At 45.3% G+C, this 72,089-nt stretch overlaps 1 long non-coding RNA gene across 1 annotated transcript; it reads right to left on the bottom strand.

The window, feature by feature from the left end:
• Positions 1 to 41,012: 41,012 nt before the first annotated feature.
• On the bottom strand, positions 41,013 to 61,187 carry LOC135181462 (uncharacterized). Its single transcript, XR_010304886.1, has 2 exons — positions 60,818 to 61,187; positions 41,013 to 41,806 (listed from the first exon to the last, which is right to left on the bottom strand). It is a non-coding gene; the product is annotated as an uncharacterized LOC135181462 (long non-coding RNA).
• Positions 61,188 to 72,089: the final 10,902 nt, after the last annotated feature.

The following is a 72,089-nucleotide window of genomic DNA, read 5'->3' as shown; positions in this document are numbered from 1 at the left end:
TTCTGCACCTTGAAATGAAACAGCAATCTCTGAACGAGTCTTTCCTCAGAACAAATCCTTCTTTCCTTTGCCTTAAACACAGGTTAGATGCAATTCATCTTGAAAAAGAAGAGGAGAAGCATGGTAAGAAACAGTTACATACTTGAATCAGTTTGTGTAATCTGTATTTGTGGCTTCTATTTTTCTGGGAAGGAGGTCTCAAATGGTGTCAGTGCATTTCTTGTATTCTCTGGTCCTAAGGGAAAGTTGACCTTATTTTCATTTTCCCACTGTCTGAACCTTTGGTTTGCTGCAGAATTCCAGGAAGAACTTCCTGCAGGAGAACAATATCTGGCACCCATTAAGCTGACTAAGTGAAGGAGCAGTATACTAAAGGCTAGGTCAGCTTCAAGTAAATAAGGTAAATCATTGTTATCCTGGCTACGAGACCTCTGAGGCCAAGCTCTAACACCTTGCAGGAAGCTAAGAGCAGCAAGCCAAAGTCTCCTGCTCTCTTACTAGCAGTAAATGGAGAGAGGGTCACTGTTATAAAGCCTTTTGCACTTTTAGAGCACATCTTTATTCTATTAAAAAGCAGGGATCAGAAAACTTTCCACTTCAGGCTTGGGAAAGTTGATTTGCTTAGTTTCTTTTTTTAAAATTATTTTTCTTTTATCCCCAAGGAGAAGTTTTCATTAATATTTTTAGTAAGTGCATGGGGCTGTTTGATGCTGTATGAAGGTGAATAAAACCATAGCATCGTTGAGTTGTTCTCTGTGGGAGACCTTTAACCTCATCAAGTCAAATCGTTAAGGGAGCACTACCAGGTCACCACTAAGCCATATCCCTCAGCATCACATCTACCTGTCCTTTAAATACCTCCAGGAATGGTGGCTCCAACACTTCCCTGAGCAGCTCCTTGCAGGGCTCAAAAACTCAAAACAGTGCAAGTGGTAAACCTGCAAGGAGCTGTTGTTACCCCCCCTCATAATGTAACTAACATAGTAGCTTTACTCTGTTCTCCCCCTTTGCTCTGCCCTCATCAGACTCCACCTGGAGTACTGTGTACAGTTCTGGAGACCCCAATACAAGAAGGACATGGAACTGTTGGAGCCAGTCCAGAGGAGGCCATCAAGACGCTCAGAGGGCTGCAGCAGCTCTACCATGAGGACAGGCTGAGAGTTGTGGCTCTGCAGCCTGGAGAAAAGGCAGCTTTGAGGAGACCTTTGAGTGGCCTTCTATTATCTGAGGGGCACCTACAGGAGGGCTGAGAAGGAGCTATTGACAGGGTCTTGTAATGACAGGATGAGGAGGAATGGGTTTAAACTGGCAGAGGGGAGATTCAAACTAGATGCTAGGGAAAAGGGTGGTGAGACACTGGCACAGGTTGCCCAGGGAGGTCGTGGCTGCTCCCTCCTTGGAAGTGTTTACGACAAGGTTGGATGAGGCCTTGGGCAGCCTGCTCTAGCAGGAGGTGCTCCTGCCTATGGCGGAAGGTTGGAACTGGATTATCCTAGAGGTCCCTTCCAACTTAAACCATTCTGTGATTCTATGATTCTTTGACAGGAAAGCAACTCTAGATCAAGGCAGCAAGTGAAAGTCTGCTTTGTCCAACACTCCAAGGGTGGGATTTGCCTCAGTTTCTCACATCAAATATTAACTTAGACAGCAATAGTATGTTTCAGCTCAGCCTGGATGAAGGCAAGTTTGTTCTGCATGAAGGTCAAATTGAAGTGGAGTTGTTTTCCTGTAGCCACCAGCATACAGGAAGCTTATTTACCTGCCCAGGTCCAGCCACTGGAGAAGTAAGTAACAGAACAAGAAATGTAGGAGCAAGTGTAAGAGGAGACCAACATCTTTCTTTAAATCTTGCCAGAGCAGTTCTGCAAACAGTAGAGCACAGTGGTGAGCACACTGCTGGGTCTGGACAGCAAACCTGAACTGACCAAGGCAGAGCCATAGAGAGCCAAGTGCCACAAACTGGGCTAATCTACAACAGCCCTCTCCATTAATGCCCTCTTTTCCAGCTCTGATCTGATTTGCTAACCTAGATTTCATGATGAAACAGATATGCCAGCATCTTTGGTCTTTCAGATGTGCATTCGCACTTCCTTGCAGTTGCAGCTTGTAAGTTTTCCAAGATGAAGAGCTTTCATAAACGTATTGAGCCACTGCTGGCACAGGACTTTGCTGAAAACAAGCTGCTACATCTGTTCATGAGGGAGCTCTCTCCCCTGGGTGCTCAGGAGAGGACAGACAACATCAACATCTTCTCCATCCAGAGTGGACATTTGTTATTCAGATTTCTGTTCCAGCATCTCAACTGTGACCACAGGCATAGGATGCATGTCAGTCTACAGTGCTGTCTGATCTTTTTATTGTCATAGGATCATTTTGATTGGAATGGACCTTTATGATCCTGCCCAACTGTTAACCCTGCACTGCCAAGTCACCACTAAACCACAGCCCTCAGCACCACACCTACACAGCTTTTAAATCCCTCTAGGGATGAGGACTCCAACACCTCATTGTGGCCTTCCAGTATCTGAAGGGTCCTGCAAAAAAGCTGGGGAGGGACTTTTTAAAGATATCAGGGACTGACAGGACTGGAGGGGAGGGAACAAAGCTGGAGGTTGTTAAGTTCAGACTGGATGTGAGGAGGAAGCTCTTCACCATGAGAGTGGTGAGAGCCTGGTCCGGGTTGCCCAGGATGGTGGTGGAAGCCCCATCCCTGGAGATGTTTAGGGCCAGGATGGATGAGGCTCTAGACAGCCTGATCTAGTGTGAGGTATCCCTGGCCATGGCAGGGGGGTTGGAACTAGGTGATCCTTGTGGTCCCTTCCAACCCTGACTGATTCTATGATACAGATATCCACTCTCTTATAAGGAAATTATTCTCCTTTGCAGCAAACAACACAGGATTGTTTCAGCTGGAAAAGACTGCTAAGATCATCAAGTCTAACCTCCAATCCAGCATTACAATGACCACTAAACCATGTCCTGAAGTGCCATGTCTACATGTTTTTCCAGAGATCACGTTTCCACCTCTTCCCTGGGCAGCCTGTCGAAATGCCCCAGCGCTCGGTCAGTAAAGAAAAGCTTCCTAAACACTTAAACAGGAGGAAATCCATCCCCTTTTTGTGTCACTTGCTTTGGAACAAGAGAAATCGGCCCCAAAGCCAAGAAACAAAAGGCTACTCAAACCTCTTGATAACCAGATGCCTTCCCTAGGAGATTCAAACTAGTCATCATGTGAATGTTATGTCAGGTATGTCAGAAAACCACCCTACTTCAGTGTCAAAGGTGAAACCCAGCAATTTGAGACTGGCACACTTCTTGTTATGTGCCAGAAAACACTGAACATTTTGCTTTCCTCTTGATACTTTGAGGCTTCAAGGAGTTCAACACTTCCATAGAATCATAGAATGTGCTGGGCTGGAAGGGACTGCCAAAAGCTATCCAGTCCAGCTCCCTCTGGAGTCAACAAGAGCATCCTCAACTTGATCAGGTTGTCCAGAGCCCTGTTGAGCTTCACCTTGAATATCTCCAGGAATGGGATCTCAGCTACCTCTCTGGGAAACCTGTTGATGCCAGCATCATACCAGGAAGCTTAATATACTTTAACTCAGGTTTTACAAATCCTTAGAAAGCCCCACCCTACACAATTGTCTTGCTACACTGGACAAGTGCTGTGGTCTAGTCGATTGGATAGGGCTGGTTGGACTGGATAAACTTGGAGGTCTCTTCCAACCTGCTTGATTCTATGACATGAGCAAATATTTACCTGAAGAGCTGTTAAGGTAGTGGAGTTCAGAGACAAATGAGAGTGCTCCTGAAGGGTGATTTCTTATCACTGTCTTTCCCCTTTCCCTTCTGGTCACTAAGTGCCTGTGCACACAAATACTCTGCATGATGGCAGTGTTAGTTCCTTGGTTTTATCTGCTGCCCTATCAACGTTTCCCTCTTCTACACACCCTCCTCCAAATGAAGAAAAAGACCACAAGTATGGTTTAAGTGCTTCATCTTCTAACAGTCTTGGTTTGCAGATGTGGTCATATAAGAGCCTGTTCTCCTCTCATATTCAGCAGAGTTTTCACAGAATCACAGAATTAACCAGGTTGGAAAAGATCTGAGATTAAGCCCAACCTATCACCAGTTTTGGATCAGACCATGTTGTACCATTCACTCGAGAAGCTGAGATGCAACTCACCACTGCAGTATTTGCCTAGCAGCTAACTGAGAGATAGGACACAGCTGATTCCATGAGAGCAGGAAAGAAAGTGAAGTCAAAGAATTACTTCCTTTCCTCAATATTACATGTAGAATTCTTTGTGATCTTTTTCCTCTCTTTCTTCTCAAGCTTTCTTTCCTGTTTGACCCATAATTTTCTTGTGAAGAAGGTTCACTTTTCCTTCTCCCTAATTATCCTTGACCTATAGCCTATGAATGGGGCTCCTGATGGTCCAGCTGATTTCAGACCTCTGTGAGCGGAGTTGTACGTCATTCCCAGCAGTTTGGAACAAACAAGGCTATTCTCTATCCCCACATGAAGTTCTGCACTTAAACCACACCATATGAAATCCATATCTCGGTGAGGTTTTTGGGCCGCAGCAGCAGCACGCAACTGCAAAATCCCATGGAGGACTTGAAGCGTCCCACAAATTGTGGCAGATTTCCCACAAATTGCAGCAAAATTCATGGGAAAAGAGACAGGAAATGATTTCTCTTGCCTGGGGAGAGATGTTGTGATCTGCAGGTTCTCACAAACGTTGGAGGAAAAAAAGAATCTCCACTTTTAACATTGCACAGTGGAATATCTCTTTTCCTCTTTCACGCTAAGGGGGAAAGCACTAAAAGTTTAGTATGTGCTATAGATGTTGCTTATATGTGATACAAATGCATAAGCAAATGCCACAGGTATGTCTAGAGGATCATAGAATTGCTTTGGTTGCAAGAGACCTTTAAGACTGAGTCTGCCTAAGGCAACCATGGCCATTAAACCACGTCCTGAAGTGCCATGTCTATGTGGGCTTTTTTTAACACCTCTAGGGGTGGTGACTCCACCACATCCCTGGGCAACCTGTTCCACTATCCTTCAGTAAAGATTTTTTTCCTTCACATCAAATCTAATCCAATCCCTTTTCACAGTTTTGGGCCATTTCCTCTTGTCCAGTCATCTGATAGAAAGGAGAAGAGACCAATTCCCATCTCACTCCAACTTCCTTTCAGAGAGTTGTACAGAACAATGAAGTCTCCTCTCAACCTCCTCCTCTCCAGACTAAATCCCAGTTCCCTCAGCCACTCCTCATAAGACTTATTCTCTAGACCCTTTGCCAGCTTTGTCCTTCTCTGGACATGTTCCAGCAACTCAAGGTCTTTTTTCTAAAGCAACCCCTAAAACTGACCCCAGTGTTCAAGCTGCAGCCTCACCAGTGTTGAGTACAGGGGCAAGATCACTTCCCCATCCTACAGGTCACATTATTCCTGCTCCAGGCCAGGATGCTGTTGGCCTTCTTGGCCACCTGAGAACACTGCTGGCTCACATTCATATGTCCATCAACCATCAACCCCAGGTCCTTTTCTGCTGGGCAGCTTTTCAGCCTCTCTGCCCCAAGCCTGTAGCGTTGCATGGGGTTGTCATGACCCAATTTCACTGCCCAGTACTTGGCCTTGTTAAATCTCATACAAGTGACCTTGGCCTTTTGATCCTGCCTGTCCAGACCTCTCTGCAGAGCTTTCCCAAACTAATACAGGCTGTTGAATATAGGTAAAATAGAAGCATACAACTTGTTGACTCCCTAAAGTGGCAGAACTTGAACCACTGCCACTTCAAATATTAGTAGAAAACCACATACTCTTTCATGCTTCAGTTATAAAGGGAAGTATATAAATTATTTAATTGGGAGAAAGTATTGCATTAATATATTTACACTTCTAATGCATTTACAGAAACATGCTCCTCCCTAGTGAGGATAATAAAACATTGGTGTAAAGCTGCACCGGAGACACGGTTGTGGGTTGCAAGGAGTTCTATGTGGAGGAGCTGCCCCTTTTCACCCTTTTGCAGAAGGTGGTTGCTGTATTTTCAGAGCTAGATACAGCTGCCTGCTGTACCCTTGCTGGAGCTCTGCCAGAGCTTCCTTTTCCCTCAAGAAACATGTGGTTGTTATACATCCGTCTACTTTGCCTCGCTGCTCCCTTCATCTCAAGGGCAACTGCTCTCTGCAGATCACTTGTACCATCCCAAACCCAGTCTGGGATAATTTCCACATGGCTGTGATGTGTCTCAATCCAATTGCCAATGTCAGCTCAAAGGAATGTTGTTTCTCTAGGAGTCTTCTCGTTCAAGTGCACCGAAGCCTTTGCACCAGTCTAGTTAAACTAACAGGCAGGCTCGTGAGCTGCTCAGGCTTCTGTTTCACAGGTACAGCTAGAATCCTGCAATATTGAAAGCCATATGCCTCTTTGCCTCCAAGAAGAGGGCCCTGGTTTTTCAGTTTAATGTAATCCTTTCTGGATTTACACTTTTTAAGGCAGTGAATTCCCAGCTGCTGTAAAAGTGCTGAAATTAGAGTCCAGATTAGCCACAGAACTCAAGAAGAGTGTCGAGGCTGAAAGCGGTTTTGAACGAGATGTGGGTGTTTATTAGGAATGCTCTGCTGCACAAAACCTGCTCCCAAGCTGGAGAGAGACTGAGTTAATGAAGGAGTGAGTTTTGTGAGGAGCAGCTCAGGGAACTGGGATTGTTCAGTTTGAAGAAAAGGAGGCTCTGGGGAGAGCATCTCTCTAATCTCTCCTCTCTCTCTACAACTACCTGAAACAAGGTTGTAGCAGAGTGGGGCTATGTCTCTTCTCCTAAGTAACAAGTCAAAAGACAAGAGGAAATGGCCTCAAGCTGTGCCAAGGGAGGTTTAGGCTCGATATTAGGAACAGTTTCTTCCCCAAAAGCCCTCTAACGATCTGCCCAGAGAAGTCATAGAATCATAGTCAGTCACCACTCTCATGCTGAAGAACTTCTTCCTAACATCCACTCTGTATCTCCCCATTTCCAGCTTTGTTCCATTCCCCCAGTCCTATCACTACCTGGCAGCCTAGAAAGTCCCTCCTCAGCTTTCTCATAGGCCTCCTTAAGATCCTGAAAGGCCACAAGAAGGTCACCTTAGAGCCTTCTCCTCTCCAGACTGGTTTTCAGGCACTGCTACCATCTGGTAAGAAAACTGTTTGAGGGAGATGTGATGAGTACTAAGCACCATAGCTGCTCACAAAGACAGTTCTAACCACTGCCAATGGACCATGCTAGAATTAAGGCACTCCTACAGATAGGTCAGGGGAGAAAAACAGCTCACAGAGCTTCATCACATTTGCTGTGGATAAATTATTCAGCTCAAATTTCTCAACACCCAAACAAGGCTGAAAACATACAAACTTCCCTGACTTTTAGCTGATGGTCACCTGGGCATTGGTGGCTCAGTCCACTTGAAGGTGGTCCTGACTGTCTCACAAGCAGCCACCCAAAGCCCACACTTCATGTGCAGTTTTGAGGCTGGGGTGGGGATATTTTGATTTTACAGCTGGGTTGGGTTTTTTTCATAGGGCTTTTACATTGCTATTTGCTCTCCCAGCTACAGCAAAAGCCACTGATCTGGTACTTAACAAGACAGGCTGTTAATAATTGATGTGCTCACGTTAGACCAGGTAAAGCCAGAAAATGGTGGGACCTGCTTCAGAGTTAATTTTTAAAGAGGCTTTCTGAACGCTGAGGGGACTGCAAGCACCTCACCAATATGTAATATTAACACATAAAAAGCTACATTTATATAACATTTATGTGACAAATCAACAAAAGCACAGAAACCCACGAGGCAAAGGCTCCATCCATTGCCTGCTGGTAGATTTTTTGCTCTGCACACGTGCACGGAGGAGCCAGACAGAGATGTGAAGCCCATGAGGCACAGCAGAACAGCACTACAGGCTCATCCTTCACTTACCCATTTGGGCCAGGCACTTGCAAACCTGCAAATTTTCCCTGTTTTGTTTTGAAGGGGGAGAAAAATATCAGAGAATGATTCATAGAACGGTTTAGGTTGAAAGGGACCTCAAAGATCATCCAGTTCCAACCCCCTGCAATAAGCAGGGACACCTCCCACTAGAACAGGTCACTCAAGGTTTCATCCAACCTGGCCTTGAACACCTCCAGGGAGGTCATGGATGACAGAATCACAGAAAGTGATCAAAGATCACATTCTGTGATTCTGTCATCCATAACCTCCCTGAGCAACCTGTGCCAGTGTCTCACCACCCTCACTGCAAAGAAATGGTTTAGGCTGGAAGGGACCTCAAGGGTCATCCAGTTCCAACCCCCCCCCCCCCCCCCTCCCCCCCACTACAGGCAGGGACACCTCCCACTAGAACAGGTGGCTCAAAGCCTCATCCAACCTGGCCTTGAACACCTCCAGGGAGCTTGTGGAGGACAGAAGCACAGAATCTTTGATCACATTCTGTGACCCACAACCTCCCTGGGCAACCTGTGCCAGTGTCTCACCACCCTCGCTGCAAAGAACTTCCTAACATCCAGTTTCAGTCTCTCTTCTGACATTTCAAACCCATTCCTCCTGATCTTGTCATGACAAGACCTTGTCAATAGTCCCTCCCCAGCCTTTCTGTAGCTCCTTTCAGACCCTGGAAGGCTACTCCAAAGTCTCCTCCAAGCCTTCTTTCCAGGCTGCAGAGCCCCAACTCTCTCAGCCTGTCCTCATAGCAGAGCTGCTGCAGCCCTCTGAGCATCTTGGTGGCCTCCTCTGGACTGGCTCCAACACTTCCATGTCCTTCTTGTGCTGGGGGCTCCAGAACTGCACACAGTAGTGCAAGTAGGGTCTGATGAGAGCAGAGCAAGTGGGAAAAGCTTAGCTCATTCATTGGGAAACTCCAAAAATGTGGGTTTTGGTATTGTGTGTGGGCAGAAGCTTCTGTCCCCAAGAAATTCCACTTCATCAATATTGCTACACAGAGTGATCGACCCATTCCTGTGCTTCGGGACCTCCAAAAGCACAACTCCACATCTTCAACAGCCCACAGATCTGCTCTGCCTAACCCAAATCATAGCACCCAATATGTAGTTAATCCAGTAGTTAGTGTTTTTTGGCTTGGATTTGTCATTCTCGGCTATATTTAGGACTTCTAAGAGGCTCCATCGTCCCTGGGCCAATATGTTCAGTTATTTAAATAAGAGAAATATCTGCTAATTTCTTCCTAAGATGCATTTGAGATTCTTTTCATGTCAGACTTGGTTAAGTAGTTTAATTTTCTGTGAATTCTGCACTTTGCTATCTCTTAAACATGGATTTAAAATGCTCTTATCCTAGGTTGTCATTTGTCCAAGCCTCTGAAAGAATCAGTTTATGGTAAAATAAGAATCAGTTTAAGGTAAGATAAAACATAAAATAAATATCATATAAGTATTAAATATAAATAGATAAAATAACAATAACAAAGTATAAAGAATAATTAAATAGGTCAGGAAGAATAAGAAATTATTTTTATAAGCTTTTCTTAGTCTGGAGGGCTCTGCAGGCACCTTTCAAAGCTCTCTAGGGTTGGGCAGGCATCTATTGAAGGTCTGGAGGGGTCTGTAGAGGTCTGTGTGCACCTTTGAGAAGTGTCTAGGGGTTTGTAGGGGTCTGTAGACAGGTTTTGAAGGTCCATAGAGCTCTGTAGGAGTCTGCAAGCATCTCTTAAAGGTCTGAAGCAGTCTGTAGGGGTCTTTAGAGATCTCCAGGGGTCTGTAGAGTTGTGGGGTGGTCTGCAGGCATCTTTTAAAGGTGTGGTGGGGTCTGTAAGTCTGACAAATGTTTCCAGGGGTGTCCAGGGGTTTATCAGGCTCTGCAGGCAACTTTTAAAGGTCATTGAGATAATAATCTCCTTTTCTCCAGGCTAAAAATTCCCAGTTTTCTCAGCCACTCCTCATGGAACTTGTGCTCTAGACCCCTCACTTGATTCATTACCCTTCTTTGGGCACATTCCAGACCCTCAATGTCCTTCTTGCAGTGAGAAACCCAAAACTGAACCCAGTATTTCAGTTGTGCCTTCACCAGTACTGAGTATAGGGGAAAATCTTTATCCTAGTCATAGAATCACAAAATATTGGCTGGAAAAGGGCTCTATCATCACCAAGTTCAACCACAGACCTACCACCACTATTGCCATTAAACCATGTCCCCAGGTGCCACATCTACACACATTTCAACACTTCCAAGGACAGTGACTCCACCACCTCCCTGGTCAACCTATTCTAATGGGCTGCCCAGGGAGGTATTGGAGTCACCATCCCTGGAGGTGTTGAAGCAAAGCCTGGATGAGGCACTTAGTGCCATGGTCTGGTTGATTGGCTAGGGCTGGGTGCTAGGTTGGACTGGATGATCTTGGAGGTCTCTTCCAACCTGGCTGATTCTATGATTCTAATGCCTGACCACTCCTTTAATAAAGAATATTTTCCTAATATCAAAGCCATCCTGGTCACTCAGATAAACGCTGTCACCCAAGGATGAGCACCACCCTGGTGCCCATTAACATTGAAACACTTCTTTTTTCCCCCTCACACATCAAGAAGCAGCACTTGGCCAAACCTCACTCAAGTAGACTTTGAAGGGACAGCTCAGCAACTCTTCTCCACACACACCATGAGCATGAAGGGTGGAGGTGCTGCATAGGAAAACACACATTGATCATGCAAAAAGAGACTGAGCCAAAATGGCTTCAGTGATTGAATGTGCTCACTCACCTCATTGCCCTCACACAAGCAAGCCAAACCACCACATGTGATTTGCAACTGAGACCAACTCCAAACTGAGCTCAACCTGGAAAACAAAACTAATTGCCACAAATCTCTGGAGTCCTCTTAATAACAACTGACAGCTTTTCCCCCACCAGAAAATGGTCATTTCCCTATAATTGTTTTTCATGTTTGAAATTCAGAAGATATGCATATTTGGAAGAAGAAAAGCTGCTTTAGGATGCCTACACCACACTACCTATGAGGCACCAGCCACTGCCACTCTAATAAAGTGTCATTCAAAGGACAGAAAATTTCCATAGTGTACTAGTGCATGATAATGCAGGGAGCATCAGTCAGCAAAAGGCTGAATGAGATGAAGTGATTTCCTTGGACTGGTACCACCTAGCTGAGAGTGTTATCACACAAATTAGGGGTCTGACCTGCTGGACAGCAGTGAAGGGGAGAAGGGCTTGGGAGCTCTGATGGATGGAAGGATGGCCATGAGCCAGAAGTGTGCTCTTGTGGCCAGGAAGGCTAATGCCACTCTGGGGTGTATTAGAAAGGCTACGGTTAGTAGGTTGAGGGATATTCACCTGCTCCTCTACTCTGCCCAGGTGAGGCCTCCTCCAGAGTATTGTGCCCAGCTCTGGGCCCCTCAGCTCAAGAGGGACATAATAGAACTGCTTGAGAGAGTCCAGTGCAGAGCCACAAAGGTGATGAAGTTGAACATCTTCCTTATGAAGAGAGCCTGAGGGAGCTGGGGCTTGAAGAGGATGAGACTAAAGGATGAGCTGACCAGTGTTTATAAATATGTGCAGGGGAAGCACCAGGAGGCTGGGTCCAGGCTCTGCTGGGTGATGCTCAGGGACAGAACAAGGGGCAGTGGGTGGAAGTTGAGGCATAGGAGGTTCCATGTGAACCTGAAGAAGAACTTTTCCGTGTGAGGGTGACAGAGCACTGGAACAGACTGCCCAGGGGCGTTGTGGAGTCTCCCTCTCTGGAGAACAGTCTGGATGCATTCCTGTGTGATCTGCTCTAGATGATCCTGCAATGGCAGGGGGGTGATGATCTTTGGAGGTCCCTTCCAGCCCCCAACATTCTGTGATTCTTTGAATGTCTCCTTTTAAACTTATTAGGATAACAAAAACAACAGTTCAGTCTGATGTGACCTGCTCCTTCTATAATATTTAGCACAGGCAAACTGAAAGTGACAATCCATTACTAATGCAAATTAAAATATGTGCTTCATATTATTTCAGGACTATCCTTTTGTTTGGGGAAAAGAAAAAGAAGAGTAGTGGCTAAGTAATGAGACCTTTCACCTGGAAAAGAGATCAAGTTCTCTGAACAAGGCAAAAAAAATGGATGCAGGAAGTCCAACTTGTTTCAACTTTAAAAAAACTCCACCTAATTAAGGATGTGTAGCATGAATATATCATTAGTTCACTTCATGCTGCAATAATTTCTCACTTTCCTTATGTTTCTGGGGAAAAAAGTCATTTCTCACACACTTTGCAAACAGAATAGGACTACAGCAGGGAGGAGTTGAGTTTTCACTACTTTCTGACAATGTCCATTGAAGATTATTTCAAGATGTTTGTTAAAACTCCTGTTCATAGGATCACAGAAACATCCAGGTTGGAGAAGACTTTCGTGATCCCCAAGCCTACCTTATCACCCTACTCTACAAGATAAACTTTTATACCCTCTTGGCATGTTCTAGTTTGAAGCACACATTACTCACAGCATGATGTGCTCGAAGAATCAACATTCTGTTTCAGGGATCATAACAGCATTAACATGGTGGGGAGAAGGGTGCTCAATCTCCCCCCACCACCACAGCAGCCCTAAGTACGCACCAATTCATTTCCAGATTAACCAAATATTCTTTGTAGCAACCTCTACAGGCCACTGTGCAGATCCAGGCACTCAGTTTGCAGTAATTGAGACTGCTTCAAACACAAATTGAGGTAGGCTGAGCCAAGCAGTACCACAACAGGTAATGTGGGACAAACCAGCGTATCATATGCAATGAGTTTAACTTGTACAAGTATCTTTGCTCTGAGCTACTACTTGCAAGAAGAGAGGCAGAGAGGGCACTATGCTCCTCTGCTGCACCATATCTGATAGGAAATCAAACCTTGGCAGTTGATGCTGTTAAAGAAGTCTCAACATTGTCTGCTAGAAAGATTTGATAATCCTATGCCAGAACCAATAACCAAAGTACAAGAGGGTGGTTAGAATAGGACTGATCAATTCTCCTGGTAGCAGTGAATATTGTAAATAACTAGTCTTGAGTCTGCTGGTTTGAAATGCTGAAGCAGTGACAGAGCATAAAGTTGGGGAGAGAGATTTTAACTAGGGCTTGTAATGATAGGATGAGGGGAGATGGCTTTAAGCTGGAAAAAGGGAGGTATAGACAGGATATTAGGAACAATTTTTTCAGTGAGTGTCATGAGATACTGGAAAAGGTTACCCAGGGAGGTTGTGGATGCCTCCTCCCTGAAGTGTTCAAGGCCAGGCTGGATGAGGCCTTGAGCAACCTGGGATAGTGGAAGATATCCCTGCCCTTGGCAGGGTGGTTGGAGCTAGATGAACTTTGAGGTCCCTTCCAACCCAACTCATTCTATGTTCTATGCTATTACACAAGTTTCTTTCAAACCATTTCCTTTACATTCTAATGCCACAACACTGCTGATGTCAAAATGTGTTTTTACCAGAAATGGTGAGTGCAGGATGCTGTAGAACAGAGCAGATGAACACACTGCATCACCACACTAGACTTCCCCTGCCCTCCTTCCTACATACACACACCACACCCACACCCACCCATCACAACTTTCTTCCCCCTTAAAGGAGGATTGAGAGGCTCTAGCAGCAGAGCAGATTGATTCTGAGCCTACACAACCAGCTTCAGCTTTCACCCCCCAAGATTAAGCAAAAACTGGAATGGAAGTACACCCCACCCAAAACTGGCTCAGCTTCAAACCCCAGAGTTAGCCAAACCCAAATCAGATGTTTTGGAAACTTCGAGCAGCCTGGACTTTTTAATGCAAAGCACTTTCCTTTTGCAGCCCATCTATGGGCTTTATGCTCCTGGCTTCACGCATCCAGCGAGAGATTTTCCAAGTACAAAGGGCAGTCAAGTGCTCAACACCATTGATCTGCAGCAGAAATAGGCCACCTAGCTAAACCTCCTGCATTTGAATATCCCTTGCCTAAACCTGGAAACGATGACTGCTGTCCCCCCCTCCTTTCTCATCCTAAGCTTCTTATCCCAAAAGAGAAACATCAAAAGAGAAAGACCTTAAAACATTAAACAAACACAAACTGTTGGACTTGCTTTCTTCATCAGAAAGAGAAAATTCAAGACAAAGCCAAACATTTCACCAAGCAAGGAAAATAGGATGGTGTTAAGCTCTAGGTCAGGATGTTAATGGTGTTAGAACAAGTCCTAGGGCTAAGGTTAATGATGGTATCTTCCATCATAATCCTAAATGTAAAATACTTGCTATTATTAGAATCTTTTATTCCTAATCCTGTTAAATTTCTACTCTTGCAGTGACTTGGAGAGTCGGAGAAGTGGAGCACAGGTCAAACGACTCTTCTCTGTTAGAAATTTCTAATTCAAATGGAAGTTGTTCTTTTCTGTAAGTTAATTTTCATTTAATCTACTTCTTTTCCTTCCCCTTTAATCAAAACTAAAATCTTTGCCGAGAGCAGAGAATCAGTGAGGCAAACACCAGGATTTTAACCCTTCAAGCACAGCCCTATATAAAAACCAGGGAGTATTTAGGTGACAGGAAAAGGAGCAGAAGGACCATTTGGTGATCCATACTGTCACAGCTCGCATTGATTGCATTAGTCCCTGGCTCAGATTCAGCACACACTAATTTCTAGAACTATCTGTTGGTCTCTCAGGGAGGTGGTGGAGTTGCTGTCCCTGGAGGCATTGAAGAAAAGCCTGCATGAGGCACTTAGTGCCATGGTCTGGTTGATTGGACAGGGCTGGGTGCTAGGTGGGACTGGATGAGCTTGGAGATCTCTTCCAACTTGCTTGATTCTACTCTATTCTAGAAGCCTTCTCTCCCTCGGACTGAACAACCCCAGCTCTCTCACCCTGTCCTCATGGCAAAGGCAATGTTCATGCTTCAACAGGTCCATCTCTCTCCTGGGCTCAGGACTCCAGAGCTGTTGACGATGCTCCAGGTTGAACACCCATCTGCACATCCCTGTTTGGACACCCATTTATTTGCACACCCCTGTGCAAATAAACAGAGGTTTCATGCAGATCTCACAGAATCATGGAACTTTAGAAGTTGGAAGGGACCTCCAGAGATTGAGTCCCACCTCCCTGCCAAGGCAGGATCCCCCAGGGTAGTTCACACAGGCATGCATCCAGGAGGGTTTTGAAAGTCTCTCTGGGCAGTCTGTTCCTGTTCATCTTAAGCACCATCCCTGGAGATGCTGAAGAGGAGGCTGGACGAGGCACTCAGTGCCATGATTTAGTTACTTAGAAGGATTAGGTGATAGGTGGAACAGGATGAACTTCGAGGTCTCTTCCAACCTGATTGATTCTATGATCCTAAAAGTCTTTTCCAGCCTGCTTAATTCTGTGATTCCAGGGCTCTGCCACCCTCATTGTAAAGAAGTTTCTCCTCATGTTGAGCTAAAACCTCCTGTGTTTCAGTCTGTAGCTGTAGCTTCGTATTTTATTGCTTCTGACCACTGAAGAGAGCTTGGCCCCAGCCACTTGACACCCACCCCTCAGTTACTTGTACACACTGATGAGATCTCTCAGCCCTCTCGTCTACAGACTAAACAGCCCCAAGTTTTGCACAGCCTTCTCAGCAGATGTGCTGGGTAGGTGAAGCCCTAAATATCAGCCTGTGAACATCTGAGTCTTTATAAAAAAAAACAGTCACAGAAGCAAATTGCAGGCAAACTGCAATGGTTTCTGCTATCATTACAGGGTGTAAAATATTCTATTAAACCCATGCCACTTGCAACATAATGCATTTTAAAATTATTAAAGATGTTTGGCTGCATGAAACTCGGTTTGGAAAAATATGAAACCGCTTCAGTGATTTTAAAAGTAATATCCTAGACATTGCTATAGTCCAGAACCAAGATCAGTTCCAAATTAAAGCACCTATAAAACATCTGTAGTGCTCTGATAATTTTAAATCACTTCACACTGCTGAAGTCCAGATTCCCTATCACTTTCAAGCTGAAACACTTATGATAAATTTGAAGAGCTCTAATAATTTTAAATCATTGTGTACTGCACATGCTCAGAACCTTGATCACTTCCAAATTCAAGGGCATATAAAAATTTGAAGAGCTTCAATTATTTTAAATCACCATGTGCAGTGTATAGAGTGATTTAAAATTGTTGTAGTGCTTCACATTTTTTTAAGCACTTCAGTTTGGAAGCGAGTCAAGAAAGCATTCCAGCCTCACAGCTCAAGACACACTGGGCTGGTTTTAAAATGTAGCACTCCTCAGAACTAGAAATTAAACAACAGCAACCAAAAAAAATCCTCCCTTCTTTTGCTTTTTACTTTCTTTTGGCCAGGGGTGTTTGCTAAAGCACAACAAGCAAAATAATTTGTGTCTTCTTTAAGCAGAATCAGGAGAAACAGCAGGATTTTGCACCAGAAAAAAAAATGCCAAGGCACTAAAAAAGAAGTACTTGAAAGACGGAGTTGTGATTTCTGTCAACTGTCAGGAGGATTGCACAGGGTTAAAGATGGAAAATTTCACTTTCTCCATCTTAAAGTCTGATCATATCATTTTAACCAATTGAGTTTTCATCCTTAGTCTGAGGTCTTCTGTCCTTGACTGTTGCTCTGTTTGAAACTTGACTGGATTTTAGCTATTCTTGCCTTGTTTTTCATGTTCACCTCCATCCAAGAATTGGCTGCTGCTGCATCATGCCCCATGTGGCCAGCAGGACTAAGCAAAGGATTGTCTCTCTGTACTTAGTGCTGGTCGTGTCACTCAATCACACAGAATTAATCAGGTCCATCAAGTCCAACCTATCACCTAACACCTTCTCATTAATTAAACCATGGCACTAACTGCCTCATCCAGCTTCCTTTTAAACACCTGCAGGGATGGTGACTCCACCACCTCCTCAGGAAGTCCATTACAATACCAATCACTCTTTCCATGGGGAATTTCTTCCTCATGTCCTGCCTAAACCTTCCCTGGCACAGTTTAAGGCTGTGTGCTCTCATTCTGTCCCTGGGTGCCTGGGAGAAGAGACCAACCTCACCTGGCTATAATCTCCCTTCAGATAGATGTAGAGAGCGATGAGGTCTGCCCTGAGCCTCCTCTTCTCCAGGCTTCACACCCCCAGCTCCCTCAGCTTCTCCTCAGAGAGCTGTGCTCCAGGCCCTTTGTGATCTTTCATCACATTCTGTGCTTCTGTCCTCTGCAACCTCCCTGGGCAACCTGCGCCAGTGTCTCACCACCCTCACTGCAAAGAGCTTCCTCCTAACATCCATTTTAAACCTTCTCTCTTCCAGTTTAAACCCATTACTTGTCTTTCTCATATGATGACTTCATGATAACTGCATCAGTGTCTTCAGCACCCAAAAACATAGTGTGAGGCATTTCTGATGCTGATAATGCTCTCAGGCAACTCTATTCAGGTACTTCCAGCCCTGCTGCTCTCAGAATAATTGTGGTTGGAAGGGACCCCTAGAGACCATCTAGACTTCACCTCTTTCCCATCTCAAGCCCCTTCCCAGGAAGTTTTAAACTGTCCCACTTCTTTCTGCAGCAGATTGGACTTCACAGGACGGAGATGAGTCGCTTGCCTTCGCGGGCATCGCTGTCGCCCGTGGGTCGGCGTGCGGAGCTGCCAGGCAGTGCCCGGGAAGCAGGGCGTTCTGCAGGACTCTGCCTCACTGAAAACATACTGTCCTGCAGCTTGCAGCAGAAAGGGAAGAGAGCCTCAAGGCACTGGAATAATTAAGCGAATGCAGTGACAGCTGTGGCAGGTCCTGGGCAGGACTGGCTCCACTGAGCTGAATTAATGGCATCAACAGCCCAGCATCTCCATTAACATTTGATCATTAATTATTACCCTCTGACAGTAAGATCTGAAACCTTTCTTATGAGTGGTCTATTATTAATCTTCCCTTACCTGCCCTGGACATTGGGCAGCTCTCCCACCTACACAGAGCAGAGCACTGCTTTGTTTTTATCTCCCTTAAAAAGAAAATAGCAATTGCTCTTGGGATTAGTTTAGCAAATAATAGCCACAGAGCTACTTCTAAATTAATTGGCCACATTCTTAAAGCATCAGCAACATTCCTGGCGTGTTCTTGTGTTGACTTAAACATAATGCTTGCCTCATATACATGTTACTGGCTGCATGTGCTGCACATCCTCCAAGGGATTGGGGGTAGGTTTGGACTAGATGATCAGGGGTGACCTCATTGCTGTCTACAGCTACCTGAAGGGAGGTTGTAGCCAGGTGGGGTTGGTCTCTTCTCCCAGGCAACCACAAAATCAATTAGGGTTAGAAAGGACCACAAGGATTATCTAGTCCCAACCCTCCGCCATGGGCAGGGATACCCTAACGTAGATCAGGCTGGCCACAGCCTCATCCAGCCTGGCCTTAAACACCTCAGGGATGGGGCCTTAGCCACCTCCCTGGGCAACCTATTCCAGACTCTCACCACTCTCATACTGAAGAACTTCCTCCTCTCATCCAATCTGAATCTACCAGTCTCCAGCTTTGCTCCATTCTCCCTAGTCCTGTCGCTACCTGGACTCCTGTTGCTACCTGAATGTCCTAGCACTACCTGAATGAGGAGACACAGTCTCAAGTTGTGCCAGAAGTCTAGGCTGGATGTTAGGAGGAAGTTGTTGGCAGAGAGAGTGATTAGCATTGGATGGGCTGCCCAGGGAGGTGATGGAGTCGCCATCCCTGGAGATGTTGAAGCAAAGCCTGTCTGAGGCACTTAGTGCCATGGTCTGGTTGATTGGCCAGGGCTGGGTGCTAGGCTGGACTGGGTGAGCTTGGAGGTCTTTTCTAAGCTGGATGATTCTATGATTTTCACTTACTTTTTTGTTTGTTTTTTTTGGTTTGTTGTTTTATTTTTCAATTCAAACCAGCATCACTGGCTAATCAGAAATACCTGCCAAGAGAAGAATTTCTAGGGAGCTGAAGTGAAACTAATTCTTTGCTTGCCCCTTGTAAATCAGCACTGAACACTTCTAAGCCAGACAAGCACCACGCTTAATGTAGCATCACATAAGGTCCATGGACCTTCCCCTCCACCAGGCCACACTCCATGCCCTCCCCGCCTCCTCTTGCTGAAGGAGCTGCGAGTACTGAATAGAAACCAAATCAGATTAGTCGCCTATTTGACCTTTACTCAAAGCAGAGGAAGATGCCAGGGCCAGGACTCTTGCAGCACAGTGGCTTTTCTGATAAGGGAACCAAATGGACATGAACAACAAGGACCTCGTGAGTTATGGGGGAGGGGGAGGAAGGGTAGAGGGATAGAAAGAGGAAGAGCATTCAGGTGGCCAGAAGCCACACAGCCTGCTGCCCTCCTGTGCCCAAGCTGCCTGGGACAGGCTAAAAGAGAAAAAGAGACCAAACTGGAGTCCAAGAAGGGATTGAGTTACCCTCTGGGCACAGCAGAACACAGCCCCACAAGGGACCTGCCACAGTCCCCTGCAAAAGAAGAGAATAAGATGCCCTGCAACAACAGCATTCTACATGACCTCTTTGGAAGCAATTCTTATTAAAGGAAGAATCAAAAGCAAGAAAAAACTCAGAATTCCAAACAAATTTCATCTCTATGCACACATACACAGAGAGATGTAGCTATATCTATCTCTATATATCAGTCCTGACATTTCTTCCCATCCCCCCAGGAAGAGGAAAAAAAAATGAAAAGAAACAAAGAGATTAAACAAACCAAAAAGTTTTCTACATATTACGATACCATCTCCTCTTCAGAGGCAGAGCTGCTCATACTGTTTCAGAGCTCACATAATAGGATATGCATTTTCAAAGGGGGCTGTGTTTCAGACCAGATGGTTTCTGTCTTCTCCTAGAGAAACAGAGACTACAGTCGCGGCAGTGTTCGGCAGGGAGGCAACGGCACCCACATTTTGGGGTCAGACAAAAGGAGGATTCGTGAGAATCTCAGTGTAACTTAGGAAGGGTTTGCTGTTTGGTGGGTAGGGTTGGCTTTTTTTGTGGGTGTGTTTCCCCCCACCCCCCCCAATCCTTTAGTGCCACAGTCTGCTGTGAAACTGGGCATCTCGTATCATCACGAGCCATCACACAAGCCTTATTCTGGTTTCACAAATACACCTATTAAAAGAGCAGCCTGATGATATGCCCAGATTAGCCAGAGAACGGGCAGCCACTCTCCCACAGCCCTCCATCTGCAGAAATTGCCAGGATTTGTGATGTTTGTCTCGGTGGGTTTTTTTTATTCCTCCTCACAATTAAGCAGCATCTTTCGATCAACTATTTCAGAGGGTTTGCAATACCCTTCCGAAAAAATGGACACAGTTGCTCCTCTTTACAGACTGGGAAACAGACACTTGGAAAACAAGAGCAGGCTTTTTCCTGACTGTAGGCATCTGACCTTAGATAGCTGCAACCTCATTTTCAAAAGTATTAACTCCTCCCTGCCTTTGACTTCTGCTGGAAACTCAACACAAAGTTTGAAGCTGGTGTGAATATGCCTCGTTCAGGTGTTCAGAGCTGTAGAAACCTTTGAAAGCAGCAAGATCACAGAATCACAGACACATGCAGCTTGGCAAAGCCTCTCAGGATCACCAAGTCCAACCTAGAACCCTACTCTACAACATTTACCTTAAAGCATATCCCAAAGCACCACATCCAAACCACTCTTAAACACATCCAGGGATGGTGACTCCACCATCTCCCTGGGCAGCTCATTCCAGTCCCTGACCACACTAGCTGTGAAAATATTTTTCCTAATGTCCAATTTAAACCTCTCCAGCCTCAGCCTGAGGCCATTCTTCCTTGTTCTGTCTCCAACTACCTGCGAGAATCATAGAATCAACTAGGTTGGCAGAGACCTCCAAGCTCAGCCAGTCCAACCTAGCACCCAGCCCTGGCCAATCAACCAGACCACGGCACTAAGTGCCTCATCCAGGCTTTTCTTGAACACCTCCAGGGATGTCACTCTCTCTGCAGCAGCCTCTCCACAATGTCCTTTCAGATTGTTGCAGACGACCTCCTCTGTTTCACACTAACCATCCCCAGCTCCCTCAGTCACTCGTAAGATTTCTTCTCCAGGCCCAGCCCCCAAAAAAAAAACCCCAAAACCACCCTGATACAACTTGCTCTGTCATACAAACATCTCTGAACACTTTCCACCTTAAGCAAGAGAGCTCAGCCACCACAGAAACCTGGGAGAGGTAAGTAGATGTGGTAGCTGAAAAGCAAGACCCAGTAACAAGGCAAAAGTCTGGGTTACGGCATGCATGAAAAGTCAATGTTTTTGCACTGACCTTTCCCTTCTAAAGGTGAGACTGCAGTGGATTTTTGTAACCCTAAAGGGAGTTTCACCACTTTTAAACCTTACAGGTATTTGGGAGGTTATTAAAGAAAACACCCACACCATAAGAGGAGAAGTTTCATGGAAAACATGGGATAATTAAAATGCCTAGCAAACTTTGCTCTCTGCATTTCTGCTTTCTGGTAATGTTGCATTTAATGAAGGGAGGATTTTTTTTTCCACTAATTAAAATTAAATAAATAGACTACATGAAGTTATTCTGCATATCTACACAGAGCTCCAAATCTTTCTGTAGTTCAGCTTCTTCATTTCAAGTTTCTTCATGTTCTCATGTACTAAAAATTGCAGATTAAGTATTTCTTAATTGGATTTGATGATCCAGTGTGGTCTTTGCCAAGTAGGTCAATTATCCACCCCTTCCAAAACTCTCTATCATCATGAGAGCATCACAGAGCATCTTAGAATGGAAGTACATAAACAAAGAGAGAGAACTACTGGATTCAGAAAGGTGCTAAAGCAGTCTGAAATGGCTTTACTAGCTGGAGATCTGGCACTTCTAGCCTACAGACATTGTGGACATCAGTTTTTGTTGTCACCTTCCAGAATAAAAGTGTATCATAGAATCAACCAGGTTGGAAGAGACCTCCAAGACCATCCAGTCCAACCTACCCTACAGTGGATAGCGCATATGAGGAAGGCAGCTGGATTAAGACACTACACATCAGACTGTGACAGACCAAACCAGCTCATCAACTCTTCCTTCATATCCTGTGGCTAAATGGAGCAAGGCAACCCTGGGGAAGAGAACTTGTGGGTGAAAATCTGGACATAAGTCAGTAGTGTGCACTCATATCCCAGACCAAACAGTGTCCTGGGCTGCATCCCTAGCAGTGTGGGTAGCAGGTGGAAGGAGAGGATTCGGTCTGTCTGTTCCACTCTGCTGGCACTCCACCTGCAAAGCTGAGTCTAACTTTGGAGTCCTCAGAACAGGAAAGAGCTGTTGAAGTTGGGCCAGGGATCCAGGCTGAGGAAGTTGGGGTCATTCAGTCTGAAGAGAATCACAGAATCCAGCAGGTTGGAAGAGATCTCCAAGATCATCCAGTCCAAACTGTGACCAAGCCCTGGTCAATGAACTAGACCATGGCACAGTCTTTGCTTGAACACCTCCAGGGACGGTGGCTCCACCACCTCCCTTGGCAGCCCATCCCATGCCCCATCCCTGGAACCGTTCCATGTCTGGTTGACCAGGGCTCTGAGCAACCTGATCTACTTGATGTCCCTGATCACAGCAGGTGAGAGACTTGGACTAAATAACCTTTAAATACCCCTTCTGACACAAACCATTCTGTGATTCTATTAAATGAAACGGAAACAAGCCCCATGCCAGGTAGGATTTTGGCAACAAGACAAAGGACATCACCAATGATCAGGCCAACTCTATGAAGAATTCCTTCCAGCATTTTGTTTGCACAGCCACATGCTGCTACAAGACCAGAGTTCTGATGTGCAAAAATCCACCCACACGTGGCCAAATTTTCACTAAATATCCCATAGATTATCTGCTAGGCCAGCAAAGCCTTCCTTCTCAGCTGGTCTTGATCTGAAATGCTGAAGGATAATTAATGCCACATACGAATCTGATCCGTTATGAATACCAGAGATTTACCCAAGCCATCAGAATGGATGCAACATTGGAGGTTGTTGGGTTTGGGAGTTGGTTTTTATTCCTGGTTATGGAGTGGGGTTTTTTTTTCTCAGTTGGTTTGGGGGGTTTGTTTGCTTGGCTTTTTTTAAACAGGCTTTGAGGGAGCTGGGGGTGTGCAGCCTGCAGAAGAGGAGGCTCAGGGCAGAGCTCATTGCTGTTTACAACTACCTGAAGGGAGGCTATAGCCAGGTGGGGTTGGGCTCTTCTGCCAGGCAATCAGCAACAGGACAAGGGGACACAGTCTCAAGTTGTGCCAGGGGAGGTCTAGGCTGGATGTTAGGAGGAAGTTGTTGGCTGAGAGAGTGATTGGCATTGGAATGGGCTGCCCAGGGAAGTGGAGTCACCGTCCCTGAAGGTGTTCAGAAAAAGCCTGGCTGAGGCCCTTAGTGCTATGGTCTGGTTGATTGGACAGGGCTGATTGATAGGTTGGAGTGGATGAGCTTGGAGGTCTCTTCCAACATGGTCGATTCTATGACAGAAAGTTGTGCTGTGTTAATTCCAATTAGTATTAATGCAAAAGGATCAAGTTAAGCTCCAATTGCACCCACATTATGTACTTGAAATTCACAGAGAAGCAGCTCTCCAATGAAAAGTTTGAATCCATTTCAAGTATCTGTTGCATTTAGAGTGAACTATTTCCTTAAACTAAGCAAACTGAATAATTCCTAAGTCCCTAAGCAGGCCAACGACTTCTTGTATCTTTCTCCAGAACCTGATACTTTCCAAATAGTTCAAATAGCAATAATATTCAAAACACAACTTGTAAATATTAACCAAAATACAGAGAACAAAAAAAAAAAGGAGAGATGGCTTCACAGAAGTACTGCATCCAGTTCTGGAGTCCCTATTACAAGGGGGATGTGGAGCTGCTGAAGCGTGTCCAGAGCAGGGCCAGGAGGATGCTCAGAGGGCTGCAGCAGCTCTGCTGTGAGCACAGACTGAAAGAGTTGGGGCTGTGCAGGCTGCAGAAGAGGAGGCTCCCAGGTGACCTTCTTGCACACTTTGAGGATCTGAGGGAGCCTACAAAAAAGCTGGGGAGGGACTTTTTAGGCTCTCAGAGAGTGACAGGACAGGAGGGAATGGAGCAAAGCTGGAGGTGGGGAGAGTCAGAGTGGAGGTGAGGAGGCAGTTGTTCAGTATGAGAGTGGTGAGAGCCTGGACTGGGTTGTCCAGGAAGGTGGTTGAGGCTCCATCCCTGGTGGTGTTTAAGGCCAGGCTGGATGAGGTTCTGACCAGCCTGATCTAGGGTAGGGTGTCCCTGCCCATGGTACGGGGGTTGGAACTAGATGATCCTGGTGGTCCCTTCCAACTCTGTTTGATGCTATGATGGAGAGCCTTCTAACACATTCCTGTTTCTGAAGAGCATCTGATTGCATTAAAAAAAAAATATTTTTAATCATGTTAAGGATTTGGCAACAACAGAGACAGATGGGAAGTAGGTCTCCAGTTTCCTTGTGCTACTGGATAAATATAGCTGAGTTTTGACATAGCCTATACGTAAGAGACAACATCCTGCTATGCTGGGGTCAACTGTGAAAGCAAGGAGGCAACACCTGAGGTCCAGGTCCTGCTCCACATTTCCTCGGAGCAAGGATGAAACTCTGGCCTCAGCACATCTTGCATCTGTTATGAGAGGATGTCAGATCCTAGACTTTTTTGTAAGCCTGCTGCTTAAATAACACTTTTTGGAGCCCGAGCTGTTGCAAAAGCATCATGATGTTCATTACCAAGCCTGTGTTTTATTTAAGAGGCCCAGCTAAGCACTTTTTTTCCTCTTTTTTTTTTTCTTTAGGATAGCCCACATCTCATCTCATGCTGTGGGAATGTGCCAGCCAGCCAGCAACGAGCCAAGCCTTAAGCCAAGTTTTAGTCACAAAAGAAAAACTTGGTCCTTGCTAATAAATCATCAAGGACATGTTTTTCACATAACATGCATTGTGCCAACCAAGAGTCCTCTGCTCGCTTTGATGCCAACCAGATGAAGTGCAGATTAAACAAACTCCGTTTCCTACTATGCCACAGACAGCAAACGAGCACAGAGAGGCCAAATGACTGCACTATGTATGCTGAGGGGTGTTACGGGGAGGGGAGCAGAACACCAGCACGCAGAGTAGCACAGCCTTGGATTTGCACCAACCCACTGCAGGGTGCTCTCCTAGCTAACACACTTCCCCGGTTCCCTTGGTATGAGGGCTCTGTAGACCCACCCTAGGAAGCAATCTGTGAGCTAAAGGACAGAAAGCAGGATGAAACTTGCTGCTTTCAAGTCTTCTCTGGAGAGACAATGTTCCTCAGAACTACAGGATCACAGAATGGTTTAGGTTGGAAGGGACCTCAAAGATCAGCCAGTTCCAAATCCCTGACATAGGCAGGGACACCTCCCACTAGAACAGGTCACTCAAGGCCTCATCCAACCTGGCCTTCAACACCTCCAGGGAGGGAGCAGCCACAACCTCCCTGGGCAACCTGTGCCAGTGTCTCAATACTCTTGCTGCAAAGAACTTCTTCCTAACATCCAGTTTCAATCTCTCTACTGCCAGTTCAAACCCATTTCTCCTCCTCCTCCTCTTATTACAAGACCTTGTCAGTAGTCCCTCCTCAGCCCTCCTGTAGGTCCCCTTCAGATGCTGGAAGCCCACTCTAAGGTCTCCTCAAAGCCTTCTCTTCTCCAGGCTCAAGAGCCCCAGCTCTTGTAGCTTGTCCTCAGAACAGAGCTGCTGCAGCCCTCTGAGCATCTTCATAGCCTCCTCTGGACTTGCTCCAACAGTTCCATGTCCTTCTTGTGCTGGGGGCTCCAGAACTGCACACAAGACTCCAGATGAGGTCTGAGAAGAGCAGAGTAAAAGGGCAGAATCCCCTCTCTTGCCCTGCTGCCCACCCTGCTCTTGCTGCAGCCCAGCACTAGGTTGGCTGTCTGGGCTGCACATGCACACTGCCAGCTCACGTTGAGCTTTTCATCAACTCACACCCCCAAATCCCAGGATGTCCACCTCCCTCTAAACACTGAATCGCTCACAATTGTTCATTAGAACAGCAAAAGTGGTACCAGAAGTTGCTACCACCTGACACACTTCATTGCTTCTGCAAAACCCAAGATTGAGTTGCTCTGACTAGCTGGGAGCTTTGCTGGTGTGTTGAGCTGAAAGCTGATGTGCAAGCGTCTGCCATTCCTTAGACTTTTTCCACGCTGCCCAGGTTTGTTCACTGAACTGCCTTGGTGTTGAAGTGCTGACCTGCATCTGGAGGTCCACAGTCCACAATTTTGGGTGCTTGGAACAAGTTCTTTACCTTGAGCTTAGTGGAACACTGGAACAGCTTCCCCAAGGAGGTGGTTTGAGGCCCCATCTCTGGAGATATTCAAAGTGAAGCTCCACAGGGCTCTGGCTGAGGATGCCCCTGAAGAGGGGGGTGGACTAGGTGACCTTTGGGGATTCCTTCCAACCCAAACCATTCTATAGTTATCAGCCAAATCTCCTGAACCAGTAAGATGGTTTTATAACATCAGAAACCGTAGGCCTGAAATCCTGAAAACAGGACCTCAACCACCTGTGTCCACTGAGGCTTATTTGCTAATCCTCTACATGTTGCAACACTGTTTATTTTCCCTTGACCAAGAAGCTTTCAGCAAAAGTGCAGAGGTGAATTTGGCCTATGAGTGCACTCACAGCAAGAAGAACCTCTGTTCTTCTTCACCTTAGTGATCAAATCAGTAGAAATAGAGAGGCTCTCAAGACTCACTTTGTAACCACCTAATTTCCCACGTCTTTTCTTAGCTAGGTGCTGGAAGCTTGCAAACAGTGGGGTAGCAACTCCAGAAAACACATCTCAAAGCTTTCTGCAAGCCATTTTTCTCTCAGATTATAGGCAAGCCAATAGAAGAGCATCCTGAATCTCCAGCTGCCCAAAGTGCCTGCTTATCAAATCAATGGGCAGCAATCCTTCACGAGCCAACTCGCACGGCGCTGCGCATAAATTCCTGACTCTCTTCTTGCTCCTCAAGCTCTTCCTTCATTTATTATTCAATAAACTGTTTAGAGGAGCTCTAATTGTAAACATTTGTTAAAGACACCAAATGTGGAGAGGCACTAGAATGTTTCCCCACCTAAAGTTTTAATGAGTTCACAATACCTTCAAGCCCATATGCTTCAAGAACGTTATCCTCAATTATGTAACGGGGGGCAGAGGGGGGGGATGCTGCTGATAGCTGTTAACAGCTCGAGCAGCTGTGGTTTGCTGCCTTTTTCTTTTTTGCACTGCTCAGGAGAAGAGCCCAGTTCAGCTTCCTTTTTTCTTTTTTCTTTTCTTTCTTTTTTTTTTTTTTTTTTTGAACAGAAGAATTTGGTTGCAAAACCTCTGAGCCCAACAGGTGTGTGCAATAGCCAACCGCAGCCATGAGCCCAAACTGCTGCTGTTCTAAAAAAGCCCCCAGCCGGTGACACAGGCTGGTCAAGGTTGCACAACCTTGTTTTCCACAGGCAGTTTCTGATGATTCATTGCCCTCACGGAGGTGAATTTCAATTATCGTTAATATGCCTCTTTTTTTTTTTTCTTCTTCTGGTACTGTACTAAGAACTTCCTCATTTTCATTTCTTCTCCTCCACCCCCCTGCCCCAGCTCTCCTGAATTAAGTGGGTTTGTTAATCGAGAAACTACTGTGAACATTAAAGAGAAGCATCTCCCCTATTTATCCCCAGAGCAGACTGCCACAGCAAAAAGTTTGCTGCATCATTTTATCCTCATCGGTCTTTATCAAAGTGCTCTTTATCCCTCTGACAGAATCACAGAAACATCCAGGTTGGAAAAGCCCCTCAGGATCATCAACTCCAACCTATAACTCTACTCCACAAGATTCGCTTTAAGCCGGGTCCCTTAAGCAACACATCCAAACGACCCTTAAACGAACAATGAGCACAGCTAAACACTGATGTTGCAGGATTGTTATTGCAAGAGACTTGTCCAGAGCTACCAAACTAATTTCCTGTATGGGTGAGCTCAATACATCTACTAGAGAAAAGGAGGCTCAGGGGGAAAGTCTTTTCACTCTCTGGAACCACATGAAAGGAGGTTGTAGCAAGGTGATGGTTGGTCTCTTCTCTCAAGCAACAAGACAAAAGGAAATACCCTCCTGATCGTGCACAGGAGGTTTAGGTTGGAGATTGGGAGAAATATCTTCCCTGAAAGTATTGTCAAGTCCGGGAACAGGCTGTCCAGGCAAGTGGTGGAGTCCTCATCTCTGAAAGCATTTAAAGGAAGTGTGAGATGTGGTGCTGAGGAATATGGTTTAGTGGTGACCTGGCTTGATGATCGTAAAGGTCTTTTTCAATCAGAATGATTCTCTGGTCTGAGATGAACTGAGCTGCACCGCAGTTCCTGCAATGCAGCAGTTTGAGTAAAGCAATACATGAAATTCTCCATTTTCATGTCATTTGAGGTCTTTGAACTTCATCTTAGAAAAAGGAAGACTTGTGGAAAAAGCACCAAGCAAAGCTTAACATTACAGAGCCAGATTTCTTACTCCCTCTTGTCAATATAACCTCAGCTCCCTCGGCCCAGGTCCCCACCTCCACCAGAGAGTTACTGCAAATAGGTGGAAAACTGTGTTTAAAAAAGAGTGAGTCCTCAGGAGATCAGATGGCACCAAGAACTGCAACCATGAAAGCTTCCATCAGACAGATCTCACTTTTATGTCTACAAATACTACATTTTACAAAACAGAGTACCTGATGTAACAGCTACTTCTGACTACACAGAAAGACAAGAGTTGGTGCCAGGAGTGCAGCTGTCTGCTCAACATCCCTGAAGAACATTGTGTTGGTTCCTACAAATACCTTTAAAGTAATACTTGGAGCAGAAATTGGGTTTTCCTGCTTCACAGAAGTTGTGCATTCATGAGGTTTTCCAAATGTACTTGTTTATGGGCATGTCCCTCACCAAGTACCAGCCACAGGGAAGGGCTTCCCAAGGAAGGCTCTGAACCTCCACTCCTCCCCACCTGCTTCCCTTCACCCCACTCACGATTTCCGAGAAGCCCTGTCTGGCTGACACAACGGGTAGACAAAGCAGGAGGGAGGCAGGGGAAGCCCTGCTCTGTGTTGGTTACTGTGCTTGAGCAATTTTGGAGTTCTCAAAAGCACTTAGAATTTACCAACACACACTTTGTCTCTATGAAATTTAGATTTATCCAAAGGTCAGGTGGCAGCAGGATGCATAAGCTAGAGGTACAAATTTTGGGTGTCTAGGGCTAAAGCCCAGACAAGCTTAAGAGTCAAAGTCTTTTCCTATCAAATCTCAACAAGCTGGCATGCACCTATTTTTAGACATCTAATTATCTTCAGAGACTTTACTGTCCTTGTTGGAAGTCCTGAGAGTTAGCTGATGCTGAAGGGATCTGAACATCCCGTTCCCAGGTAGGACACCTTAGTAGCAAGCGTAGTTCCTACAGCTTTTACAACGCAGGACAGAGAGCTCTGCACACCTCCTCTTACAAACCCTGGTAGATATTTTGCAAGCCACAGAGTTGCTCCTGTGCAAAGAAAAAGCCACAGCAATGAAGCTACACCAAAATACAAGATCATGAGTTTTATTTCAAGGGAACTTGGATGGCAAAGTTCAGGACATTTAGAAAGAAGGAACAGAAACTTTTTTCTGCACTTTTTCATTTAGAGCCTCATGACTTCAGATTTTGCAAGTGCTGAAGGAAAGATACGTGCATAGTGTGCCAGCCCAGCAGAGAACCTGTGATTCACTGGCCTGTGGTCCATATATATTTAACTCCTGAATCACAGGACCTGTAATTGCAGAGTCATTCTTCTACTGACTTGCAGTCACATAGCCAAGAAGAAAATCCATATAGAAAGCAACCACCAAGGTGTGTCAACGTCACCCATTTGACAGAGAGGGACATAAAACGCCTGATTCCTGACTCACATTCTGAAATCCATTCAATGATGATCACTATCACTTGATGTGAGTGCTGGAGCACCTCACCTACAAGGACAACATGAGAGAGTTGGCACCGTTCAGCCTAGAGAAGGCTTTCAGGAGACCTTCTTCTGGCGTTTCAGTACTTAAAGGGGACCTGCCAGAAGGCTGAAGAGAGACTGTTTAGAAAGGGTTGTAGTGATCTAATGATGGGCAACGGTTTGAAACTGGAGCAGAGGTTTGGGTTAGACATAAGGAGAAAGTTCTTCACAATGGAGATGGGGAAATACTAGAACAAATTTCCCAGAGATGTGATGGGGGCCCCATCCATGGGGACACTCAAGGGCAGGTTTGATGGAGCCCTGAGCAATCTGATCTCATTGGAGATGTCCCTACTCACTTCAGAAGGGTTGGAGAAGGTGACCTTGAAGGTTCCTTTTAATCTGATGCATTCTATTTAACAGCAGAGGCAAAAAAAAATCTCCTCATTAAAAATGATGATCCAAGTGTTGCTCATCTGTAGAGGACACTGCAGCCAGACACCTATTCTATATTGGATAGCTCCATGCACTGCTCTAAAAGTTAATGGATGTTTTAATAGGTGGCAGCCTATGTCCTTGCAGAGGCCAACATTTACATACAAAGTAATAATCATCACCACCATCTTCATTTCAGAAGGTGTTACAGGATCTCTTGACTAGCTGCATCCTATATGCAAGGAATGCACACACAGGATCCTTGCTAGTACAGCTTTACCAGCACGATTTGTAACATGGGAACTTGAGACTACACATCAGCCAGCACCTGCAGTGTTACTCACACCACCCATGTCAGATTTTCCTCATGCAATAGCTGACCATTTGAAGTAGGTGTATCAGACAAAGCACTTTACTGCCCCAGCCTAGCAAAGGACCAAAGCCAAAGACGACATGCATGACAGAGATTACCTTAAATATCAGGTGTCAAATTACAACTTAACTCTGTGCTCCAACAGTCAGAGAATGACTTCAAGTCTGGTCACCTTAAGTACCCTAAATCTCACTATACTGTTACCAGAGCAGCTGGCATTATATGCCATTTGATCAGGAATTTGAACAAAACACTGCCTAGAGCAGCATTAATAATTGTTTTCTCCTTCACATCCACCCCAAGAGACAGGCAAAAGTTTCCTACCAGCAAAAAGAAAATCAATAAAGCTATCTTCTCCATGGGAACAGAAAGCAAGGGTTTAAGTTGTTAAATACATCTTCCTTCACATCACCTTAACACTTATTAAGCATGTTCTGGGCCACTCAATTCAAGAGAGATGTTGAGAAACTGGAAAGTGTCCAGAGAAGAGCAACAAAGGTGGTGAGGGGCCTGGAGCACAGCCCTGTGAAGAGAGGCTGAGGGAGCTGGTGGTGTGCAGCCTGCAGAAGAGGCGGCTCAGGGCAGAGCTCATTGCTGTCTACAGCTATCTGAAGAGAGGCTGTAGCCAGGTGGGGTTGGCCTCTTGTCTCAGGGAACCAACAATAGAAGGGAACACAGCCTCAAGCTGTGGCAGGGGAGGTCTAGGCTGGATGTTAGGAGGAGTTGTTGGCAGAGAGAGTGATTTGCATTGGAATGGGCTGCCCAGGGAGGTGGTGGAGTCACCATCCCTGGATGTGTTGAAGCCAAGCCTGGCTGAGGCACTTAGTGCCATGGTCTGGTTGATTGGATGAGGCTGGGTGCTAGGTTGGACTGGATGATCTTGGAGGTCTCTTCCAACCTGGTTGATTCTCTGATATTATATTCCCACCAGGACAAACTTTTTGGCTGCTCCTCCTCAGAAAGATACAAATGCTATCGATTTTGAGTCATCCTTTCTAGTCTATGTCAGCACCATCATAAACACTGAAACACAATATCATAATTGCCTCAATGTATTGAAAGTCTGAACTGGTGTGGAAAAATTTAAGGAGACAACAAGGGAATTTGGCAGTCACATAAATCATGATTGCTTAGGGCAGTGGAGCTGCCAAGCCATCTTTTTGACAATGGGCAGAAGAAAGGAGCCTTGATCAATTCATGGGTGTCAGGAGCGTGGTAAATGCAGCAGTTTGGGGACTGTCCAAGTTATGGGTTGGGTAACTTCACCCATTTTGTAATTTATGTGTAAGTGGCATGGTGTATGAGAGGGAAAACACAGATTTTTTGGAAGAAGTGGAGGGGGAATTTAAAAAAGAAGATTGGCTGAAAAAAAAGAGGGGGAAAAAATCTATGATTCTTTTCCAAGAGTTAAACCCAAATTGCTTTTCCCTCCCTCTTTAGCAATTCTGCTGGAATAACCAGTGTCAGTCAGGCAGATTTGCACATTGGGTTGGTTGGGAGTTGGATTTTTTTTTTCTTCCTAGAGAAAAAAGAGCACTTTGAGTCAATTTGGCTACATCTGTAGTGATGTGCAAGTGTTTGTAGTGCTGGTTAAAATCTTTGATTATTTCTCATTAGGGATCAGGGAGCAGTGATTTGGTATTTCAAACACTTCAAGTTCAGGCCAAAATCAGATTTATGTCAGTCCAACGTAGGGTTTGTAATTTAATTTAAGGCCGTGTCTACAACTCACAAAAGTGGAGGTGTGCTCAGATTGCATATTGGACACTGAATTGTGGAAATGAAGCTCCCAGTTTAAATTCAGCTCAGCTGAAGGAAAGGGAGGATGGTACAGTATTTACCGACTTCATCTCGCGACGGAGAAATAGAGGCTATATGCATTTAGGACTTCAGATTCTGGTAGCTACATATGCTTCTGAAGTATTTTTAAATACATTTTACTACATTCCATCTGGTTCTAAACTGGATGTGTCATAATAGAGGTCATCAGCTTCTGTCTGAACCCCGCTGCATCGACACGGCGTTAGTTACAGCATGGAGTAGCAGCACAGTAATAAAGCATTCCTCCTGTTATAGATACAGGTTCTGCTGAGACCCTCGTTTGACTTTCATGTTTTCACCAGGACTTTAGATCTGCAGCCTGGCAGAGGAATGGCTGGGTTTTAGTTCTGCTAATACAGCACTTTCATCAAACAGCACATTTTTCAGTCAAAGGGGCAAAAAAAATGTTAGCATGAAGGAGTATAGTTTTAGCTTAAGAATTCTAAGAGCTTTAGGATGGTGTAAGGTCCTAGTACCAAAAACACCATTTTCTACTTTCTTCTCAGTAATCAGCAACAGCATAAACAGCTAAGAACTGTGTTGAACTGCAGCTCCTCCTCCCATGCAAAAAGCAATTCCTCTCTAAATGACACCCAAAAATGTCCTATTTTATGCTGGGTGCATGTATTTTAAATACACACACATATATAGAAGTCCATTTTCATTTAGTAATGTGTTAGGAGCGTTAAAAAAATTCTGCTAAGGATTGAAGTGTTGGGGGGGAGGGTGGGGGGAATTACCAGAAATATCACCAAGTCACTAACATTTTAGAAGTGAAAATTTGATTCAACATTGCCAAAGGAACAAGATGGTTATGCAGGCACTAAATGCCAGGTGAGCATCCAGAAGCCAGAACCAGATACTAGACAGCCAAAAGCTCCTGAGAATCCACCACAGAAGGCAAGATAATAGCATTCCTTTCCCCAGACCATTCTGGATTTGGCTGTCAAACCAAGACCTCCATACAGAGTTTAACTCCCATCTCTGACAAGAACATGAGCACTGGTTAGATTCTGGGGAGCACTTAAGAGAGCAACCCCTCAGTTTATAGCATCAGACAGGTTGGAAGAGACCTCCAAGCTCATCCAGCTCAACCTAGCACCCAGCCCTAGCCAATCAACCAGACCATGGCACTAAGTGCTCCAGCCAGGCTTGGCTTCAACATCTCCAGGCACAGCAACTCCACCACCTCCCTGGGCAGCCCATTCCAATGCCAATCACTCTCTCTGCCAACAGCTTCCTCCTAACATCCAGCCTAGACCTCCCCTGCCACAGCTTCAGACTGTGTCCTCTTCTTCTGTTGCTGCTTACCTGGCAGCAGAGCCCAACCCCACCTGGCTACAGCCTCCCTTCAGGTAGTTGTAGACAGCAGTGAGGTCTGCCCTGAGCCTCCTCTTCTGCAGACTGCACACCCCCAGCTCCCTCAGCCTCTCCTCACAGGGCTGTGCTCCAGGCCCCTCACCACCTTTGTTGCTCTTCTCTGGACACATTCCAGTACTTCAACATCTGTCTTGAACTGAGTGCTCAGCAGCTCTGTGGTGGGTCTCACATAGGCTCCACCAGCTCTGCTCAGTAGATGGAACATCTTACACTTCTTTTGTGACAACTCACCTGCTACAACACTCACTGTGGCCCTGCTCAGAGAAAAATTAAGTAAACCCATCAGCATTACAGAGCTCATGTGCTGCTACCCTCAGTTAACAAGTTATATTTAGCTCAGGCTCAACACCCCTGCTTTTGATATAGCCTCTTTACTCCAGATTCAAAAGGTAACGAGTTCTTCTATTAAATTTTTATCAGACATCTATAAATGTAGCAGTTGCTTTAGACTGCCTTGCACAAAGGGAAGAAAAAGAGGAGATACTGATAAATCTTTGAGAGTTTATTATGAATACAGGGAGAATTTCCTTTATTTGTTGTGATGTGTTTTATTGCTGCACTCACCGTGGTTCAATTCAGATTAAGAAGTAGGAAGATTATTGTTTCCCAAACGACAAGGACCATAAATAAACACAAGCAGAGGAATTCTTGTATTTATATCCTGGAAGAGATACGCCAAACTCTCTCCAAATAGCCAGGCTAGCTGGAAAATTGGAGCACCTGAAGGTTCAGAGGTTGCCTGCCTGCATTTTACTGCCCTTCACAGGAGCAACTGCTCAGTTTGCTCAAGTTTTGATCCACTGCAGTGCTGGCACTGCACTGTGTCAAGTTACACCAGGTCGCAACTCAGCTGTGATGTGACATAACATGACATAACTCAATGTGATGAGATGCACAGAATAGGCAGGTGCCCACAGGAAGCATATACTCCCTGACTACGAGCGAATGGTTCGGCACAGCAGGTACAGCGCTCGGAGCCGCGCTGCACGTCCACTGATGGAGATAATTAGTGTACAGAACAAGGCTCTGCAATAAGCTCATTCCGAGTCAGTTGCTCCCTGCACACCATACTCCTGAAAAATGTTTTAAAGGGACTGTTGGCTGACATTATTCCATAGTTAGCCAGTATAAAAGTGGAATTAAATCACCTGCCTCACTAAAACAATACCCTCGATAAACTAGGACTCAGTGCTCAAATGTTGCTAGCCAAAATAGCAGAATGAACATCAGCTAAATATATTTTGCACTTCATTTTGATAAATAAAAGGTTCCTGTAGGGTTTTCACAGGTGAAGTATGACATTCCTAGCCAAAATAGTAATCTTCACCTGTAAGGAAGGGCCACACAGCTCACCAAGCATTGACAGCTACCCCAATGAAGTAGCTGGGAACCAGCTACATCACAATTCACTGCCAAGTCACAAAGAGAGTAACCAAGTAGCCTACCACAGGACAAAAAACTTGAATGCTTTTCCAAACTGACATATGTGACTTACAGGAGTTTCATTATTACTGTTGCTGATTGTTAAATAGCAAAAAAAAAATTAATCTATGATACCTTTCATAACCAAGATCTGTTTAGTTTAGAAACTTAGAAAAACTAAGGCTGGAAAAGACCCTTAAGATTGAGTAACCTGACTACCACAACACCATATCCTGCAATGCCACATCTACAGCTTCTTGAACACCTCTACTGATGGAGACTCCATCACATCCCTGAGCAGCCTGCTCCAATGTCTCACCACTTTCTCAGTAAAGAACTTTTTCCTAATGTCCAATTTAAATCTCCCCTGGCACAACTTAAACCCATTTTTAGATGCCATAAAAAGCCTCATGGATTAACATCACTCACAGTTCTTGGATGAAATCTGCTAATCTCCTTCTCCTTCATAATCTATGCACTGAAAAACATCCTGTCTGGCCAACGCAGGCAATCTCAAGTAAAAAAAATAGCAGAAAACCCTTCCCACTTCCCAGTTTAGCAGCAGTTACTACCAAGCTTATTTTTATTCGATCCTTTTTATTGAAAGTGCCAGCAAAAAGGATGGTGCAGAACACTATTTCACATTACACATATTTTTAGGAGTCATGTGAATTGTGGTTTTCAAGATGTACAAACCTTCCCTCCCAAAAAACGCTACTGCAAGACAGCACAAGACTCTTCGCTTATGCAGTTCTCCAAGTAAAATAGATAAGATATTGAGAGTGCTTGCTGAGCCCAAAAACTTGTACCACTACTGCCACAGTGTAAGAGAGATTGAAATGGAGCAGGTCCAGAGAAGGGCAATAAAACTAGTAAAGGACCTAGAGAATGAGTCATAGAATCAACCAGGTTGGAAGAGACCTCCAAGATCACCCAGTCCAACCTAGCACCCAGCCCTAGCCAGTCAACTAGACCATGGCACTAAATGCCTCATCCAGTCTTCTCTTGAACACCTCCAGGGATAGTGACTCCACCACCTCCCTGGCAGCCCATTATAACTTGTGTCCTATAAGGGGCAAAGGGAACTGAGGTTGCTTAATCTGGACAAGAGAATACTGAGGGAAGACCTTCTCGTTCTCTACAACTGCCTGAAAGGAGGTTGTAGAGGGGCCAGACTTGTCTCATCTCTCAAGTAACTAGGAGTAGGACAATAAGGAACAGTCTTAAGTTGCTCCAGGGGAGGTTTGGAGATGTTCAAGAGAAGATTGGATGGGGCACTTAGTGCCATGGTGTAGTTGACTGGATAGGGCTGGGTGCTAGGTTGGACTGGATGAGCTTGGAGGCCTCTTCCAACCTGGTTGATTCTATGACATTAAGAAAAATTTCTTTACTCAGTGAGTGGTCAGACTTTGGAACAGGCTGCCCAGGGAGCTGCTGTCCCAGGAGGTTTTCTCCTCCTTGAAGCCTCAAAGTATCAAGAGAAAAGCTAAGTGTCCAGTGTTTTCCAGCACATAAGATGTTTGCCAATCTCAAATCATTGGATTTCAGCTTTGACACTGAAGTAAGGTGATTTTCTGACATACCTACATTTGTTCATGTTATGACTAGTTTGAACCTTCTAGAGAAGGCATCTGGTTATCAAGAGATTTCAGTAGCCTTTCCTTTCTTGGCTTTGAGGTTGATTTCTCTTATTGCAAAGCAAGTTCCTCCTGTTCAAGATTTTTTTCATTACTGAGTGCTCAGGCATTGCAACAAGGTGCCCAGGGAAGAGGTGGAAACATGATCCCTCAAAAGACATGCAGACATGGCACTTCAGGACATGGCTTTAGTGGTGGCAGTATTGGAAAAGACCTTGAAGATCAAGTCAAACCATCACTCCAATCTTAACAAGTTTATGAAACAAAGACCCAAGGCTAATGTGCCACTCTGTGAAGACACCAGAAGGTCCCTCTCACTTCCACCCATGTCATGCATTATTCCTTCTGCCTTGGTAGACAAGTTGTTGTGTTCAGGTGTTTCGCCATAGGAAAACACTCCTGAGCATGGGAGCAAGCAAAGTTTAGCAGCACTATGGATCTGAGCAGCTCATTTATGGGATCCATCACATTGTCAGCAAGCTACAGGTGTGCTTAAGAGAAGGCAGGAGGAGCATGTGTGTGCCTGTGAGGGGCAAGGGCGAGAACAGCCCGAGCACGGAGAACACGCCGTCCAAGGTGCCCTTGTTTTATATTTAGGTACTCCTTGCCTGTAGTTTGAAAAGCATGTGTGCAAAATGAGCAGCTTTATTTTGCCCTTCCAGGAGAGATGGTCCCAGCCAAGCGAAGGGGGATGATGTGCTGTAGACTGACAAGGGCTGCTAGGCTCGATCACTGCGAGTGTTTCAAACTGTGGCAGAGCTAAACACAGAGTGAGGAGGTTTTATTTTTAAAAAGCCTGGCAAGCCATGCTCCCCATATAGCTCACTTCCTCCCAGAAACTTTCCCTAAAATATTTGTGTTTGATATTTTGATCCAAGTCCTTATCGGATCCAAATTTGAGGCGCCTGACATCTGCTCCCATCTCTTCTGCTTCCCTGGGCAAGGAAGGAGAAGTTGGAGTCTTCAAGAAAACAGGTAAGTGCTGCCTCAACAACCTGACTGCAAATATGCTCGGAGTAGTGATGGTGGTCTGCTCCCAACTGTCAGCATTTACCAGCTACTACCCACTTCTGAGATACAGCCCTTCCATATGCTCAGAACGGAGTAGCCCTTGATGATGTGTTGCAACAAGGATGATCCTTGTTTAAAAGCAGCTCCCTGTACATAATACTCCTGCTGCAGAAGAACACAAAAATAAGTATCAGCATTATTGGCACTGGCAGCAACTCATAGAATCATCTGCCCAAAACCTCCTCTTATTAGTAGTCCCTGATTTCAGTCACTTTTTGTCTAGCCAACTTTAACCATTTGAGCTGGCATTTCCATGCCAGGTATCTGTTTCAGAGACAGATGCTTGGAGACACTTTAGCTCGAAAAAAAATGTGGAGGCATTTCTTTGATGAGGGCTGGGGAGAGGAAATGCATCGCCTTGCCCAGAATAACAGAAAGACTTCTTCTTGCCAAAGATCCTGCCACTATTCAGAGAGAAAGTTGAAATTCAGTGGAAGCAAGGGTAGAGCTCTTGTCCAGTATCACCCATTTGGTGTGAGCAGGTTGCTCTGAAGGCACATCAAGTTCCCGAGGTATTTTTTCAATCTCTTGAACACTGAAATGTGTTTTCCTCAGAGGCCAAGCTCATGCTTTCTCTGGGCTTTTAAAAGCCATCCCATCTACACAGCATGGGAGAGTTCTGTACCTGGTTCGCAGCTTTAGGAATAAAAGAAGTTGTCACCTACAGATGCTGCTCCTGATTCCAACAGCAAACCTGAACTGCCATAGAATGGTTTAGGTTGGAAGGGACCTCAAAGCTCATCCAGTTCCAACCCTCTGCCATAGGCAGGGACACCTCCCACTAGAACAAGTCACTCAAGGACTCATCCAACCTGGCCTTGAACACCTCCAGGCAGGGAGCAACCACAACTTCCCTAGGCAACCTGTGCCAGTGTCTCACGACCCTCACTGCTAAGAGCTTCTTCCTAACATCCAGTTTCAATCTTCCCTCTGCCAGTTCAAACCCATTACTCCTCATCCTGTCATGACAAGACCTTGTCAATAATGCCTCCTCAGCCCTCCTGTAGGTCCCCTTCAGATACTGGAAGGCCACTCCAAGGTCTCCCGGAAGCCTTCTTTTCTCCAGGCTGCAGAGCCCAAATTCTCTCAGCCTGTCCTCAGAGCAGAGCTGCTGCAGCCCTCTGAGCATCTTGGTGGTCTCCCCTGGACTCACTCTAACAGTCCCATGTCTTTCTTGTGTTGGAGGCTCCAGAACTATACTCAGTACTCCAGGTGGAGTCTGATGAGAGCAAAGGGGCAGATTCCCTACCCTTGCCCTGCTGACCACACTTCTCTTGATGCAGCCCAGGAATTCAATTAAACAAAAGAGGGAGTGGGGAAATCTGGCTAACAGGAAACTAAAAGCCTGCTGAAACAGAATGAAGAGGGGAAAAGAAAATCTTATCAAGGTCACATGAAACATTGGGTACCAGAAAGGATGGAGAAGCCACTGGATAGAGCTAACGCAGCCCACAGGGACAGAGACCTCCCCCAAAACACACCTAACAGCAACCAGGTTACAGGTAAAAGCCATCTCGCATGGGAAGTGTGATGTGCTTTGGCTGTGATTTAAAGCTCACAAAGAGAAGAGCTTGCCCACAGAAGAGCCCACATGAAAGAGTTCGAAACGATGCTGTTTGGCTTCTCAAACCATGGGCTTTTTGTTTCTCCTTTCTCTTCAGAGAAACATCTGTCTGGCTGTAACCCCTGCCTCTCCCACCTCACACTTCCAAACATTTACCCCATCGCGTACGGCGAAGTACATGATGAAGCCATATCATAATGTATACATGTGAGAAGGCCACCACATATGTATACAATTAAGGTCACATAGAACATTTTCTGGCTTTTGGATGCTGCAAGTTTTTGTCTGCTTGAAGCATTGTACAAACATAGGATACACACATGCACAAGACTTCCCTCTGGGACGGGGTGTGTTTGGGAGCAGCATCCTACACCCGGGAGAAGTCTCAATGGAGTCTGTAGGAGCTGCAGAGTGCTCAGCACTTTTGAAAAGCAGAACATTTATATTTAGTTTCCTAAATGAACTTTACAGGCTAAATTTAGGCTCCTATTTCTGACACCAAATTAAAAAGAACAAAAAAAAGGCAGAAAATAAAAAAGGATCCATATGAACCTCCAAATTTAGACCTGGGTACCTCAAGATAGTCAGCTCGGAATGAAATGTAAACCTTGCACTTCAGCCCACATTCCTATCAAGTTGATTTCCAAAAGGGGAGCTGATCAAGGACATAAGGTTTTAAATGGAAAATAATAATCCAGACTTGCTTGTGTGAACTCCTTGCATCCTGCTTTATTGCTAGCTACCAGCCAGTTGATTTGGATCTCGCTCGCCACCTTACACCACTGAAACTCCATCAGCTCAGAGCTGGCAGCAATGAAAGCAAGATTCTAAGGAAGTTCCAGCTCGACATTAGCTGCTAAATCAAATTTCCATAGGGGGAACCGTGGCCTTTGCAAGTTTAAGTCCCAGCAAAGTCAGCGAGGCTGAGGATCCCAAATCCCTGCTAAAGTTTTATGCACCTTTCCATTTCACCTCGTATAAAATATCACTGTGCAAATATTTTCCATTTGCAGGAATCACCTGCTCCTGACAGCTTCTCAGGGAATTTCTCTTCACATGTAATACAATCTAAACATATGTGTTGCATTAAGTTGGGTTATATCAGGTCATGCCACCTGACACAGTATATCCCAAAATAATCTAATGCCATCTAAATCACTCATTGCAACAAACCTGAAGGAAAAAAAAAGAACCACCCCAGCTTTCCTCCCACCTCACAGACAGCTGCAGCAGATAAAGTGTCTGTAGTGTGACAAAGGGCCAGGTGAGCATCTATGTTTTGGCATTTCAAGGCGCTTCAGCACACCTCTACAGCTACAGTCCTAGCTTGTTGATCATTAGTGGTAGAAGGAAGGGAAGCTTTGTGAGTTATGATATTTTCCTTTATTTTTAGCCTATATATTCTACAACTAAAGGAAAAATGTCAGAAATACTATAGCATAGTCATAAAATTCAATGCAGGTCTAAAGCTCAGTGAAAACCAGCTTGGGGAGGCAGAGGAACAGGTGGGAGAACAGCCAAAGTGGATCAGCTGTCCCAGGAGGTGAACACAAGTCATGGTGCAAATCCATTCCCATAGAGGCCAGATTTCAGGTTCTCTCACCTCAGCTTAGGCAATAAAAAAAGTAGTAATTCTCTATCACTTCATCAGCTCTACCTAAGTGAGGATAATCAGCCTCAGTTATCAGGCTCTCTGCTGCTTCCTATAAAAAATAGGACAGGCAGAAGGAAGGGGAATAATAATACAGGTCACCTCCTGGCAGGGGGGATGGACTTGATCTCAAGAGGTCCTTTCCAACCCCTAACATCCTGTGAGCCTACAATAAACCCCCTCCCATCATTTGGAAGCAGCATAGAACAGTCTCTGTAACTCCATTCACTCCTCACAAGGTTTCATCTACATGCAGTCCTTCAAGCTGGCAAAACACTTCTTGGGGTTTTAAAGCAGGCATGGAAAAAAAAAGTCCTCAGTTCTTCCATAAATATTAAACCATCACACTCATTATGACAAAGGCATCTGCTGAGGGCCATTATTTGTCTGAACATCCCACACAGCGTAGGTAGAACATGGGTTATGTTAAGAGCCTGGTGGAGGATGCAGTCTTGTAGTGTTTTATAAAGCAGGACTCTTGCATCCAAGTGGTGAACTTCATCCTGTGAATTATAACCATAGTAAATTCTTGCTGGCTTGGGCCTGTTGGGTTTCTGGGGGCTTTCTTTTTTTGCCCTGAGTTCTGTGCTTTTGGAGTTGCCCACTACAACTGCACCGAGCTGGATTTAATTGCCAACAGATTTGTAGTTGTAGTAGATAGGAGCATCTTGTGAAGTAGCTACAAAAGGATGCTTTACAGGAGCAGGAAAATAACACTCCCTTTACGCTGAAACAAACAATTACTGGTGATGTAAAATTATGGAGTCTCACAGGCAAGCATAAACCCTGCTTCTACTTCTGATTATTTCTGCTGAACTGGCTTTAAAACTCAAATTCATGCTAATGTAGGTACTGTAAATACAGCTTGAACCTTAATTCAATAACGAGATCAACAATTACACTTAAAGCTTACTTAGCACTTCAACACTGTGAGCAAAATCCTTTTGATCACCTGTATTGTGCTATTCATTATTTTCTTTGATGGTTAATAACACTAAAACGCACTTGTTAAAACGAATAAAATGAAGTACAATATTTATACCTTATTACAAAGTGCATTAGCAAATCATAAGCACCTACATTAAAAAGGAAAACATCATCAATATTTGATGTTTTTCTTCTTCAGCATCTAGTTGTGTTGAACATCAATAAAGCTTTTAACCCTGAATCCACTGCAGCATCCAGAAACAAGGTATTTTTTGCCCACCAGACCCACATGCTGGTCATTCTGTTGCACATCTTTGTTGCCTTCTTTGTCTGGCCTACAGAAAACAGAAATCAGCAGCTACTGATTCTGTAGAAATGGTTTTTTTTTCCTACAGAAAATAGAAATCAGCATCTGCAAACCACGGTGCCATTTCAAGAGGTGAGGGCAGGGAGACATTTTTAGCGAGCAAGAAGAAATAGGTTGTTTGACTTGGAGATCTCGACACTACTCTAAGTCAGGGGGGTAAAAACGACATGAAGACATTGTGCTAGGCAACAGCTCATGTAAACATTTCCTCTGACAGTCTTTCATCATCTATAGGAACATTTACACTGCCAGATCTTGTCTTCTTTAAAAATGTCAGCTGGCTAAGTTTGATGCACATGTGCTCCTTCTGTAAGTGTCTGCTCAGGCAGACAGTTTACTAATTTGTGGCTCAGTAAACCTTCCACTGCACTGAGCACCTTGAGGTTAGCACATCTCTAATCATTATTTGATAACAGAAATCTGTAAGCATCACATCCCTGGTAACAAGAACATTGTATCTTAGCAACCAGCCTTGATATTCAAACAATTTCATTAAAGCGTAGCACCTCTTAGCAGGTGGGGGAGTGCGGGTGTTGATAAACATTTATAACATGATCAACCATTGTGTTTGCCAACACTATAATCAGCATGACAAATTTATGAATTTGTTTACAAGCTCTTAGGTACCAACCCTAGGTAGGTAAACTACCTTGCAGCAGGCTCCCGTGGCGGCAGACAGAGGCACGTACGCAGGTTTGCCGCCTCTTTAGATTCAACGCGTGGGGCAAAAGGTTAGCAGATGAACGTCGTGTGGCACCATGAAGGGATAAAAAAAACCCCACCACAAAGCACTACTTAAATTAAAGCACAAAAGAGGTGTCAGAATCATAGAATGGGTTAGGTTGGAAGGGACCTTAAAAGTCATCTAGTTCCAACCCCACCACCATAGGCAGGGACAACTCTCGATAAAACAGGTCGCTCAAAGTCTCATCCGACTTGGTCCTGAGCACCTCCAGGGAGGTTGTGGAGGACACAAGCCCAGAATGTGATCTTTGATGGTGCCAGTGTTTCACCACCCTCACTGGGAAGAGCTTCTTCCTAACATCCAGTTTCCATCTCCTCTCTGTCACTCCTCTTCATCATATGATGACTTCACAATAACCTCCCTGGGCAACCTCTCTTGAACACATCCAGAGAGGGAGCAGCCACAACCTCCCTGAGCAATCTGTGCCAGTGTCTCACCACCCTTACTGCAAAGAGCTTCTTCCTAACATTCTGTTTCAATCTTCCCTCTGCCAATTTAAACCCACTACCCCTTGTCCTGTTGTTACAAGGCCTTGTAACTAGTCCCTCCCCAGCCCTTCTGCAAGCCCCTTTCAGATACTGGAAGGCTACTACAATGTCTCCTTATAGGAGAAGGGAGACAAGAATCATGTTTTGCCCCCAAGACAGCATGAAAATGCAGAGTTGGAACTGTAATCTACCCCCAGGTCCTCAGCAGGGCATGGATGTGGATAGGGTACCTCAGTCCCACATGCAAGCATCTGAAGATCACAGAATGAGCATTAGGAACCAGAGGGTCATTGCCACCCCACAACAGTGAAGGATGGCTGTCTGGCCTTATCCAAAAAGGAAATAACAGTTGGACAGTTGATGGTTGGACTGGATGATCTTAGAGGTCTTTTCCAGCTGAAGCAATTCTATGATTCTAACTCATCTAACGTCCAAGTGAGACAGGCAAGACTCAAATTAGTTCACCAAATACCCCACAGCACACCTACTCTGGAAGACAATGGCAGACTTTGACAAAAGAAGATCCAGCATCATACTATGAACATTCAGCTTGAACAGCCTCAGACACACAGCAAAAAGGGCTCATAAAAAAAAATGTTGTCTTGAGTGGAAGCACTACAGACCAGATAGACCAAGTTTTGCTTGTAGAAACACAACAAATCTTTTTCAGTTGTGAGTTACAGAGCCCTGCCCCTTGCTATCCCAAGAAAGATCACCATGTAGTGCTCTTCATAAACTATTTAAACCAGTGAAGTTTGTTAACCCTCTCACTTCAACTGCAAGTATTTTTCCAGAACTTTGCACAAATTGAGGTCTCCTAATCTTGGGTCTGAATCTATTTATGGCTCTTGAATGCTCGTTTGTTCTCATGCCAATATTGTCATTTAACTGAGACCACTCAACCCTTCTTGGTGTTTACATCCTTATTTTTCTTCTTCTTTCCACAGAGCAATCGTGACCCCTCTTAGTCTTCATTGTTGCTAGGCTAAACAAATTGTCCTCTTTTATGGCTGTATTACATCAACACAGCCCTGTGGAGGGCAATAGGTTTATTCTTTTGTAATCAAAACCAGCATTTGATCTCGTGAACTTAAATGGAAATATCCATCTACGAGTGTTACTTTATAAAATGACTTTCAGTGGTGCCTTGCTGCCCAAAGGAGCAGGGAGGGAGAGAAAGGAAACAGCCAGAGAAAGTTAGCTGGCCAGTCCAGGGGCAGAAAATTTGCCATTCAGATTGTAATCTGATGTGCCAACAAGAAGTCTCTCACATCCTTTTGAGGGCCAGATTTTATATAAGTGTTTAGGTGACCAACCTAAATGATGAAATAATTTCTCTACTCAATTCTGTTTACCACTGTAATGATTTTTCTACCTCTTACTTTCTCTGTAAGACACAGGCACTTTTGCCCTCTCACAGGGTTCTCCAAGCCCTTATGCACCAGATGCTAGTCTCAGTCAATGTTAGCCCCAGGTGCAAACATGCTCTAATATTCAAAACTCTCATGGAATCATGGAATGAGCTGAGCTAGAAAAGACCTCCAAAGGCCATTCAGCCCAACTCTCCCATAGTGATCAGGGACATCCTCTGCTAGATCATGTTGCTCAGAGCCTTGTGGAGTCTGACCTTGAATATTTCCAGGGATGGGGTTTCTACTACCTCCCAGGGCAACTTAATCCAGTGTTCCACCACCCTCATGGTGCAGAACTTGTTCCTAACGTCTCAATTTCCTCTTCCCTCATTTCAAACCATTGCCTCTCATCCTATCACTGCAGGCCTTCACAAACAGTCCCTTGCAGGCTTCTTGTAGCTCTCTTCAGGTACTGGCAGGCTGCTATTACAGTCTCTCCAGAGTCTTCTCTTCTCCAAGCTGAACAACCACTACTTCCTCAGCCCATCCTTGTAGCAGAGGTGTTCCAGTGCCCCAGTCATTTTTGTGGCCTATTTCTGGACCTCCTCCATCAGGTCCATGTCCTGCCTGTGTTGAGGGCTCCTCAAGCTGGACACAGTACTCCAGGTGAGGTCTCACCAGAGCAGATTGACAGAATCTCCTCTCTCCATTTGCTGGCCACACTTCTTTTGATGCAGCCCAGGGTGCCATTGGCCCTGTGGGCTGCAATCACACACTGTTGGTTCCTGTCCAGCTTCTCAACCAGCAGCACCCCCAGGTATTTTTCCCACAGGGCTGCTTTCTATAGCTTCATACCCCAGCCTGTATTGATGGTGAGAACTGTTCTGACCCAGGTGCAGAAGCCTGCACTTGGTCTCAGTGAACCTCATGAGGTTAATTTGGGCCCAACTCTCCAGGTTATCCAGGTCCTTCTGGATGATAACCTTGACATCTATATTAAGGAGACCAAGCCAGCATGTGGCCCTATCTAGAAGCTTCTAGGCATTCCTTATTGAGAACATAACTCCCATATAATACTATCCATCACTCAACCATGGATATCTTCCCACACTACCATTCCCAGGGAGCACAGGCCAAAAAGCAAGTAAAGGCAACAGGAGAGGTAAAATGTTTGAGGTCAATGGCTAGATAAACACAATAGAGATCACACTCCACATTTGTATCTGATTAATGGGTGTTTTACTAAAATCAGAAGCAAAACACTTAGAACAGCCAAGAACTGATTGATGCTTCAACCTGGTCCCCAAAACACTGATATGTGCTCCAGTTTGCACTATTTTTTCAAGCAGACCCAATAACAGCCCTGCTACAGCTGCAATGCGTGTTTAAATTTTACCCAAAGGTGGAAGAGAGAATGCAAGCATGAGGAAAAACAGGAATATGAAGTTTGTACCTTGTACCTATTGCTTCCAAGGTAACACTACTGCATCACTGATTTCACACTGGGCATGCCACGTCAGGCTGTTCATCTACCTGAAATACCTGGGACCAAGTAGAGCATTATGAAATAGGTAACTGAAACTCTCTTTTGGAAATCAAAAGCCATACACTGAAGAAAAAAAAAAAGCCTAAAACACACAGAACACAAACCAAAAACCAATATAAGAGCCCTACACATTATCATTTCATCTTCTTTGTGGTTGGCTTCCCTCCCATCACTAAGATCTGGTAGATCTACACACTGCAGCTGGCAAAGAAACCGATCTGACACAGAGTAATAAGACTATTTTCCCCCCTCTCTGTTCCTTTAAGCTTACTCTCCAGGTTTGCAAAGCTAGATAAGTTTTAATTAAGTATCTCAAGACATTTTCAACAGCACAGGAAGATCAGAAACAGGATTTCAGAATCAACAAATACTATCCATACACACACACATTTCACTAAGGACACATACACAAAAATCATCTATGTATTATAGAATGGTTTGGCTTGGAAGGGACTTTTAAAGGTCATCTACTCCACCCTCCTGCAGTCAATAGGGACATTTGAACTGGATCAGTTTGCTCAGAACCCCAACTCAGAATCATAGAATCAGTCAGGGTTGGAAGAGTCCACAAAGATCATCCAGTTCCAACCCCCCTGCCATGCAGGGACATGGCAGGGACACGGCAGGGACACCCTGGCCACAGCCTCATCCAGTCTGACCTTAAACACCTCCAGGGATGAGGCCTCAACCATCTCCCTAGGCAACCCATTCCAGGCTCTCACCACTCTCATACTGAACAACTTTCTCCTCACATCCAGGCTGAATCTCCCCACCTCCAGCTTTGCTCCATTCCCCCTAGTCCTGTCACTCCCTGAGAGCATAAGTCCCTCCCCAGCTTTTTTGTAGGCCCCTTCAGATCCTGGAAGGCCACAAGAAGGTCACCTCAGAACTTAACCTGACCTAGAAGGATCCCAGGGACAGGGCATTAGCCACTTCTTTGGGCAACATGGGCCAGCAGTCCATCAGCCTCAATAGAAAAGAAATTCTTCCATCTAGTCTGAATCTCACTTCTTTCAGTTTAAAACCAGCAGCCCTTGTCCTGTCACAAGAGTCCCTGCTGAAGAGTCCCTCTCCAGCTTTCCTACAGCCCACTTTCAATACTGAGAGCCCAAAAGGTCTCCTTGGAACCTTCTCTTCTCCAGGCTGAACAACTCCAACTCTCTCAGCCCCCACCTTATAAAGAAAATACACAATGATTCCACACATACAAAAGGGGAAACCCCTTTAAAAGGAGGAGACCAAGACAAATTAGATTCTTTTCTGTACAAACAGAATGCAAATTTAATTCCCAGAAAGAGATCTGTTTTGTAACCAGACAACATCAATTTGACCAGCTGCATTTCCTCATGCCTCAGTTTCACCTTCTGTAACATGGGAGAATTGCTTAAATCCCATCTCCTTTCCTGTAAGCTAACACTGACAAAACACTCCGAGCCTGGAGGTGTTTTTGAAAGAGCATCTTCTGAAGAGACACCAGTGAAAAAAACACACCAACAAAACTGACACACAGCAGTCAAACTTCTATTTGCTAGCAGGGATTTTTTACTGGGTCTGCACAGCACAACTGAGTTTGATCTGCAGAGCAACGATGGCTGCACTCTAGAATGACATTTTCTCCCGCTCTTTCAGCTCATTTCTTTTGCAAGGTGTTTTTAGTAGCCAAAGAAGAGAAATGAATATTTGTAACCCTAAGAAAAGTTTAAAGAATGTGTGAAAGTTTCCAACTGCAGTTTGAAATGGGGCAGGTTTTCAGGGGGTGAAGAACGAAGATGGCTTTCAAGCAGCATTGCCCTGCTCTTCATCCATCCAGAGGAGAAGTGTTTTCTGTTCCTACTTTTCCAGCAGCCTCAAATTTGAACCTCAAATTTACTTTTTCAGCAATATTTTCCTGCACCTGAATTGGCACAATCCCAAGCACAGCTCCAGGCTGGGTGGGGAATGGCTGAAAGCATCCCTGAGGAAAAGGACCTGAGAGTTTGGGTTGATGAAAAGCTCAACAGGAGCCTGCAGTGTGAGTGCAGCCCAGACACAACCCTGTGCTGGGCTGCAGCAAGAGCAGTGTGGGCACAGGGCAAGGGAGGGGATTCTGCCCCTTTACACGGTATTCCAGGTGAGGTTTCAGGAGAGCAATGTGCACCTCTGGAGCCCCCAGCACAAGCAGGACATGGAACTGCTGGAACCTGTCCAGACACCACCAAGATGCTTGGAGGCCTGCAGCAGCTCTGCTATGACGACAGGCTGAGAGAGCCGAATTTCTGCAGCCTGGAGAAGAGAAGGCTTTGAGAAGACCTTGGAGTGGCCTTCCAGTATCTGAAGGGGGCTACAGGAAGGCTGGGGAGGAACTATTGACAAGGTCTTGTGACAGGATGAGGAGGAATGGGTTTAAAGTGTCAGAAGGGGGATTTAAATTGGATGTCAGGAGGAAGTTCTTTGCAGTGAGGGTGGTGAGACATTGGCACAGGTTGCCCAGGGAGGCTGTGGATCACAGAATCACAGAATGTGATCTGTGATCATGTTCTGTGATCCACAACCTCCCCGGATGTGTTCAGGGCCAGGTTGGATGAGTCCTTGAGTGACCTGTTCTAGTGGGAGGTGTCCCTGCCCATGGAAGGGGGTTGGAAGTGGATGACCCTTGAGGTCCATTCCAACCTAAACCATTCTATAACTCTACCCTCGAATTTCCAGGGCAGCTTTGGAAAGCAGCTAGTGAAAAAATCAAAAAAACACCCAATTCTCCTAACTCTACTGCCCCATCTCCCCAGTGCTGGTTTTGTCACATCTCTGCCACACAGAGGAAGCCACTCGAGCAGGCTTCCTCAGCCACACAATGCAGCAGACAAGTACACACGGCCCAAGTGAGCGCGGAACGGACATGGAATCGATAATAAACCATGCTCCTATAGAAGCCATAATTACTTACCAGCACCACGGGCTACTTAAATGTTATCCCTGCTACACACTTAGGGAAAACAGATGGAGGTTGTGTGGAGGCTACATGGAGTAGCTGCTGAGACACGGAGTTTGATCTCCTTTGCTTCAGACCCTCACTTCCACAGCAAAACTCCAAGCCAAGACAAGGGAAATGCTGGATGTTTTCAAATACAGAGATTATTTTGGGGGAAGGGGGTTAGGACAAACAGTTTCTAATGCTTTTATGACCTTCCCCACACCAGCTACAGGATCAGACAACAGTTTTGACTCACAAAAGGAGAAGCATGCTGAGACCACCTGTGGCTCCACATTCCCCTCTTTCATTCTTCACCCTTCTCCTCCCCAGCCAGAATTACCCCTCCCGAGCCGGTCACAAAGAGGCACAGGTTGAGTATCTGGGAGGTCCCATAAATTTGAACTATCTCTGCAATTCAAACTCCTTCAAGCTTTTTCTTCAGATGCTGGGCCAGGAGCAGCAGAATGGAAAGAGCATGGCAAGAAACAGGGTCCTATTGCACCAGCTGGGGGTAACATTTCCTTGTAACCACTCTGAGATGCCACAGATGATGCTTGAAGACAAATCTGCACCCTTTCATATTTAAACAGCCTGCTTTGCCTTTTTAGCACAATACTAAAGGCTGTTCAATTTTTATACTGCCATTTCAGGGCTTCCTGACATTTCCAGCAGAGAAGGGCAAGCCAGCCAAGGCTGAAGATGTCCACATAGAGCACTGCAGGTTACCTCAGTCTGGGCCTTTCACAAAAAGCCACCACAAAGGTTGGTTTAAAGCAGTGCTGACTCAACACAATTTCACTACAGAGCAGTTTCTGAGGTTCCAAAACTCCATTTTAAAAACACACTAAAATCAATTCCTCAAGTTTTTTTGCAAGCTCCTAGAGGTCTTCTCCAACTGAAACAGTTCTGTGATTAAGCTGCTGAAGAGTCCATTCCAGTCCCAAACATAAAGGCTTAGCAAAGGTCTTTGGGATGATGTGCACTGGCCCCACTATACAAAATGGTTTAGGAAGGAAGGGACCTCAAAGATCAGCCAGTTCCAAACCCCTATCACAGGCAGGGACATCTCCCACTAGAACAGCTTGCTCAAGCTCTTGTCCAACCTGGTCCTGAACACCTCCAGAGAGGTTCTGGAAGACAGAAGCATAGACTGTGAAGCACTTTCTGTGCTTCTGTCCTCCACAACCTCCCTGGGCAACCTGTGGCAGTGTCGCACCACCCTCACCTTCTTGCTAACATCCAGCTTAAACCCACTACTCCCCATCCTGTCATTGCAAGACCTTGTAAATAGTCCTTCCCAAACCTTCTGCATGATTCCCAGCACAGCAATTAAACCCAAATCCACACACAAAAGCATGAAAGCCAAAACCCCCACAATAAACCAGGTAAGGCTGAATGTCATAGTGGTCCAAGACAGCTTATGGACCACCTACTTAGTACAACCACACTAATTAAGAGTGATCTAACAGGAAGGGATGTTCAAATCATTTTGGATGCCCTGCTGCATCTCCTGGAGCTGTTCTGAGTTTCCAGGCTATCGTTTTTCAGAAGCCCATCCAATAGATTAAGATCTTGCAGCGGTCAGTTGAATTATATATGGTTTTCATTAGAAGCTTAATGATAAATATGAATTCATAAGTGTCTGTCTGTGTGTGTATGTACACAGAGATCTGTAGGGTTTAATCATTTGGATCACAGTGGAAAGTGGTTTTAGCACAGCAGTGGTTTTTGCCTCGCCAGTGTGTTACAAGTGGAGCTGTGTAGGAACATAAATCAGAGTGACCTTTGCTACTTCTCGAAGTCACAAGGAAAAGCTACTGAATTTTAGGAAAAGAAGAGTCTGCCTTAAAGGAAGAGGCAATCAGCTTCTTAAATCAGTTTTAATTTTAAGAGCAGAATATTGACTACTCCATTTTATTATGAATTGTATTAAAGTGATTCAAATCTTCTAATAAAAAAGACCAAGACACTAATGCCAGACCTGCTGTCATATAACTATGCATGGTTCACAATCATAGAATCAAGCAGGGTGGAAGAGACCTCCAAGCTCATCCAATCCAACCTAGCACCCAGCCCTGTCCAATCAACCAGACCATGGCACTAAAAGCCCCATCCAGGCTTTGCTTGAACACCTCCAATGCCTGAGTGCAAGCCAACATCTACAATAGAGTCCAACGTTTGTTTAGCATATAATCTAAGCACATTTGAATGGATTCTGAAACACAGAAGTGTGGACTTCTACCATCCTGCTGCCTGGTATAAAAGAATTGCAGTCAAATCACCAACTGCTCCTGGCCTTTTACTTCTCTCCTGGTAATGTGACCACCTCTACAGAGTTAAAAACCATCCTGAAGAACTCGAGAGGATACAGAGAGAGATGAGTGACAAAAGCTACAGGCAGCATTTCCAACGCTTTCCTGCAGTGTCTTTGTTATTATTTATAAACACTTTTTCTGTTGCTGTAACACAACCAGCAGACATATGCAGACAGATAAAACACCAAATGTGGGTTGGTTTGGGGTTTTTGGTGTTGTTGTTTTGTGTTTTAAAGAGATCTTTGCATTATGCAGGATTTTTCCTTCAGATCACTGTAATAGTCTTCCGAGAGGCAAGCTGCAATCCCCGTTTGACTCATCACATTATGTGCTTGTAATAAGTTTTGCATTAAATCCCAGTGCCATCTATAACTTACTACTAATATCTTTACACCACTGAGGCTTTGATATTTGATGGAGAGCCCCTGCAACCTCACCAAGGGTCTCATCAAATCAAGCAAGCCTCACTTTCCTCTGCATTTACCAACTGAAGCATGTATTCAAGTGAACCTGGTTTGAGGAGTCCATGGTTGGTTAATCAGCTACGCAGAGTTTTCTCAACCCATTGTTTCAAATCAAAATAGCCAAAGCTCTACAAAATGCCATCCTTCTGTGCTGTACTTGACTACCAGGGCTACACCTGAATAGAAACAAAATGGTTATCGGTCACATTAATTCTTTGCTTCTTGTTTAGTGCAATGCAGCTAAAAGAATTGAAACTTATTGAATCAAGTTTAATGACATAATAAATTCTTCCCTTCAGACAATGTTGAAGCTTAATTCACTAGTGCACTTTAAGCCTTTGCCTTTAGCATCTGATGGGTCATTAGTCTGTAATCCAGCAGCTAGCCTGTTTGGAATCTAAACTAAATCAGCAAGAGGCATATCAGTAGTTTCTGAAATATGACTGGCAGGTCAAGTGGCCTCAAAAAGACTGCCTCAGGCAGTTAAGACTAGGATAGGGCACGACTAGAAGAGAACCAGTGATGAATCTGGAAGCATGTACTCAATAAAGACTTCATTCATTCTAACTCACTAAACAGCAGTTCTTCAAATGACTTGACTTATATTTTTGATGTTTTTAACCAGTAGGTCATGCAATAAAATTGTCCTGCATGTGCCAATAAGCTTAACACACAGATCATTGACTTGCACGCTTGGACATATTTTAGTTATATTTTTTTCCCCACTCTTTTTCCATAGCAGCCTGAAATAGGCAACAGAATGACCATCGTGTGGGAAAATATGTAATCTAGTGGACTCAGATCACAGCATTCTCAAGAGCAGAAAGTTTGATGAAACACTCTTTTGTCCAAAGGGAAAGAAGCTCTGAAATGCCAATTCCTACACCTGAACACTCGCATTCTTCAGATGCTGCTAATCATCTGTCTTCCCAGCTGAATATTTCTCACATTATGTATCAGAAATCTGCCCTCCTGCAAGCATTTGAGGTTATCCAAGCCAGCAAAACAGCTCTGCTCCAGACCTGCAGTTGGAGTATTTCAGTTTTATTGGAGAGAAAAGCTGCATGCTGTGCCCATCTCCATCACCTACCACTACGGCACACACTGAATGCTCCTAAGGCTTGATTCAAAGTCCACTTCAGCCAATTGACCCCAGTGGTCTTTAGATCAGGCCCTTAATCTGTACATTGCACTCAGATAATCAGTAACAGCTTAGTTAGAGGACACACACTTATTCTTTTTGATTTTCTCCCAACCCTCCCCCCCCAAACCAGATAGAATGAAACATTTCCAAGCCCCTCAAAATCAAAGGTTTGTGTGATATTTACAATTAAAACAACAAACCCACACACACAATGGGAAAAAAAAACAACAAAATGCAGCCTTGACACTTTAACACCCAGAAGATGAGAGATTTTTCGCTGCTACCCTGAACCACGTTTCAACTTTTATGCCATAGAGGTTTCACGCTGGACACAAAGGACATTGGCAACAAGCAGGGGGTATGAAGGAACATGAACCTTTGACTCAAGATCTGTCAGGTTTACTTCTCAATTACATTTTTTTATTCCAAATAATGACCATAGCCATTATTGAGAATAAAGAAATGGGCTGTCCAGGGAGGTGGTGGAGTCACTGTCCCTGGAAATGTTCAAGACAAGCCTGGCTGAGGCACTTAGTGCCATGGTCTAGTTGATTGGCTAGGGCTGGGTGCTAGGTTGGCCTGGATGAGCTTGGAGCTCTCTTCCAACCTGGCTGGTTTTATGATAGAAATAGTTAAGAAAGTACAACAAATCCACTACATCAGTTGGGCTACCAAGTGTATCACAAACCTGCGAGGGTCCTGCCAACTTCCACATGACACAGGTATCCATAGGCAGATGTTTGAGAGCAGCAGCAGAAGATGGCTGTGAAGCTATTTTTAATACCACAGTATCTAGGGGAATTGTAGGTGGTTGGCTAGTTCCTTTAATCAATGCCTGGCACTGCAGGTCTATGGTGAAAAGACTGCTCACAGTAACCAGGTTGTAAATCATCAGAAAGGAACCTGCTGCAAGAGTCTGGAAACAGAGCACGAAGTTGCATTGCAAACGCACACCAGAAAGTTACTCCCCTTGCCCTTGCAATACCAAAACCACCAGGATTTAGGCCAGACCTTGAATACTGTGTCCATTTCTGGGCCCCCCAATTTAAAAAAGATATTGAGATGCTTGAATGTGTCCAGAGAAGGGCACCAAGGCTGGTAAGGGGGCTGGAGCACAGCCCTGTGAGGAGAGGCTGAGGGAGCTGGGGGAATGCAACCTGCAGAAGAGGAGGCTCAGGGCAGAGCTCATTGCTGTCTGTAGCCACCTGAAGGGAGGCTGTAGCCACGTGGGGTTAGTCTTTTCTGCCAGGCACCCAGGGACAGAACACAAGCACACAGTCTCAAGCTGTTCCAGGGGAGGTCTAGGCTGGATGTTAGGAGGACGTTGTTGGCAGAGAGAGTGATTGGCATTGGAATGGGTTGCCCAGGGAGGTGGAGTCGCCATCCCCAGAGCTGTTTAAGAGGAAGCTAGGTAAGGCATTTAGTGCCATGGTTTAGTTAATGAGAAGGGTTAGGTGATAGGTTGGAGTCAATCTTAGAGGCCTTTTCCAACCTGGTTGATTCTGTGAATTCTGTGATTCAAGCAGCAGATGGGATCATCTCAGCATCCCCACCCCCACCACAGAGCACGTGTGGGCCAGGAGGCTACAATCAACCCTTTTGGTATTCGCTTCTTATGGAACAGTTGTGTGAAATTCAGCAGGGCAAATCCCAAAATATCCCCAATTAGAAAGATAACTCATTTCCAGATGCAGCTTGCTCAAAGTTGTCTACAGATTAATTTAAATCTGCATTAACCACACTGTGCAAGAGAGGCAAAAATCACTTATTGCTTTAAGCATGCCCATGCTATTTTAAAATAGGCTGGCCGTCATGAGCATTTCTCCTATTATCTTTGGTGACATTTAATCAGTGCTTAAATGTTGGGAACACAAGGGAAAGAAATCAGGTTATATATTTGGGAAGGCAACTCTTAGAAATTAGGCTTCTTTCCAAAAGAATGCTTAACCAGTCGCTCACTGACTAAGCAAATGCTGTTAGCACATAGCCTTGCTCCCTGGGAGCATAAGGAGGAGGAGGAGGAAAGTCACAGGATGCCCCAACCAGGGTCGAATCCGTTCTGGGGGCACATTTGCAAAGCTGAATTCAAATTCCCAGAGGACTCAGACCAATAACTTCAGTCTCAGTACAGTAATACTCCTTTTTTCCCCCTCCCCTGCCTCTCTCACACACTGCAGAAGTAAAAGGTATCTACAGAACTAAGGAAAACGTAATTTTACTTGATTTTTAATTTATTATTGAACTATCAAAGGCCCTCTGTCATTTGGGATCTCCCTCCATCTCCAGCCTTTGTATTCCAAGGTACTTCAGTAACTGCAGTAAGTGAGCCTAAAATGCCAACTTGAGATTTGCATTATAAATGGCATATACAAAGAGAGATTTTTTTAAACTTTGGTCGATCTAGCATATCAAAGATCTTTTTCTCTCTTTTTCTAAGCTACTTCAGTGACTGTATTGAAGTGAACTGAAAGGATTAGCTTGAAAGTGGCAAGAAATCTGGTATGCAAAGAAAGAAGAAAAAAATTTCTTCCCCCCACTTATTTCGGTTGAACTCTTCATTATATGGGGGCCCCTTTCCTCTTCTGAAATGCGTTTTCTCTCCATCTCTCTCATGCTATCCCATGCTGTGTCAATACCAAACAAGGTGAAAATGTAAAGCAGGCAAGAGCAGCTCCTGACGCTGATTCTTTCAGCCTCTCTTCAACCTTCCGCCTTGCTAAAGCGAGCACCGGAGTGAAGATTACAACACGTTTCTCTGCTGCTTGCTCTTCGGCCAGAGCTCGCTGGAAAGCCAGCCATGCTGACGGGCTCAGCCTCTCTCACACCTTACCCAAGCCCCTTGCCTAAAGCACAGATGGTTTGTGCCAGCCGGGTTCACACCACACAGCCGCCCAGGGAGCGCCCTCTCCTCTGCCCGAGGAGATCGCAGACCCTTTTCACCGCTCTCGGTGCGGTGAGCATAGTCCCGCTCCAGGAATGCCTAGCTGGGAAAAAATGAAACGGCATGGAAAAGTCACCGAGAAGAAGAAGAACAGAAGCAATGACTCAGCTTTGAACCTGAATTCCAACCAATATGAGTAAGAGATCCCAAATATTAAAGGAAAAGAAATCCTGGGTTCTGGTAGCAGCTCTCCATCCAGACCTGTTTCTACTTACAGAGTTTGCATCGAGTCAGAACACCTTGAGAAATACTGGTCCTCTGCAGCTCCCTACCCAGCCTGGTGCCCCACTTCTTTTCTTTCTCCTTTGAGCAATTAGCAGCAAACCATCTGCTTTTACTTTTGGAAACAAAAGCCCTTCACATTTACTGACAAGGCCAGTGACAGTCCTGCCCGAGCAAGCAAAGTCTCCCAGAGAGCAGCCTCAGAAACGAGCTCCCAGCCTGCGTCTGGCAAAAGGCTGAAGGTCTGAGGAGAAAGAGGAGAGCAGCAGGGGCAGGCAAGGGGAAAGGTTTGGGTCTGCCGTGCTGGAGCTGAAAATAGGAGGATGGCTGAGTCAGAGCTGCAAGGCTCCATGACTGCTGCATGTTTACAGTCTCAAGTTGTTATTCCCATTGCAGAAGTTTTGCGCTCACCACTCTAGTCCAAGCTCATTCCTCTTACACCAGTGACTTCAGAGCAAGATTAAATGGATAGGCAGCAGAGAAAAAGCCAGTTCAGAACAATGTAATCACCATTTTGACTTGCTTCCTCATGCCAAGATAGTCCAGGTGCTGGCAGTGGAAGAGGAGAGTGCTCAGTCTAGCTGCAGAGCACCACAGATGCAAGAATAGGCCACAGGATAGTCAAAGTACCCAAAAAATTGGGGTGTCATTCCAAACATAACCAGATCCAGTTTGTGACATGCCACTGGGATGGGCTTTAATGCATGGCTCTAGAAGTTGATATATCAGCAACTAATCACATAAATTACAAGAGGGGCTTTCTTCACAGCACATGAGAATCACAGAATTAATCAGGTTGGAAAAGACCTCTAGGATCATCCAGTCCAATCTATCACCCAGCCCTGTCCAGTCAACTCGACCATGGCACTGAGTGCCTCATCCAGGCTTTTCTTGAACACCTCCAGGAATGGTGACCCCACCTCCTCCCTGGGCAGCCCATTCCAATGCCAATCACTTTTGCTGTGAAGAACTTCTTCCTAACATCCAGCCTGAACCTGTCCTGGTGCAGTTTGAAGCTGCATCCTCTTGCTCTGTCCATGGGTGCCTGGCAGAAAAGACCAACCCCACCTGGCTATAACCTCCCTTCAGGTAGTTGGGGAGATAAGTTAAGACAGCTGCTCTGTCCCTCAGTGCTGATGACATGGGCACCCTGTTAAAGCTGAACAGCTGCCTGCTGACCCCTCCTCTTAATCAAGGTGGACATGCTCATATCCTGAGCCAGAACTACACTGGCACCATCTGACAGGCATGCTTATGAGCCCACAAACCCCACCCTGATGACAAGCAGGACCTCTGAAACCTGCAGAAGCAAGACCAGAGTTTTTCACTTCACCCTAAGGTTAACTGCAGAAGAGTGCTGCAACAGCTACTCATCACCAGCAGCACCTAAAGCCTTCCTTACTGCATACATCAACATGTCTAGGGCTGTGACCAATGTAGAAGGCACCACCCTATCAAAAAGTAGGAGTAGAAATGAAATCAGTAGCAGCAAGCATCAAGTCAGCTGTATCAAGCTCCTCTTTTTTTTAAATGCAAAGATTAAGTAAATACAGACTCCAAAAAAGGCCTTTTTTTAATCAGGCAAAGACTGTTTGGGTTTTTTTTTAAATGCAAAATATTTAATCAGTGCAGGTTTATTTCGAGCAGTCTTAAAGAGATAAATAAAAATAAGCTTCCAAAACCCCCAGAAAGCGACACGAGGCTGTGTTCCCACAGAGGCATCCACGAGTGCACAGCCACACAGAAAAAACTCTGTGCATATGTGAAGTTCAGCAGACAGACTTCTGAGAACAGAGCAGCATCAAATGAAAGACCAGCTGCATTAATTGCTATATTCACTTTCTCTCTTGCTCTCCTCAACCTTCCTCTAAGACAGTTACAGAATGAATGGTCTGGGTGCCAGCAGAGGCAGAGCCCACCTTCTCTAATGACCCATCCAACTGGGTCATCTCCAGCCTGATGGCAGAAATGAGCAATAAAAAGTTTAACACCGCCTGAAATAATCCCGGATTTCATTTAATCTCCCTCCTAGCACTAAAAATAACAGAGAGCAATAAAATCTCAGATGGTGCATATTGCGAGGGCTGCCATTTAATCTTGCTGATGAGAAAGAGGAAAAGCAGCAGACTCTTCTCAGCTTCCCAACTCTCAACGTTTTGGGTTGGGTTGTTTTTTTCTCCTCCCTGTGCTGCTGGAATGCTCACACCTAGTCCCTTGAATTAACAGATCTCCAAATAACACACACAGGGGCTATTTGCCTGCACATAAACATGCCTCCTCTGTTCACAGGAGTGTAAGTGGCTTTGGGAAAGAAATAGAAAAGAGTTGCTAAAGCCAATAAAGTAATTTCCTCAGCCACACATATGGCTTCCAAGTTTAATAGCAATTATGTCATTTTCTATATGATTCACTCGCTCTTGTTTTTTATGTGAATCATTTGACATATATAACTCTGGCAGATCTCTTAAATAAGCATATCACCAGAGACAAAATTACTAATCAATTAACCAATTTCTCCCCCTTTCCCCAGCTTGGCAGGCAATTAAGAGACAAGACTAAACTTAGAAACGCAGCAGAGGCACTTGGAGAAAATGAGGGTTGGTAAACCAGGGATTTTCATTGCGGCGGGGGGGGGGGAGGAGGAAGAGGAGTGCAGAGCACCAAACTGTGGGCTACAGCAAGCTGTCCCCCTGGTGTGACCCAGAGAGCACGGCTGTGGCATCCAAGGTTTCTCCAGCACCCCAAACGTGGTGCAGCCACCCTATTCATGGCTTGTGGGGCTGCAGCCCTTCTCCCCTCCCTCACAGGAGCGCAAGTGTGGCCACAAACACCTGTGGCTCAGCACTTGAGCAGGTGCAGCACGGACACCAGCCCTCCCAAACACACCACGTTCTAACTCTCACTTCTCTTCTTGCTGGGGCTAAGAGGGGCGGCCAGGGCTGTGGAGGGAACAGGGAAGGAAACAGCCCAGTGAGAGAGGTGTTTACGGTTTTCTTGCCTGCCCTCCCCGTGCTCTCACCACAGCACACACCCTTCTTTCCAGCAGAAATTCTACACCCTGCAACACCCCTTCCTCATTTTCAAACCGTTCACTGCCCTGCTGCTTGATAACCTGCATCTTGGCCACAGGCAGCAAATCAGCTTTTCCTCCCCTTCCCTGCAGGCACACAGCTGGGCATCCCCTTCCACTCTAGTACCACATCAGCTCCCTGTCCTTTCAGGATCAGCAACCAGAGAGGTTTTGCTTTTACAGCTTAACTGTTTATAGTACACTTCCATAAGCTCACAGCTCAGCATGCAGAGGCAAAGACCCAAGAACTTGTGCTTATGGGGCTTCAACGGACCTGGCACAGGCATTTTCCATGTTCTTCTTGTTACTCTGCTTAGACAAAGGGCAGCTTTCAGAAAGAAATCCACATGTCTTGCTCTCGAGCAGCATTGAAAACCAATTGTAGTGCCTTCAATTTTAACTCCATGCAAAGGTTCTGCACCTACAGAAATTTCCCACCAGTTATTTCTTCCCACCACACAAGCCCCACTAGCTAGCACACAACTAGAGAAGTCTTCACTCACAAGGTACAATAAGATATCAGCTCACAGAAACTACTCAGAGCAGCTCTGTACATAACTGGGCTAGAATCAAAAGAGCAATTAAGCACACACTTAACATATACACACACTTAATGTATGCCCAACTTTCCTGCAATGAGCAAGGACATATTCAACCCAAGGTTAACACTTCTCTGGGCAACCGGAGCCAGCATTCCACCACCCTCAGCATAAATACATTTCTGCCTTCCATTCAATCCAAATCTCCTTCTTTTAGTTTAAAGTCTTCTCTCCTCCAGACTGAAGAACTCCATACCTCAGCCTGTCCTCAAAGCAAGGGGGTTTCAGCCCTTGCATCACTGTTGCAGCCTCCTCCATCCCCACTCCAACAGGTCCACCAGAGAGGAGTAGAGTAAGGAAACCACATCACTTGACCCACAAGCCACATATAGCTTTGCCTACATGCAAACTCCTTTGGTTTGCTGTGGGAGAGCCATAATTCCTTACCTGATTCACAGCAGAAACTGGTTGCTTTCTCCAGTCCGTACATCCCAGAGAGTTGTGATGAGAGGGTCCCTGCGTATCTACAGCTGAGGATGTGCTCCTAGACCTCAACTGCTTTGTAGTGCTGGGTTCAAGAAGCGAGTAGGAGCAGCTGTTGGATGAAGAGCCTCCTAAGCAGTCTTAGCACCTCAGATTTGTTGCTGCACTTTGTCTCATGGGCAGTGCCACTTTTCTGGATGCTGTCTGGATCACTCCCACAAGTCCAGAGAAGGCAACATTCCAAGCTGATCTCCTCCTGCAGCAGACCCTCTGCCCACACTGCCTCCTCACCCCTACATGCAACCCAAAATGGTCACCACAGCTGAAACCGCTGAGCAATATGGGTACAGAGCACAGGTGTGGCAAATCACAGAGTCTTTAGACACAAAGGAGGCAGTAAATTGGAATCAGGTGTTGGTACTCTGTGTAGGACAGGAGCACCAGCACCAGAAACTGAAACCTATGCAAAGGGGGGAGCAGGATGAGTGGTGGCACCTGAGGGGTGAGATGAATGTCCCTAGTGAAAGCACCCCAGAGACACTCTGGTACTTGTAGTCTCTTGAAAATTTCATTTGGAGATGAGCTATGATCCCACTGAGGTGAACAACTCCATGAAGGTTGTTCCTACAGCAGTGGTCCCCTCCCCTGCTGCTGACTCATTATTTCAGGTGCCATCCCAGCTGCTCACATGTCACAGATTACCACTGATAGGAGCTCTTCACTTCTAGAAGTTCTGTTCATTTTCATTCAAAACCTGTTTTTCCTTCATTTTCCTTCTGCTGTACAGATCTGGCAATCTGGGTTTATAAAACAAATGATTCCCCAAAGAGAAGTGTGTTGACAGGAATCAATCCAGCTGGTTGGACTCCCCTGAGATGCAGCTTGCTCAAGGTGAAAAGCCTGCTGGGCTTTCTTTACCTGGCTGCTTAACGACTGTCATCACCAAGAAAATTATGAGCAAACAGAGTTCAGCTGCTCCCTGTCCATGTCTGGCAGGACCATTTTTCCTGCACAGGCAACAGAAACTTCAGCAGGTGAAATGCAACTGCTCTGGAGTAGCTGTCCCAGCTCTTAGGCACGGCACATCTCCCAGCCTCATTTCCCAGTGGGGCAGTACCTAATGCTGCCATCTTTTCTCCATGCCACGTATGCTATCCTTCCTGGTGCATGTGCAACTGGTCTGGCGCCCACCCCAGGACCCCACCTTTGCTTTGTGAACACTCAGTTCCTGTGGCAATTACCTGTGGCTTCCAGGGCACCACCTGTGCTTCCTCAAAGCTTCAGAAAACACTGAAGCTTGAGCAGTTCTCAAAAGTGAATCCCCTGCCTTCTTTTTGATGCTGTGTGCTACTACTCAGTTAATATAACCACACTTGGGGGCTACACATGATCCACACTACATGCCCAGCTCTAGCACAAACTAGGACAAAACATCAGTAATAAAGCCTCCTGCTTTGCAGCAAAAGTCACTGCAAAAAGTGGCTACTCCACATCCCAAACAACACAGATTCTGTTGCATCTCCACCTTCTTCACCTCCCTTTTCCTGCAGCTGGTCCATCTGTCCTCACTTGGGAGCTTTGATTTCACACATCTTTACCCAGTGCATCTCTCCTGCCTGCTGTGTAACCCTCAGGCACTTTGAGATTTGGAAACCTGCTCAGCAGTTACTCTCTGTGGTTTCCCATCACTCCCAGGCTGCCCTGACTTCTGTATTTTCTGCTGCCTACAAACGCACCTCCCATCCACCACGGGGCCCCAGGGCACATGCTTCCACTCGCCCTCTGTTTCATGTGGTCTGCACTCTGGGTGTTGGTGGTGCGAGCTCCTCGCAAGCTCTGCCTGCTATGTTCCGGTCATCAGCACTATGTGCCCTGCTAAAACCAAAGGAAATGATCCTGCTGGAAGGAGGACAGAGATAATTTCACAGAGCAGTGGCAATCTTCCTTCAATCCCTTTACCATGGCTCATTCACCCCTGTAGACTCTTCATACGGTGCCACCGGGAGGGCTGATGGTGTCCTGCTGAGCTGTATCACCAGGAGCATCCAGCTCAGAAGCTTCTTCTCTGCTTAATTCACTTCATAAAGTTTCCCAAGTCCAAATGAGTCCTGAGAAGCATTCACACAAGGCAGACATCCTAAGTGGATCCAGACATCCCACCTGGAGTCCTGTGTACAGTTCTGGAGCCCCCAACACAAGAAGGACATGGGACTGTTGGAGCCAGTCCAGAGGAGACGACCAAGATGCTGAGAGGGCTGCAGCAGCTCTGCTCTGAGGACAGGTTACAAGAGCTGGAGGCTCTTGAGCCTGGAGAAGAGAAGGCTTCCAGGAGACCTTGGAGTGGCCTTCCAGTATCTGAAGGAAGCCTACAAGAGGGCTGAGGTGGGACTATTGACAAGGTCTTGTCATGACAGGATGAGGAGGAATGGGTTTAAACTGGCAGAGGGGAGATTCAAACCAGATGTTAGGAAGAAGTTATTTTTGGTGAGGGTGGTGAGACACTGGCACAGGTTGCCCAGGGAGGTTGTGGTTGCTCTCTGCCTGGAGGTGTTCAAAGCCAGGTTGGATGAGTCCTTGAGTGACCTGTTCTAGTGGGAGGTGTCCCTGCCTATGGCAGAGGGTTGGAACTGGATGAGCTTTGAGGTCTCTTCCAACCTAAACCATTAGATGATTCAATAACCCGTCCCAGCACTGACACAGTCAGAGATTGGGCTGGACCTGTGAGACATGCTCTGAGAAAAGCCATGAGGATTAAAACTATCTAGAAAGCAGGCAAAATGTCTATTCTGCTATCAAAGAAACAAAGTTATGGCACATCTTTGCTTCCCCATGACATAGTTGGGCAATTAGGTAAATAACTAACCCAGTCCATTTCCAAATGTTGGTTGGACTCAGTGATCTTAGAGGTCTTAGTCTGGAGAAGAGAAGACTGAGAGGAGATCTCATCAATGTCTATAAATATCTGAGGGGTGAGTGTCAAAGAGTTGGGAGTCAAGTGGCTGAGGCCAGTCTCTTTTTGCTGATCAGCAGCAATAAGACAAGGAACAACAGCTACAAACTGGAACAGAGCAGGTTTCACCTTAACATGAGGAGAAACATCTTTACAGTGAGGGTAACAGAGCCCTGGAGCAGGATGCCCAGAGAGGTTGTGGAGTTTCCTTCTCTGGAGACTTTCAAAACTCGCCTGGATGCATTCATATTCAAAGTACCCTAGGGGACCCAGCCTTGGCAGGGAGGTTGGACTGGATGATCTCTGGAGGTCCTTTCCCACCTCTAAGGTGCTGTGATGCTGTGAGTCTGTGATTCTGTCTTTCCCAACCAAAACAATTCAATGATTCTTTGCCTCTGTGACTCTAAAAGTTGTTATATGCTTTGTAACAAAGATATTAAAAACTCCCAAGATTGATTATGATGCAAAACATGGCCAGGATGAATTTTCAGGAGCCTTCCTGAAGTAAATTCCATATATTTAGTGAAATTGCATGCTGACAATATACATTATTGGCCTATGGAATGAGACAAACACATCTACACCCCCCTAAGGAAAAGGGCTAAGTGAAATAATGCCATTTCTAGGAATTAAAGTTATTGGGATTCAAGCTGAAGCCCATTTCCAATATGCAGCCTTAATGTGGTCCTGAGGGAGCTCTGAAATTATCATCTGCAAGTAAGTGATCTTTTCATGCAATTTTATTCCAGCACTATATCTAGGTATCTTCTCCATAACTTCTATGTCCACAAGCTTATTTATCTCCTCGCTAAAGTTCAAAATCTAATTTCCAACACAGGTTACTTACTGTAATAAACTGTACAAGCTTTAAAGTGACAAGTTGAAAGATACAATTTTTTAGAGTTATGAATTAATAGCCATATCTGTCAAAGAAAGTGCCAACTTTTTCATATTTATAGATATATTATTGAAATGATAAAAAATGAACTGAGGAAAGAGAAAAGGAGTGAGGAGAACTCCATATAATGAATCAAACATACTTAACAAGACATGTACAGACACTTTAGTGCGCATCCCTTTTATTACATTACATTAATCAAGTTCTGCTAAAGACATCCATCTAAGCAAAGTGTCACCCAGATACTCTGTGAAAACAGGCTTTTGAAAAAGAGGCTTCCCTGACAGCTGGATCAACTCTACTGTCTGAAGTGATTGTCAGGCCTGCATTACTCAGAAATTAAGAGAATTTATGGAAGTGCCTCACCAGCTCCCCTGAAGAAAAAATAATTTAATTGGAGCAAGTGTACAGACCCTGATAAAGGCTGCTGGAACATAGAGAAGTGATTGCACTTGCAGGAGCATGAATGAGGAGGGTTCTGGTCTTATTTCTTTCACTTCACAGCACCTATATACTTTGTTAGCCTGGAAAATGCTGGGAGAAAAAACTCCCCCTGCTAAAACTGGTAAATAGGAACATTGATTTCCTAAATTATCCAGCAAGATCTGATTGATTGTATGAGCTTTAATCATGGAATCAACCAGGTTGGAAGAGACCTCCAAGATCACCCAGGCCAACCTAGCACCCAGCCCTGGCCAATCAACAAGACCACGGCACTAAGTGCCCCATCCAGGATTTGCTTCAGCACCTCCAGGGATGGCAACTCCACCACCTCCCTGGGCAGCCCATTCCAATGCCAATCATTCTCCTGCCAACAACTTCCTCCTAACATCCAGCCTGAACCTGCCCTGGCACAACTTGAGACTGTGTCCCCTTCTTCTGCTGCTGGTTGCCTGGCAGAAGAGCCCAACCCCACCTGGCTACAGCCTCCCTTCAAGTAGCTGTAGAGAGCAATGAACTCTGCCCTGAGCCTCCTCTTCTGCAGGCTGCACACCCCCAGCTCCCTCAGCCTCTCCTCACCAAGCCGTGCTCCAGGCCTCTCACCAGCTTTGTTGCCCTTCTCTGGACCTTCCAGTACCTCAACATCTATGATTCTGATTCTAATCCAGGATTTCTTAACTATGACTGTGCCTAGAAAAATACAAACATCAAAATTCTCATCCAGTGTTGAACCTGGCTACTGTCAGACTCAAGAGCTGGTGAGCCATAGAGAGCAGGAGGTGAAGGGTATTGCATCACTTCTTCTCCATTATTCAGAGACAATGGGATCCACAAATCCACAGCAGTGACATCCATTAGGTAGCATTAGGGCAGTACTGTTATTCCCACTCAGCACTGGGCTTCCCTTTGAGGAGTTGCTTTTACACCCCTACAAATCAACAGAAATCTCCTTGGGGTAATCCCTTAATGATGCAGCATCAAGTCAGTGCAATCCCAAGCACAGATACAGACCGGGTGGGGAATGGCTGAGAGCAGCCCTGAGGAAAAGGACCTGAGGGTCTGGGGTGATGAAATGTTCAATATGAGCCTGCAGTGTGAGTACAGCCCAGACAGCAGCCCTGTGCTGGGCTGCAGCAAGAGCAGTGTGGCCAGCAAGTAGGAGGGAGGAGACTCTGCCCTTTACTCTGCTGTCCTGAGACCCCACCTGGAGTATTGTGTACAGTTCAGATCTTAGATGTGTGGTGTCTTGTCCTGAGCTGCTTTGCTTGGTGTCTCCTTGCCAGTGCTGGTGATGACTCCATGATCCCCATGCTTTCTACAGGTAGTGGCGAGACACTGGCACAGGTTGCCCAGGAAGGTTGTGACTGCTCCCTCCCTGGAGGTGTTCAAGGCCAGGTTGGATGAGGCCTTGAGCAACCTGTTCTAGTGGGAAGTGTCCCTGCCTATGTCGAGGGGTTGGAACTGGATGAGCTTCGAGGTCCCTTCCAACCTAAACCATTTTATGATTCTATGGTGTCAAGATATAGGATGAGGAAACAATAAACCAGTTTGATCTAAAGGCTTTGCCAGCAGATCAGAAAAGCAGTGATTTCCTCTTCCCAATTATTGACTGATCCCACCACCAAACTACTAGGCTGAGTGTCATTCACAGCTCCAAGTCGACACCACAAAAGCCCAACGTAAAATTCACCATTTGCATAAGTTATTAGCTGAAATATGTGATTCATGTGACAGACAGGGCATCAACTTCAAACTGTGTTTGCAGCCACGACGAGAGCTGTTTGATCTACATGGGTTAGTTCAGGCATCTGCTGAAGGGAAAAAAAAGGCAAACCCTAAAAGCACACACACACAGAGCTGCAATTTGTCAAAGCAGTCGATGCAGTGCAATTCTGCAGTGAACTGTGTAAAGGCAGAAGTGTGAACACAGAGAATCCAAATTCTGCCATGAATTCAAACTAATATTTACTGAACATCCAGTTCACTTTTCGCTCAGCTGCTCTTATCAGTGTTATAATAAACTATAAATCCTAGCGAGCCCTGAGGCAATGTAACTGCTGTAGTGATGCTGGAGGGTGATTAGGAGGAAAAAAAGAAACCTTAAAGATAAGATCCATTGTTTAGGGTTGGTTTGCTTTTTTTTTTCATGGTTGTGCACATCATTTTTCTATTTCTGATGCTTTCTATGTGATAATCTGAGCTTCCTCAGAGGTAAATTCTCATCTAATCAGAAGTCCACACACATCAACAGGATGTATCCTGTGTGGTGAGAGGCCAGGAGCACAGCCCTGTGAGGAGAGGCTGAGGGAGCTGGGGGTGTGCAGCCTGCAGAAGAGGAGGCTCAGGGCAGACCTCATTGCTGTCTGAAACTACCTGAAGGGAGGCTGTAGCCAGGTGGGGTTGGGCTCTTCTGCCAGGCAACCAGCAACAGAAGAAGGGGACACAGCCTCAAGTTGTGCCAGGGGAGGTTCAGGTTGGATATTAGGAGGAAGTTGTTGTCAGAGAGAGTGATTGGCATTGGAATGGGCTGCCCAGGGAGGTGGTGGAGTTGCCATCCCTGGAGGTGTTGAAGTAAATCCTGGATAGGGCACTTAGTGCCAGGGTCTATTTGATTGCCTAGGGCTAGGCTGGATGGTATCAGAGGTCTCTTCCAATCTGGTTGATTCTATGGTCTAACAACAACAACCAAAAACAACCCAGAGAGCAAGAAGTCCTTCATTAAAAATGTGGATTTTACCTACTGTAAGCTCATTTTTAGGCTTCAACAAAAACCTTGAAAGAGGTGAAAATTAAAAGATGCCACCTAAAGAGCTCTCTAAAGTTAGAATTATCATAGAAGCACTCTACTCATAGAATCAACCAGGTTGGAAGAGACCTGGAGATGTCTCTTCTTATTTTTGAGTTGGAGGATGGTTCTTTTTCTTGGTCTGATCCACCACAATGAGAGCAATTAACTAGAAGAATGAAGTGGCTTAGTACCAAGTGGGTCACAAATAATCATTTTCCCATTTCCTGGTGTTTCTACCTCTGTCCCTGCCTGTCTTGGCACAAGGAACCTACTCACAGGTCCCACAGGCCAGGCTGACCTTTCTTTTGATGGTCCCAGTGAGCCACATGTCACTTGCACACACATGGCTGCCAGGATCAACCCCAGCAACTGGAATTTGTCTCCCTCTAAGTGACAGCTGCCATCTTCATGATCCAGCAGTGAAGGTGAATTTCATCTCAGGAGGCAGAGCAGGAAGGCAAAGTAAAAAGGAAAAGCGGTGGGGGAGGGAAGTGTTTCCAGAAGAAGCTTCTGAAGATCAGATGGCTAGGAAGTGATTTGGGGGTGAATTCTATATTTAAACAACATTTTTAGCCAACATAACAGATAACTTAACCAGTTGCTACATTGCACTGATGTATATTTATAACTCTATTTGAATGGATTTGTATTAAAGTGTCTGATTTGCAATGGTTCTTAACTGAACCCGACTCTTCCCCATCCTCATCTGCCTGTTGAGATTGTCCAAAGACATCCCCTCCAAACCCCCCCCCCCCCCCCCCCCCCCCCCGCCAGACTCTTACACTTGAAAAGTGATTTCAGTGCCTTTCCCTCCTTGGTAAGGAGATGGAGTAATTAGGAGGAGCTTTCGCAATTACTCTGCCGTTTTCCTTTAAGACACATATGAAAATTCCTTCCCTTTCTCAGCCTTTGGCACATTCAGAGTTACTGTTCCCACTCACAGCTGTCACTACCATGCAAACTTAATAAATTCCATCTATGCATGACTTCCTTAGCTAACCTCCATCCACCAGAGATACACGCTTCTTACTCAGACAAGCAGGACAATAACAGAGGAAAGCTTCAAAACAATAGCTCTCGTGTTTCAAATATGTGTAATACTGCAAGGGGCTTAGCCCAGCCCTGGTGATCCTGCCCGAACAGAAAGGACTTTTTCGTTCATACTACTTAACTTGGTAATTCTTTTTTTCTTTTTTTTTTTTTTGAGGGGTAGGTTCTCTTTTTTTTTTTTTTTTTAAGTGAATTTTAGGGTCTTGGTTTGGATTTGTGCTTTTTCTTTCCCCCCCTTTTCTTAATTAATTCAAAAGGAGTTTGAAAATGCACAGGGAAAAAAAAGAGAACTCTTCCACAACCGTTGTGATAAAGGAAGAGTTAAAATGGATGAGGTTTACCCTGCTGAGCAGCACCTCAAAACAGAGGCCCTGACCTAACCCACCTCTGACATTTGCAGTCTCTGGAACTGTAGCAAATTTCAGCCCACATCACCTAGAGTGAAAATCTGGCCCCCGAACAATTTTGTTAGCAGCGTATTTGTCACGCGCATTAAAGCCTCCCCAACAACAGCCTCAGGTCACATCAGCTGGGACTCTGCACCATGCTGGATACCTTTTTCCTTTGCCACCTTCTTTGCCAGCAGAGCAATTTTTGTTCTTCTTATTATTATTCCTTCAGAATTAACATGGTAAGAGAAGTAATCATGCCCATGTTAAACAAACACTTCCAAATGCCAGGTGAAATGCACATCAGAGCACATCAGGCAGCCACATAAGGTATCTGGAGGCTGTAGAACAAAGTATGCTTCACTTTGCATTAGAGCTGGGGAGCATTGAAGCCTACGAGCAACAGGGAAAAAAATGCAGGATGAGTAATTTTACTGAGTGCTTCCTCACAAGTTTTCCTGCGGCCAAGCACTGTCCTGGCTCCCAACCTAGGTAATTTTGATCAAATCAACGGCTGCTTTATCAGCGTGCTGCAGAGTGACAGCAGCCAGATGCAACAGGATTAAACACTAACGCAGGTGAGGGAAGAACAGCAGCAGGGCTGCTAATGCTCTAATTCCTAGGCTGATTAACTTGAGTTCAGGGATAGGCATTGGAAAAGGTCCATTCAAGCCTTTCATCATTGGATGTCTTTTGGATCAAGTTAAATTGTGGGTTTCCACACAGATTGAGCCCACTCTAGACTGCCTCTGTGTTAAGATATGGTCTGTCCAGCCCAATTGTGAAGGTGTGCACAGGGTCCAGCGCACTTTGGAAGGTGCGAATCTGGGAGAGCAGGGTTAAAAACATGATGCAAACTCTCAGAAAATATCTTTTGATGGAATTGTTTGAGTTGGAAAAGCTCTCCAGGATCATCAAGGCCAACCATCAACCCAACACCACCATGGATGATAAACCATGTCCTGAAATGCCATTTCCACATGTTTCTTGAGCATCTCCAGTGATGATGACTCCACCACCTCCCTGGGCAACTTATTCCAGTGCCTGAACAGGGGTTTTTTATTCATTTATTTCACATTTTAGAGCTTTTGCCACAAACTTGAAAAAAAGGGGCCTCAAGAACCAATGTTTGTTTGGAGCAGCTCTTCCTCTTCCTGACCTGAGCTGCTTGCAGCAGTCTTGCCCTAGAGACAATGATCCTTGGATTTCAACCTCAGACATGATCCAGGTGGCCCTGCTAAAGGTGGATCAGAGGAAGCTTGAGGGTATTCAGTGGGTTTTAGAGAGATCTGCACGTTTTCCTAGACCAAAGCTTGCTTACAGGGTCTGCCCTAATCTTTCAAAGGAGAAGAAGATTGCCCAATGAAAGGGGCTCACACAGGTATGGGAAAGGTGTAAGGCATAACAAATACAGTTTAAGGATGCCATTTCTAACAGCACATTCACACAATTAAACCCTATTATAGTCTCCATTTCCACTCAGAAAATGGATGTCATAAGAGCACGCATGAATTATTCACATCTTTACTAAATGCAGGGCTATCAAAAACGTGTCAGGGGCCATCCATACACAGGATGGCTTGAGACACAACTGACACCCTAACTAATATTTTTAATATGGTTTACAGGACTAGTTTACAGTGTGCAACCAGGAAGACTAGTGAATGTGGTGAAACCTCCAAGCTTGAGGCTGCAGCCTTTGAAAAGCCCCAGCGAGAAGCTGCCGGTGTTTTTTACGGCCCGGTGGGTACTTTTGGGTATGCACAGAATGAAGAAATAGAGCCCCATAGTGGTTAATCCCCAAAGCTAAAAATAAAAACAAGCCCAGACCCTACTGAAACCGAAGGCTTCTCTAAGCTGCTATCTCATGTTTTAAGTGATTGATTAAAATGTTAATTGTCTGCATAGCATTAGGCTGGAATAGAGGGGGGAAAGGCATTCTGAAGATGGTGTGCTTCTTTAACTGGGAGGGTAATGTGCAGATTTCTTCCAAAATGACAATTTCTTTTTTATTCAGCAGCTTGAACACTAAGTCAGAGCACTCTTCAGACTGCAAATATAGCAATTATCCCAAGTAATGCTTTGACACTGTTACCACAGGCAAGTGGCCAAAGTGCATCAGCAGTCAAAATATCTAAGCAAGTTAACAAGCTCCTTTTACTCTCAGCAGAGCAGGAGAAGAAAGGGAATCCAACCCCTGAGAAATGTTAAAATAAAGGAGAAAGAAAAGCTGCTGGTGTTTGTTAAAGAAAATGGTGTCGCTGTCTCAGCCTGATCAAGGTGTAATATCTGAGTTGCTGACAGATGTCCCTGGCTGGATGGGATGGGGAGGGCTCTTCCCCAGCATCTCTGCCGCTTGTCACTGGCTAATGACTGCCTGCAGCCCACCAGGACCCACTGTCAGCCCACACCTTGCTCCTTGCTTGGGTGCTCTTTCTCCTCTCTCTTTACCCCATTTTACTTCTTCTTCTTCTTCAGCTCCATTTGCAAAATACCCCCACATGTACCATACAAAAGACATCTAAACTCATTAAGGAAATTCCCAAAGAACTATTAACAAATCATTTTGCTTCAGCCAGAGATATCAGATTTAATTAGGTGAGCAGTGTTGATGGGGTGCAAAAACAAAAGCCATCTCCTGTCTGAAAAGGTTCAGGTCCTATGTAGGCCCCATTCTTTCCTCTATGGCACAGACAATAATTGAGCATTTTTTTAAAGGA

Source organism: Pogoniulus pusillus, chromosome 2, assembly GCF_015220805.1.
Source record: "Pogoniulus pusillus isolate bPogPus1 chromosome 2, bPogPus1.pri, whole genome shotgun sequence".
Lineage (NCBI taxonomy): Eukaryota > Metazoa > Chordata > Aves > Piciformes > Lybiidae > Pogoniulus > Pogoniulus pusillus.
This window is presented reverse-complemented; position numbering and strand designations above follow the sequence as displayed.